Here is a 57411-nt window from a genome sequence, read left to right on the forward strand (position 1 = left end):
AACCAGATCAGCAATCTCCGATTATAAGAAGATAAAATAATTCTACACCTTCACTCGAGGATCAAGGAGCTCATCACCGGACTTTCGAATCTCGGAGAAAAGGTAAACAACTGAGATTCGCTAAGGTATGCTCTTAATGTATTCCCTAGAAATACAAAATGAGTATCATTAGTAGATACCTACTATATCTTTAAGGATTTAGAATCTGTTACCTTAGAAAAATTATTTTTAACTTTTGAAGTCCATGAATCGAGATGTGCAGATACAAAGAAGGAGCTAAAGCACGACATTGTCCTTAAGGCAAAGATGGACGAATAAAGTTCAGAGTCCGCTCTCGACAATGACGAAATGGTAATGATGGTAAGACATTTTAAAAAGTTACTTAAATCTATAAAATCTAACCATCCGTAGGGTAAAAAGAGAAGAACGATCAGAAGAAGGGCATGTTAAAGACAACTACCCTAAGTTAAAGATCAATAAGAAGGACAAAGGCAAGAACAAGTATAAGACCCTAAAGGCGATGTGGGATGAAACGTCGTCCTAATCAGAGGTCGAAGCTTTTTCTGGACTTGTGTTGATGGCAAGTCATCAAGAAGATGAACATGAAGAAATCTTGTCCGAAATGAGCATCGATGAAGGGGGAGCGTCAACAGAAGAATACATCACTTCAGGGGGGAGCTACAGACAACGAGATCGACAAGTTAGGTACGATCTCTTCCACCTGATAAGTTGTTTAAATGTATTAAATTATTAATTAAATATTGTTGCAAATTTGAAAAAAAAAATAAAAAATTGAAATTAATTATAGTTAAATCTTGTCCATTAGAAGAATTTGACAAAGTAAAATTGGAAAATGATATTTTGCAAAAAGAAATAAAGAACTTGAAAAATCATGCATGCTCATATAATACAAGTAGTAGAAAATTTAATAGTCTAAATTAGTATTCTTATTACTACAAAGGATAAATTAGAAAAAATTCTCAGAAATATATACCAAACAAATTTCTAATTAACTCAGTTAGAATGAACCTATATTGGGTTTCAAAGATTTGTCTAAATTAAAGTTTAATTAAACTTTGGGCTTTTAGAAAGTACATTAAATATTTGATTTCATTATGTCACTTTGTCTAGAAGTAGTTGATGATCCCATAAGCAAGAAGATCTAGTGTCTCACCACAACCTGTAAACCAATTAACGAAATAAAATGTTTAATTGACTAACGGATAAAGTATTTAATTATAATTAAAAAATACTTTAAATAGTTACTCATTTTTTTTAACTTAGAAATTTTAACTTAATTTTTTTTTTATCAAACTTTACTTTTTCCAAAATTATTTCTACAAAATTAGTTTTTTGCAAACTTAGAAAAATATTGACATTATATCTAGATTTTTTAAGAATTTTTTTCTAAAATTATTTTAAGTGTTATTAAAATAAACTTGATAAGTTTTCCAAAATATTAAAAATCAGTTGTTTAAAAAAAACTTTCCCATTTTTTTTAAATAACCCTTATATTTTTTTATATCCCATTTTTTTTTTGTAATCAAAGGGGGAGAAGGGAAGATTAACTCTAAGGGGAGGTAATTTAACCTTTTTAAATTTTTACACTTTAATTACAAATTTATTACTTTTATTTTATGTTGGTTTACCCTAACTTAACTTGGGTTGCTCATATCAAAAATGGGGAGATTGTTGGTACTCCAAAGTTGTTTGATGTGATCAAACAAGTTAAGTTAGGCCCTGTTGTGTTTAACCCTGTGTCTAAGTGTGCAAGAACTTAGGAGCACAGGAAGTCGAGCAAAAGACACAAATAACTAGAAGGATGACACGGGAGAGAGCCGACATGCTCGATACGTCTGAGGGACGAGGTGCCGCGGAAGAGTACGTGGGCGGATGAGAAGGACGCACGCGGCGTTTCCGAGGGACGAGAAGCCGAAGCGGAAGCTTGCTCGAGGAGAAGGCCGGAAGTTGGGTTCGGGTGAGTTCTATTCTGGATGATCGAAATCACCTAAGCTAGCGGAGCTAAAGTGGAAGGCCCAGACTGGAAAAAGTCAACAAGGTTGACTTTCATGGTCCGGGCACCCGGACTGAGTCTAGGCCCCTGGAGTTGAATTCTATCCGAATCGCATTTGACCGCGATCCGTTATGAAAGAGATAAAGTTTTATCCCCCTCTAGACGCCTGGAACCTTTCCAGGCACCCCGACCAAGACTATAAATACAGGCTTGGTCCAAGAAGCTAGATACAACAAGCATTCTTGCAACAACACTTGTATGCTTCTAGTTTTCCATTTAGCTTTCTATTTTTGTGCGATCATTGCTGTAAAGAGTCTTCTCCGCCTGAAGGAGATATTAGTGCACTCCACTTTTTTTGATTATCAATCTCCTCGGTTGTAACCAAATAAAACTTTTGTGTCTCTGTCTTTTTGGTTTCATTATCATTTCTTATGCAAGTGTTTTATTTTAAGTTATAAGCCGTGAAAGATTCTTTTGTTTGATTTTGTGCAGGGGATATTCAACCCCCCCTTCTAGCCGGCCGTCAACGGTCCTAACAAGGTTGACTTGTCGACACGGTATCTCCAACACTCAAGTCAATTACCGAAAGAAGTGGGCAAAGGAAAAGAAGAAGTAAACAAAGCATAATGGAGCTTAATGAAAAAGAGTTGCCTCCACTTGTAGGAATAAGATAACCAATCTCTTGAATCTTTACCTCTCAGGGTGCTTATATAAATATCTCAAGGGAATCTCCACATCATTTTACTTTCATGACTTTCTATTTCTTCTTGCCTAAATAAAGGAGGATGAAGTTTCTGACAATCTGTTATTATTCTTCCACTCCTTGTTTGCCATGTAAGATGAGGATGACATCAAGGGAACTTCCTCTGACATCTACTAATTATCTCTCCATTCATTGATTGTCATGTACTATAAAGAAGTAATCAAGCGAATCTTCTCTGACATCCACTACTTGTTTCTCCATTCATTGATTACCATGTGTTGTGTTATAAATACAATCAAAGTCTCATATTAAAAAGATATGAAAAAATATCATGGGTTTAAAATGGATGAAAATATCTCTATTGATATGAGATCTTTTTGGTAAAGTCCAAAAATAAAATTATGAGGGCTTAGGCCCAAAGTGGACAATATCATACTATTGTGGAGATATATGAATTCATTCAGTTCGAACAAATGGTATCAGAGCCATGATCCAGATTGAATGCCATGTTGGATGACCTTGAACGAAGTTGAGGGAAGGTCCGATGCTGGTCAAAGGTGATCAAGATGCTTACGAGGAGATCCAAAGTAGATTAAGGTGATTAGATTGTTGGGAATACAATCAAAGTTCCATATTGGAAAGACATGAAAAAAATCATGAGTTTAGAAGAGATGAAAATATCTCCATTGGTATAAGGTTTTTTTGGTAAAATCCAAAAATAATCATGAGGCTTAGCGCTAAAATAGATAATATTATGCTATTGTGGAAATATCCAAATTCTTATAGACACAACAATTAGTAACTAGAAACTTCACAACAATGGATGCGTGACAAAAGATTCATCTTAACAAGTTAAGATATCCTCAATGCTCGGTAGAAGGTTTCTCTGAGGATCAATGTGTAATACTTATAATGCTTAATAGACCTTGCTTATATTACTTCCAAGAAATCCAATCATATTGTTCGGAAGACTTAACTATATTACTCGAAGGAGCTCAACTGGGTTGTTGGGAGAAATCCCACCATATTTGCTCGGAAGAACTCCGCCACATTGCTCGGAGGAGTCTAACTATATTGCTTGATGGAACTTGGTGGTATTGCTCTACAAAACTTAGTAATATTGCTCTACAGAATTTGATGATATTATTTTGTGAAATTTTGGTAATATTGCTCTGCAAAACTTTAAGTACATTAATTGTTCCGTAGAATCTTAGTAACATTGCCTTCTATGCGGAAGAACTGAGTGGTATTGCTCTTTGAAACTTGGTGGTATTATTATGCGGAAGAACTTAATAATATTGTCCTACACAATCTTAGTAATGTTGCTATGTGAAAGAATTCAGTGGTATTAGTTTGTAGAAGAATTTAGTAATATTGTCCTACGAAATCTTAATAATATTGTTTTACCGAAGATTTAGTGGTATTGGTTTATGGAAGAACTTAGTAATATTGTTCTACGAGAAACTTAGTGGTATTGATTTATAGAGGAACTTAGTAATATTGCCTTACAAAATCTTAATAATATTGCTCTACAGAGAATTTAGTAATATTATCTTACGAAATCTTAGTAATATTGTCCTACAACTTTATAGTAATATTGTTATGTGAAACTTATTATACATGTTATGTGACGCTATATCGATATTACTCGAACTAACTTAACCAGATTGTTAGAAAGACGGTAAATCAGAGAAAATTCTTAATCACAACTTTAATTTTGCATGTAGTCCCTAATAATTTTTTTTTTTATTTCCACTCTTTACATATAAAGTTTTATTTGCTTCAATTTCCTCATTCAAATATTGTAATCTAATTGCTCCTAAGATTTTTTAGGTACAAAAGGTCCAAAGATTAATATAATTTCTTTTAAAGTCAGCATTTTATACTAGAATCGAATATATTTTCTATCAAAATTATCACTTATATTTTTTTTGATACAAAAAATCTAAAAATGAGTATAATTTCTGTTAAATTAAACATTTTACACTAGAATCAAATATATTTTCTATTAAATTAAGCATGATTTTTTCCTATTTAATATAATTTCTCCTGAATCCAGTATAATTTAAAGAAAATTTAGTATATTTTTCATCAAATTAAATATAATTTAAAGAAAATTTAATATATTTTTTATCAGAAAAAGAATCATACTTAATTTGATAAAAAATATATTAGATTTTAATTTAATGTACTGAATTTAAGAAGATTATATTTATTTTTAGATTTTTATATTTAAAAATATCAGAGATAATTAAGTAAAATATGTTTAACTAGAAAATAGAAATAAAATTTTTTATCAATAAGTCCGACATATAAAATCTTATTTAAATAATGAAGAGTGCATGCACATTTTCCTATATAAAGTCTTATTTATTAATCGGGGGTGCCTGTAAATTTTGCCTCAGAAAGAAGTAACTACATTGTGCGGAACATTCTGCCCGTATTCAGGAATAAATCCGAATGCTAAAATAAAAATGTACATTTATTTTGACGATGCTAATATAAAAATAAGGAATGACTTTTTATTTTATTTTATTTTATTTTATTTTATTTTTTCCCGCCAAATAAAATCCGAGATGCTACAACTGTTACATGGACTGTCCATCGTCGGTAACGGTTCGAGCGATATATGAGGTGACGCTTGCACTATGTTTAAGTTTAATCAATCAAGCGGCGCGCATTCCCACTAAGTTGCTTCCTGAGCACGCCACTCCTCCCAGTCTGTCACAAATAATTGAGAGCCCGCCAAACGTTTCCTTCCTTTCCTTTTCTTTCTTTTCTTTCCTTCCTTTCCTTCCCACAATCTCGCTAAACCCGGTTCGCTAAGGAGCCACGCCGTCCCCTAAACCCGCGCCAAAGTTTCAGGCTCATGCCATTGTTCGTTGGCGCCAAAATTTAATTTCGCACGGACTCTTCCCCTGCAAGATTCCCCAATCCCAAACCCTAATTCCAGATTTTATTTATACCCGTGATCGACCGACTGCTCTCGTCACATCCTCTTCGGCAGCAGCACCGCAATCCACTTCCTTTTCCGTACGCCTTCCAATCGTTCGACGGAATTCCCACAGAAGAAGAAGAAGGGATTTGAGGATGTACGTGGTGAAGCGGGACGGGCGCCACGAGGCCGTCCACTTTGACAAGATCACGGCGCGGCTGAAGAAGCTCAGCTACGGGCTCAGCCAGGAGCACTGCGACCCCGTGCTGGTCGCTCAGAAGGTCTGTGCCGGCGTCTACAAGGGAGTCACCACCAGCCAACTCGACGAGCTCGCTGCCGAGACTGCCGCTGCCATGACCGCCAACCACCCTGACTACGCCTCGGTACTCCCCATCCTATCCGATACTTTCTAATCGGCGTCTATTTATTCATTTTTGGTTGCGAGAGGCCATTGCTTTTTTTTTTTTTAAAATCTTTTTCTTTTATAGCTTGCCGCGAGGATTGCAGTTTCTAATTTGCACAAGAACACGAAGAAGTCGTTCTCTGAAACGTTAGTGCTTTGGCACTCTCAATTTGTTTGATTCAGTTTTTTTTTTTCAAAAAAAAAAAATGTTTTGTTACTGGTATTGACTTTCTACATTGTGGTTTTGGATTTAGGGTAAAGCTGATGCATTCTCACTTCAACGAAAGATCTGGTCAGGAGGCCCCTTTGATTGCTGATGATATATATGAGATAATCATGAATGTAAGCTTTGTGCTAACTGTTCCTTTACTGCTCACATCTCCATTTTGTCAGTGTTTTACCTTTTCTTTACCACTTTTTGAATTTTTCTTGAGCTCTGATATGAGTTTGATGTCAACTGTAATTTGAATTTGATCCCTTTTCTTTAAAGTAAATGTTTTGTGAAGGTGCTTGGTTGTTTAATTCTTTGGATTGAAAATTTCAGAATGCTGCTCGTTTGGACAGTGAGATAATATATGATCGAGACTTTGACTATGATTACTTTGGCTTCAAAACTCTAGAGAGGTCATATCTCTTGAAAGTCTCTGGAAAGGTAGTTGAGAGGCCACAACACATGTTAATGAGAGTTGCCGTTGGAATCCACAAAGATAACATTGAGTCTGCCATCAGAACATACCATTTGATGTCTCAGCGGTGGTTCACTCATGCTTCCCCCACTCTGTTTAATGCAGGCACACCTAGGCCTCAGGTATCAACTACAAGTTTTGGTAATTATTGGCTGAATTACATATGCTTGTTCTTGGTTTGCTCATTCAATCAATCTGTTTTTCCAGTTAAGTAGCTGCTTTCTGATATGCATGAAGGAAGATAGCATTGAAGGCATTTATGATACTCTTAAGGAGTGTGCAATAATAAGTAAATCAGCTGGAGGAATTGGTGTTTCTGTTCACAACATTCGTGCAACTGGTAGTTATATCCATGGAACAAATGGAGCATCAAATGGCATTGTTCCAATGCTGAGGGTGTTCAATGATACTGCTCGTTATGTTGATCAGGGGGGAGGCAAGAGAAAGGGTATTTTGGTTACTCTTCATTAACTATGATTTCATATGTCTAAATTCAAATCTTAATTTGTGTTTCTTGATTTTAAATATGGTAGGTGCATTTGCTATATATTTGGAACCTTGGCATGCAGACATATATGAGTTCCTTGAGCTTAGAAAGAACCACGGGAAGGTATGCTTTCCTAAGACATTTACCATTTTTTCTAGAAAACTATTCAAATTGGTTGTTGTTGGTTTGATTTTCTCTGTATCTTTCACTGCATATTGTTTCATATGCACACATGATCTAGAAAATCCTCCCATCTTAGATGTGGAACCTTTCATATACTTATTTATGTTTGTTACTAAATTATTTTAATTTTTTTCTTTAACAAATCAACTTTATACTGTTGCTGCATTTTTTTTTATGTAATTAATGGCGAGCCTGAGTAAATATGTTGATCCATGAAAACTTAGTGCATGTTTTACAATTGGGAATCTAAGGTTCAATTTATGAGTTATTATTTTTAAGATGTCAGCTTTTCATCCTTTAAAGTATCAGTCTCATAATGCCCTGATGAACCAGACACGCATACCTATTGTGCTGCAAATAGTTAAATAAAATTGTCATCCCTTGGTTTCTGAATCAATGTTTTTTGCTATATTCCTCAATTCCGCAGGAAGAGCATCGAGCTAGGGATCTATTTTTTGCCTTGTGGATTCCTGATCTCTTCATGGAAAGAGTTCAGAGTAATGGCCAATGGTCTTTGTTTTGTCCTAATGAATCCCCAGGACTTGCTGATTGTTGGGGTGCAGAATTTGAGAAACTCTACCTAAAATATGAGAGTGAGGTAAGTTTGTCTAGTAAGTTTCAAATTCTTGTATATTTGAATTAATGTGATTGTTTCTTGCTATGAGTTTAGGGGAAGGCCAAGAAGGTTGTTGCAGCTCAGAACCTTTGGTTTGAGGTCCTTAAATCTCAGATTGAAACTGGAACACCTTATATGCTTTTCAAGGTACAGACTTCAACTACAATTTACTAAGCTTTTGTAAAAGAAATTTCTAAAATATTGTCTTTACCATATAGGATTCTTGCAATAGAAAAAGCAATCAACAAAATCTTGGCACTATCAAATCTTCCAATCTATGCACTGAGATCATTGAGTTCACCAGTCCTACTGAAACAGCTGTGTGCAACTTGGCATCTATTGCTTTACCACGATTTGTCAGGGAGAAGGTGTGTTATCATTGGTCTTTGTTTATATTTTGTGTGAATAGATACCAAATTAGCTCTCTGATTTTGCAACTGACTTGCTGTTTTCTTTTTATGATTTCTGTTCAGGGAGTTCCATTAGAGTCACATCCATCCAGGTTGGTCGGCAGCAGTGGCTCCTCAAATAGATACTTTGATTTTGAGAAGCTTGGAGAGGTAATACTTGACAAGCCTAATTGAAATATTAGATCAACTTAAGATATTTGCTAAAACACAAATTTTTTCTTGATTTTATAGGTTACAGCAATAATAACAGCAAACCTCAACAAAATAATTGATGTGAACTACTATCCAGTTGAAACTGCAAGAAGATCAAACTTGCTACATAGACCAATAGGAATTGGTGTTCAGGGTTTGGCAGACACTTTCATCTTACTCGGCATGCCTTTTGATTCTCCTGAGGTAACTGCCTAAATGGGATCATTTCAACTATTATCTTATTGCTATAATAAATTTTGTTTTTATAATCCACTTTTGTCCATAGGCGCAACAACTTAACAAGGATATATTTGAAACCATATACTATCACTCTCTGAAAGCTTCTTCTGAAATTGCTATTACTGATGGCCCTTATGAAACATACCAAGGAAGTCCTATTAGCAAGGTTCGGATCTGTTTATTTTTGTTATTAGTTTTTGGTATTAACTTTATCTCTAGGCTTCGGTGCTTATCAGTCAACCCTGCTCCCCCAATATTTTTCAAGTTATCACTGTCAATATTTCCTTTCATGTTTTATAGGGAATTATCCAACCTGACATGTGGAATGTTACACCTTCTGACCGATGGGATTGGTCTGCACTACGTGAGATGATAGTTAAGCATGGTGTCAGGAACTCACTTCTTGTTGCTCCTATGCCTACTGCATCAACTAGCCAGATTCTTGGAAACAATGAGTGTTTTGAACCATATACATCCAACATTTATACTCGCAGAGTTCTTAGGTATGCTTTATAATCATGTTCTTCCATAAGCATTGTTTAGCTTTCTATGACCAATTTATATATTCCAGTGGGGAATTTGTGGTGGTGAACAAACATCTCCTACATGACTTGACTGAGATGGGTTTGTGGTCACCTATTCTTAAGAACAAGATAATTCATGAGAATGGTTCTGTCGCTAAGATTCCTGAAATTCCAGAAAATTCGAGAGCAATTTACAAGTAAGATCACTCAATCAAATTAGATTTTCTCATTCTCTAATTTTTTTCCCTTAATTGCTAATGAGACATTCATGATACTAGAACTGTCTGGGAAATCAAGCAAAGGACTCTAGTTGACATGGCCGTTGATCGTGGGTGCTATATTGATCAGAGCCAGAGCCTTAACATCCACATAGACCAACCAAATTTCGGAAAGCTAACATCATTGCACTTTTATGCTTGGTCTAAGGTCTGGCAGCTTTTGATTCTTAGCTAGTAATCTTCAATTGGTTATCTAGAAACGATGCTTCTATCTTCTACCTCAAGTTGCATTGACGTCGTGTTATTCATCCTTCCGAATGTAGGGCTTGAAAACTGGAATGTATTACCTGCGAACTCGTGCTGCTGCTGATGCAATCAAATTCACTGTGGACACTTCCTCACTTCAGGTTAATTTGAATGTCAGAATTGGTATTTTACGATCCACAACACTATATATATGTTTGGTATTGATTTCAATATGCTGGACGCAGAAAACTATGGCAGTGGAGAAAGTGGAGAACGGTGATGTAGAAGCCAAAATGGCACAAGTTGTCTGTTCCTTGGAGAACAGGGAAGAGTGCATGGCCTGTGGAAGTTAATCCTGTGTAATGTTTCCGTGGCAGACCTCAAAGACAAAGAAAAGGATGTACCATCTGCTATCCTAAACGAATACGAAAGCATCGTTGCGTGGTAGTGTATTTGTGATTAGATTAAGCCAATGGCGCTAATTTGCAGATATGGTTCTGAGTCAGTCAGTGTGCAAAATGATCGTTGTTAGTTTTTTACAATCTGCAGCAAATTAAAAAAAATCCTTGACTTTGTCAGTTGTCACAGTTGTCACAATGAGTATTGTTCGTCGTTGGAATTTTATCAATTATGCTTCTTATCATTGATGATTTGGAAAAGGCCGTATGGCCTGTATCTAATATTCAAGATCAATTTCACATGAATACATTAAATTATATAGAACTAAACATGTAACATTCGCACAGAGCACGCACGATCAATGCAAACAAACAAGGACGAGATCGAAAAAGCCGCAACACAGTTCAAAGTTCAAACTATACTCAGTGAGATCGTCGTGGTACTTGGACCATAGCATAATTCCTTCGTACTTCTTCGACCCTTTAATCTTTGGCAACACCTGCGACGTCAGATTCACGGCCGGGATGAACCCACTGCCGGCGGCCTCAGGGGAGGCCGGAAGGCCCAGGAAAACCTTGGTCGCCGGGATCGAAATCCACTGCTTCCATGCGCCGGCGAGATTGCTGGCGTCGACGGAGCTGTACTGGCAAGGCGGGTTGTTGTAGAATTGAACCCAAACGAAGTCGAAGAGGCCGGTTTTGAGGGCGCCCCCAAGCGAGGAGTCGGGGAAGGGACACTGAGGGGCGGCCGCGGCGCTCAGGTAGACTCGCTTCCCCTGTTTGCTATAGTTCTTGAGATATCTACGAAGATTTCGTAAGAAAACACGAATAAAGATTGCAATTTGATAATTAAAATCGATCATGGACACGAATGCAGATTGAGATTTTAAGGAAAAAATAAAATTGAATTTTTATGAGAGATTTGCTTTGATAGCTGGCTGCCGCCGCTCTCGATGTGGAAGTCGACGCCGTCCAGCGCCGCCTCCCCCAGCGGCCGGGAGGAGGAGGAGCCGCCCAGGAAGTTGTCCCAGATGTAGGCGGCGACTTCCCTGGCGTCGTCTGCGGAGGAGAGACCGTAGCTCCCGGCGCCGCCACCGATGGAGAGAAGCACCTTGACGCCGACGCGCTGGCACTTGATGACGTCGGCGCTGAGGCCGATGCAGCCGTGGGAAAAGGGATCCCAGTGGCCGGCGAGATTGAGAATGGGCGTCCGGCCGTTGCCGAAGGAGGATAGGAAGGCGAGGTTAACAAAGCGGTAGTTGCCGAAGGCGCAGGTGGCGGCGAGGGTGCCTTTCCTTCATTGCCGTTCTGGCCCCAGTAGATGGCGATGCAGCCGGCGTCCGACCTGGAGTCTTCATTTAAATTAAAAAATACAAAAAGTATATCAGCTGAGAGATATATTCGTCAGCTCAAAAATCATATAAGCCTCCTAAACGACTCCGTGACGAAATAAAGGAGAACAAATGCACAACATTTTATTTTCATCTTCAAAAATCATAAAAGGCTAATGCCAAGAACAACAAAGCAAATATTTCAAGCACACGAGTTACTCTTTAGGCAACATTTTTATTTTTTTGGGGTATCAACGGGACGACCCGGTATTAGGTCTTTTAGAAAGCAAACAAGTTTAGTAGAAAAAGGCTTGTGGACTAAAGTAGGCCAATCCCTTGGATCAATTTAGACCAAGAACTGGAGGTCAAAACATTTAATTCTATTAGTAAAAGGGTACTACCCGCTAGAACCGAATTTTGGGCTGGTTCAGCAGGAAAAATTGGGAACCGGTTCAGGTTCAAAAATCACTAGTAGAAGTCCTGAGTACAAAAGAGTTATTCCATGGAATTTGGAAGTCCAAAACTGTGTTGAAGACACCACCTGTTGATCAGTTGCAAATTTGTATGAAGACACCATGGAATTTGAAGTACAAAACTTTGTTGAACACACCACCTGCTGTCTGTTGATTGCTTAATCTATCGCAATGATGAAGAAGCCAACTGAAATATACATTAGGAAAACAGGATACAGAGCTAAAGCTTTTCTTCTCGGATTAACAGCTGCGCTCATGAAGGGATATGCTGCCCATGAACTCCATGACAAAGTTATTAAGACCACAATTATTTTGATCATGATGTTATGTTTCAGCAGACAGATTAGAGCTCCGACATCCAAAGGAAAGAGACAGTAGCCAAGAAGACTCAAACTCTGAAAGAAGATGATTTGTCCACCCTGTTAGTAAACATGAAACAAATTAGTAAATGGTCGTGAAGCTTATGCCACAAATGAGGTGGATACGATACTGGTGTTATTTACCAGAAGCAAAACATTCAGTGTCAGAATTACAGCGCCAGCAGCAAGGACAGCAAATGCAACAGCAAAGACTTGGGACTACGATGAGAAAAAGAAAAAGAAAAAAAGGGTAAGCCCATGGGAAAATGGAATGTCGTTTAAGAGAAATCATCCACTAAGAGCCAAGTGCTTGATCTCTCAAATTTGAAAATTTAAAATAAAGTTATTTGGTAAACAAGGGTGGTATCTTTATGATAATATATGAACATTTCTGGGTTAACATGATTAAAAACAAATACTTAGGAAAAAACATCAGATATTGTATTTTTTGATCAATGCAAGCAAAAAAACCAGGAGTGACTCCTTCAATTGCTAACGCCACATAAATTAGTAGCAAGATAAGAGTACTTAGTGCAATCTTGATAGAATCTGACCAATCAATATTTGCCAGTTTCTACCAATTACGGACCTAAAGTCTTACTGGTGCCTAGTTCTAAAAGGTCATGTTAGTAAAGCTAAATGAGAGTTAGATAATACAGCGGTTTTTAGCTTTAACATATGCTTTCATATTGATCCTGCATTGCAACTGCACTTGCTGAATAAATGTTACAGAATGCTGGTGTTTCAAAGAGATTCTTTGAATAATTTTGAAATAGAAAACAACTTATCTTAGTGCAACTAATTTATTACTAGACCGCTGGAAGTTGAAAGCCACCAACGACTAAACTAAGCTTATGAATAAAGAAAGTATCCAAAATGACAAAAATCCTTGTTACATATTGCACAGTAAGGCTTGTCAAGCAACATGGTATATGACAAACCTGACTTTTTACATGAATACTGCTACTATTCATAAAAAAAACTGAAATCATTATAATCTTTCTTATATTTTGTGAAACTATGTTACTGCTTTTTGGCATTGTTGATAGTGATGGGTAGCAAATCCTAGCATTGTTCGATTGAACTAATCAAATGAAACAAGCTGTTTATCAAAGTCATATGAATATACTTTACATCTCAGAATATACTAGTTCCCCAACCTCCTGGTTCAAATAGTACTTATCTAGTGCGTTCAGAACTTAACAATAGAAAAGAACCAATTTTTTATAGAAGGGTGACGATTTCTTAGCTCATGTCAGTGCACAAAAAGTTCGAGCAATCTTTTTTTTATTTCCTGCACTGAATAATTTTCTATTAAATATGCGGTCCGCAATGAATAATGCACTCTACATCACATGAAAACATTTAGGTCATTTAGTTACCAGTTTGTTTCCGAGGTAATTAAATTTTGCCAGTGAACTCCATTGCGTAAATACTTAAACTCTAAGATCTATCAACACCATTGGACATCGATTATTCATATTGTTCTAATCAAAAGAAAGTAAACATTCAACATCTTCCAAATGACAATGTTCAATTGAAGAAGGACCTCATCGATTAGTCTCAAAAGGGATACGAAGATCCATCGTATTTTACCTTCTTCACGGACGCCGACCAAGAGAGCACGAGCCCGAGAAAGATGATGAAGAAGAATGGCCCCCAAAGATCCCAATCCCTCAGCGCTTTTCCCGGATCCTCTCTGAAAGGGTTGGGGAACACCACCAACTTCAGATTGCTCACGATCCGCGTCAGATCCCGCTTCACCGTGTCCCACACGGGCTCCGTGAGGGTGTCAGGCGGCGACCCGAAACCCTCGGAGGAGAAACCCCCACCCGATCGGGAAACAGGGGAGGAGGAGGGGAGCGGCGGAGGCTGAGGAGGTGAGGAGAACATGGCGGGGGGCAGCTTCTGGTAGGCGGAAGGTGGATGGGGGCCAGAGGGGATGAAGGAATGGGAGACGGGGATGGAGGCACGGGGAGGGCTAGGGGGTCGCGCAGGGAGGACGGTGGCGGAGAAGGAGCCGGAGTTGATGAGGTCCTCGATCTCATCGATGTCGGACTGGGCGGAAGAATGGTGGAAGGGTATCGTATCACCGTGCGTCATCGTCGCTGGGAGAAGCCGGCGATCGGCGATTCGAGGAAGACGCGGAGGAGGGAGAGAATAAGAGACTTTGACGGGGAATTGGTAACTTATATACAACGGAGTCACGAGACGAGGAGGTTGTTGGCCATGACTCATCTCAACCTCTATTTAATATGCTCGAAAAAGTCCATTTAGTAGATTTCCCAATTTTGATTTACCATCCCCATTCTTCATATTTGATTAATTACTGTCCCCTTGGACGGTACGATCCTTAAAATATAAGATGTTGTTACGTGAGATTTAATATTAAAATTTAGTACTATAATTATTTGATTTAAATTTAATTTTTTGATTTGAGTTTGATTTGTTTGATTTTATTTTACAGTTTATATTTGGATTTGAATTAATAGGTTTAGATGGATTTAGTTTTAGGTAATGAATTTTATTTTTAGATACATAAAATTGATTGAGTCCTACTTGCTTAGTTAGATAAACTTTTGGAACTCAAGTTTTGGTTTATTTTGAATTTTGACTTATTAATGAGATAAAAGTTTTATTTATAGAGCTGACTTAAATTCGAGGCTGGACTTATTGTATACAACTTTTTGTGATTTAAGGGTTAAGTCTAAATTCTTTGATCTTGTGGTGAAGGTTTCTAACCCTCCATTAAGTTTATCGATTTCACCTTTTAAAATTATATTTTCCTACTTAAGTTTTACCGGTTGATTTGAATTTTCATTTCAATTTGAGTATTAATTTTTTCTTGAGGTGTTGATTTTTCTTAATAAGTGTTTCAATTTATTTTTCAAATCTAATTAATTTTTTATTAAGACATACAATTATTTTAAAGAATTTAGCAGTTAAGATAGATGAAGGAAATAAAGTACCCCTCGATCCAGAAAAATGAAGGAATCGTCGAAGGCTCTAAACCAAGTAAAAAATTACTTGTGTTGGTGTGTGCTTGTCTTTTTCTTTCTAACTTTTTTTTCTCTTTCTCTTTTTATCCACTACGTACTCTCGACTTTCAAAAAAACGAAAAATTCTATTCACCCCCTCTAGCGTCTTTGTGATCCAACAAGTGGTATCAAAGCTAAGTCGGCTCTAAATTGGTGCAACCACCAATCAAGCAAGGGGGTGACTTTCAAACTTTCTTTGCGTGTTTGAGTTTTTTTGATATAGTCCAAATTGGTACAATTACCTTTTTGGATAAGTCTTCTCATCTCTTTCTGGAATATCTTGAATTAGTGCAACACCAATCAAGTTTCTCTTTCAGATTACAATGTGGGATTATATTTACAACCTTACAATCCCAACAATCTCCCCTCAAACAAAGGACCACAGGATCCCCCTCAAGAATCGGATTACTCTTGACCTGCTCGGGGCCTCCCCACGAGCATCGGGTTACTCTTGACCTTCTCAAGGCCTCCAGGACCGGCCCTGAATTTTGAGGACCCCTGGGCGAAAAGAGAAAAGGGATCTCTATAGGAAAAAAATACTAATGTACAATTTGAATATAGTTTAATAGAAAAAGTTGAAAATTAATATATTTTCTCTAAAATATGATAAACTCTATACAAAATATATTTCTCGATATTTTTCAAAAAGTGCAACACCATACAAAATATATTTCTTAAGTTTCTCCAAAAAGTGTAATATCTACAAATACAGAAAAAGATATAAATAATCATTAAAAAAATCTATATCTTCTAGTATTTTGAAAAACAAAATCATCAATAAGGTCTTCAAAATTAAGTTTTTCTAACACCTCATTTTCGATAAGTCATTTACATTCAAATCATTATCATCATTTTCTCTCAATTCTTCTTGCTTATTTGTTTCATGATTATAATCATCATTTTTTCTCAATTCTTTCAGCTCATTGATTGCATGATCATTTAATTTTTCTTGATTACTTGATTGCTGCTCATTTGTTGCATGATCATTTAGTTCTTCTTAACTTTCTTCTTGTAATTCATTAACTGAATCTTTAATTGAAGATCTAGCTTTAAAAAACTTACGAAGAACACCTTTGTCAGTTTTAATAATATGTTCCACTCTTTTTCTTTTATTTTTTTTCTGATTTCAAGATTGATATTTTTTTAGAAATATGTTTGTACTATAAATTTTAAGTGTAAAAATAAAACACACAAAACGAGCAACAAAATTAACAATGAAACAAAAAATCAATATTGAATACACTTTTCTAATTTAATTAGAAGAGATTCAAAGAAGAAGAATAGAAGAAATTTGTACAAGAAATAAAATCTTGGAAAGAGAGAAAAAAAAAGAGATGATTTACCTCCCTTGTTTTTTTTCCTTTTCTTTTTTAGAATTATAGATCTATATATATATATATATATATATATATATAATAGATCTATATATATATATATATATATATATATAAACCAATAAAATATATTTTTTTAATTTTTATTAAAATAACTAATTATATATAATATATAATATATATTATATATACATGTCAAATTTGGGGCCCCTAAAAATTGGGGGCCCTTGGCCATCGCCCTTGGTGACATGCCTCAGGGCCGACCTTGAGGGACTCCTCTCAAGCATCAGGTCACTGACCTGCTCAGGGCCTCCCCTATTTCATTCAAGGTTTTCACCCACATGGTTCAATCTTGGATCATGGCTCTGACTCGTGCTTTTTCCGACGGTTAGTCCTGTGAAGAGCGATCTCGCTCTGATACCAATTGTAGGATCAAAAAGAATTTAGATATCTCCATAATAGAATGATATTGTCCACTTTGGGCCTAAGCCCTGATGGTTTTGCTCTTGGGCTATATCCAAAAGGCCTTATGCCAATGGAGATATCTTTTTCTTATAAATCTATGATCTATGTTTGTAACTTTGCAACTCCAACATTATAGTCTCGTCCGGGTGCTTGGATCTCCTCCTCGGCGCCTGAACTGTTCTGACACGGCGAGCTTGTTGGGACCTTGATGCCGACTAGAGGTGGCGAATAGCGTCTCACCCAAATCATCACTTCCTAACTTATTAGTACGCAGCGGAAAACAAAATACAAACTAACAAGAAGAAAGCTAAACCCTATAAATAATAAGGAAAGATAATAAACCAAAACAAATTGTTTACGTGGTTCGGAGATTAGGGCTCCTACTCCACGGCTGTTCGTAAGGTGGACGATCCTGATCCTTCGATGGATGAGTCCCTGGAAATCTCCGACTAGCTCAATCTCCTTGTGGGTGGAGAAACCTCACCACAATCTTGATCACGTACACACGGATCACATATAGGAGCTTGGAAGACTACTAATAGGGGTTCACCACCTCTATTTCGTCAACCATGGCGAAGTACCTCGAGCTCTCTTAAATAGAACTCGGGAGGAAACACTTAGTTGTGTTTCCCGCCACCAGTCGACTGGCATAACCACCAGTTGACTGGTCCTAAGTAAAATTTGATCGTTACAAGCCAACGGTCAACTATCAGTCGATCGATAAAAATACCAGTCAACTGCTATAGTAATGCTATAGTAACACTACAGTGACTAATACCGTAAAACTCTAATCCTAGGATTTGACTCCCGAGTATATTCACTCAGTACTCATCCTCACCCGACTAACCTATACTTAGCCTTCTAGCCTCCTCCATCAGCCTTGCATCTCTCGGATGTCTCCCCATCATTCACGCCTTGCCTTTTGGAGCTTCCATCGGCTTTGTCATTATTGTCGGGTCTTCCTTTGCCAAGACGCCGCGCCTCCGGGACTTTATTCATTACCAAGTTACACTTGGACTTACGTTGTCAAAACTACATGCTTGGACTTATATCGCCAAGACTCACTCTTAGATTTTCCTCCTCTGCTAAGATCACACTTGAACTTTCCTTATTGTACTTGTATCTTGCACACTCACAATGCATATCAAATACAACAATATGTATGATCGTAGACATGCTAGAAGGGGGAGGGGGAGGGAGAGGGGGGGGGGGGGGGGGGGAATAGCACGCGTTGTTTTTTCGTTCGTTTTGGAAAACTTAAAGTAAATGCAGCGGAATAAAGAATGCAAAAGACAAGCAGCGCTAACAAGCTTTCTTTTACATGAGCATGTGGTGACTTCAATTCTAAGGCTCACGATCGTTGATAACTTTTGGTGGACAATCACTAATAGCTCGAATAACGATTATAAGTTTGAAGTACAACAACAGTATTATAAAGTTACCGATAATACAAATATGAAGAAATAGGATCGTCTATTGTCGGGGCAGCTGAGCGTTATTGAGTCGTTTCGGAGTAGCGCGCAGCTTAGAAGATCGTTCTGAATTCTGTTATCAGTGTTGTTGAAGCAACTAGTCGAGTCCTCTTTTTATAGTCAACCCAGACTTGATCTAGATCCATTGATGTCGAAATCATATTTTACTTGTCACGATCCGTACTCCCATTTGCATTGCCACAGAAGAGGTGCCGAAGTATACTGCAGAGATAATAAATCAGCGGAAATTTATTTTTTTACTTGGGAGTAAATAGAAGCTACACAAAAGACATGCTACAAAAAGATGTCACTAAAAATAAGAATCACTATTTCTTGTATAGATTTTTCAAAATCAGAAAATTAAAGGAGCAGTTTAATTTGTTTTTTGAGCTTTCCTTTTTGTTATAAAAAGCTGGCCTGCCTTTGTTTTCTTTAACTTAATAGAGTTAAATAGTAATTTGGAAGCGTTTTAAGTTTATCAAACTCTATTATACAAGTGAAAACTAAAAGAAACTAATGATACTTTCGCTCTCTATTTTTAAACATAAAAAAGGTTTTAATTGTGTTTTGAAAAAAAAAATTAAAAAGGGGAAAAGAAAATTGAGAGGGTAGACAAAATTTGATTGATCCTTAATTGAAAATTGGACAATAAACGGAAGCACTAAAATGGGTAAGATCTTTTTTTTTTTAAATAATAAATTAGATGAAAAATTATCATGTCAACTGCATGATCATCTTGATCTCCAGAACGCTTTATAAATGAAAATTTTATAAAATATACCTCTTTATTTTTTAAATTTAATTATAATAAAAATAATATAATTACATCTGATTAATTTATTTTGCTTGGTCCATTTATCCAATACCGGATCTACTAGACCAAATTATCATGATCACCTATTTACATGGTATAATCAACTCAACCAATTCATTTGACTCTAAAATTTATAAACTCACTCAACCCACTGGAGTCAACAAATTTACCTCTAATCAACTCAACGTCCCTTAAAGGATGGATGATATAACATCGAACCTAAGATAATTAATCTATCCTCATGAAAATTTTCTACCGACAACCCAAGTAAATTAAGAAATATTTATAATGGATAGCCCTTAATTACACATTTTATTTAGAATTTTTTTTTTCTATAAATACATTGTAAATAGGGATTAAACAATAAACTAAATAACAACTTGACACTTTTCCCGTTATAGTATAGTCCGTGACCAACTCAACATCTCTAATTGTATGGGTTAATCAATACTTAAATCATTTCATTTAATGATTTACATATGATGTCGTAATAAGTAATATTATATTTAATAAAAGTATAATTAAATTTAGTTTTTTTACAATTCAGATATTAGTCGTCCTGAAAATGATCGATCATCTATGAAAATTTTTTATCTACCAAAATTTTTTATCTACCATTCAAATAATCAAGAAGCATTGAAGAATCCGGGCGGACTTGATGAACCGTCCAGTGTCACAAAATTTTTAAACTCCTTAAGTGTAATATGTCATATGTGCAATTTAAACTCTTATTACCTAAGAAATCTGTCCATCTTTTACAATCGCCAAGCATCCACATCTTCGGTCTATCTAATTCTAAGATGACTAATCCAGTCTTATAAAAAATTTTAGACACTAGAATAAATTGGGAAAATGCATATGGAGACTCATCCTTACAGCCATCATCCTCAATCCGCTATCCACTAAGAGAAAAATCCTCCACAGTACACCACAACTGAGTCTTGAACCGGCCTTATGAAATTTTTTTCCCAAATACCAGGATAAATTAAGAAAATATATGTAGAGATCTATCTGATAGCTAACATTCTCTCTGTTATCCACTTAGAGAAAATCCCTGAGTAGGTTACAACTGAATCTCGAACCTGATAGGATGTTACAGGGCCTAACCACGACACCAGGGGTGTCGGCCCCAGGTATCCAATTTAGCCCCTCTTAAATCATGGAATGGATGGAATTGATTCAGGCATCCATTATAATAGAGGTAACCAATTTCTATTCCATTCCCTCCGCCAAACGCAGCACGAACTGCACTTATTTTTTGGTATCTTAGGCACGTCCATCACCAAGAGCTCCATGAAAAAGAACTGCACTTAACTTTCGTTCAAAAGGTTCCAATACTTACTCGGATGAAGGCAAGTGCGCAAGAGCTCCATTCTGCTGTATGCTCTCCACCCAACCTGCCATGTTTCTGCTTTTGCTTTACATCACCGCAGCTGCCAACTTGTTCAAGCAAATCTCTTCCCATCTCGCTTTATTTCAGATTCTGTACTACACAAAATCCCCTGGCATATTACAACTCATAATAACTATAATAAACCATAACAAAAATAAATTCAAAACTAAAAGCTCACTAGTACCAATCTGGCAAACAATATCCTGATCCCTGCAGACACATGATATGTTCACAACTGTTTCCGGTAGTTGCCAAAGCAACTCTTGCCTGAACATAAATGCAGTAGGATCAAAACTAAAGCATTAGTTCTCTTCTCCAATTCAACTTCGCTGTGACAGCATTTTCCAGCCATGAAGAATGTAAAGAAGGATAAAGGCAAACTTCTAAAGCAAGCACTAATTATCTTGCCATCATAGTAAAAGCAATTGAACTATAACGAAATAAGTGATTGGGATGAGTAAAGCAATCAATTCAGGAATCACTAAGGATGTACACTCAACTGAACTCATATAAAATGAACAAGGAGGCTTGCAATAGATCATAATAACTTGCCAACGGTGCAATTGCATTGTTGCACGAGTAACTAGAGTACTATGATATGTATCTTAGATAACAAGAAGACAATCTTCGCATGATATGAACACCTCTCCTTTGCAATTGGGACGTACAGCAAAATATTTGATAACAGGAAGACAAGATGGAGATTTAATCTGTATTTTTTTTTTAATGAAAATAGTACAAAGTTGCATATTGAAACATGTGTGACAGAGGAAGAATTTTTACTGCAGTGTAGTAAACTGGGCACAGTAAGAGAGAAATATCCAAATGAGATCACCACGCGAGGTAGATTCCAACTTAATTACCGAGCAGCCAACATGTTTAGTCAATATAAATCCTTGTCCATAGATCAAAAACTCAAATGAGAGGAGATATGTCGCTGTAGTAGCAGGTAGTAAAAAGGAAAATGAGATCAAGGAACATATCTAACCGCATACCAACTGAAATGAGAGGATATACTAATTCAACAGCTTGAATATAAAAGAAATTGATCGTCCAAACTGAAACTGAATTAAGGTTTAGACATATTCCCTGATACAAAAAAGAGAACACATTAAGAATAGGCAACAATAACTCTTGTTCGTGCGCATCGATCATTTAGTTAATCACCACTAAAATCTTCACTTAGAGAAAATCCCTGAGAGTACATCACAACTGAATCTCGAACCTACTAGGATGTTACAGGGCCTAACCACGACACCAGGACACAAAATCCCTGAGAGTACATCACAACTGAATCTCGAACCTACTAGGATGTTACAGGGCCTAACCACGACACCAGGTGTGTCGGCCCCAGGTATCCAATTTAGCCCCTCTTAAATCATGGAATGGATGGAATTGATTCGGTCATCCATTATAATAGAGGTAACCAATTTCTATTCCATTCCCTCCGCCAAATGCAGCACGAACTGCCCTTATTCTTTGGTATCTTAGGCACGTCCATCACTAAGAGCTCCATGAAAAAGAACTGCACTTAACTTTCGTATAAAAGGTTCCAATACTTACTCAGGATCAAGGCAATTGTGCAAGAGCAAATGATGAACAATTCAACATCACCATTCTGCTGTATGCTCTCCACCCAACCTGCCATGTTTCTGCTTTTGCTTTACATCACCACAGTTGCCAACTTGTTCAAGCAAATCTCTTCCCATCTCGCTTTATTTCAGATTCCGTACTACACAAAATCCCCTGGCATATTACAACTCATAATAACTATAATAAACCCTAACAAAAATAAATTCAAAACTAAAAGCTCACTAGAACCAATCTGGCAAACAATATCCTGATCCCTGCAGACATGATATGTTCACAACTGTTTCCAGTAGTTGCAAAAGCAACTCTTGCCCGAACATAAATGCAGTAGGATCAAAATTAAAGCATTAGTTCTCTTCTCCAATTCAACTTCGCCGTGACGGCATTTTCCAGGCATGAAGAATGTAAAGAAGGATAAAGGCAAACTTCTAAAGCAAACACTAATTGTCTTGCCATCATAGTAAAAGCAATTGAACTATAACGAAATAAGTGATTGGGATGAGTAAAGCAATCAATTCAGGAATCACTAAGGATGTACAGTCAACTGAACTCATATAAAATGAACAAGGAGGCTTGCAATAGATCATAATAACTTGCCAACGGTGCAATTGCATTGTTGCACAAGTAACTAGAGTACTATGATATGTATCTTAGATAACAAGAAGACAATCTTCGCATGATATGAACACCTCTCCTTTGCAATTGGGGCGTACAGCAAAATATTTGATAACAGCCTAACAGGAAGACAAGATGGATATTTAATCTGTATTTTTTTTTAATGAAAATAGTACAAAGTTGCATATTGAAACATGTGTGACAGAGGAAGAATTTTTACTGCAGCGTAGTAAACTGGGCACAGTAAGAGAGAAATATCCAAATGAGATCACCACGCGAGGTAGATTCCAACTTAATTACCGAGCAGCCAGCATGTTTAGTCAATATAAATCCTTGTCCATAGATCAAAAACTCAAATGAGAGGATATATGTCGCTGTACTGGCAGGTAGTAAAAAGGAAAATGAGATCAAGGAACATATCTAACCGCATACCAACTGAAATGAGAAGATATACTAACTCAACAGCTTGAATATAAAAGAAATTGATCGTCCAAACTGAAACTGAATCAAGGTTTAGACATATTCGCTGATACAAAAAAGAGAACACATTAAGAATAGGCAACAATAACTCTTGTTCGTGCACATCATTTAGTTAATCACCACTAAAATCTTCAATTGATTGTAACATAGTTGATTCAATGAGTTTAACATTACTTTAATTGACTATATAAATGGGAATGCACTGTGATTCAGACTTTTGTTATTGCCTTAAATAATAAAAATATCCCAATCCCTCCTCTCCTGGGTTCTTGGCTAGATGCTAGAATTCCATAGTAACTATGAAGTTACCTGGATGAGATGCTATGAACCTTTAAAAGGTTCACAAGCAGATTAGCTATCAAAACGGCTACAAAGGGTGGAATAGCTAGTGCAACTGTGTACATTGAGCTTCCATTGACATTTTGTAATCAAAGAACAACATAATGAGCTTCAGCCACCTCAATGTATGATTTTCATGAGTAAATCTGTTTTTTTACGACTTCCATGAGCAACAGCATGCGAAATTACGAAGTGGGCTAATGAAACCAGTATTATAATCATAACATAATCACCAAATAAATCTAGGCAAAGAAAAAATAAGAAACTGGACATTTTGAATTTTTGTTCGAGAACAATAATCAAGAAATAAAAGTACAATATACAGCAAGACAAAGGGAGGGAGGGTTCTTACGTTTTTCAACATTATAAAAATTCTGCACATGAGAAGATCAAAACATAGTAGCACAGTGCAGACATAAAAATTCTTACGTTTTTCAACACTAACTCCCTTTGTCCTACACGATTGGTAATCAAAAGTGGATACAAGAAAACTACCTGCTTCATATTACTAACCAAAGAGGGCATTTGTATCACATTTTCTTGTCTATCTCCCCACCTTCCCACAAGTAACCTCCCATTACCAAATTGCAAACAAAATTATGTATCGTCGAAAGCTGCAATTTTGGCATTCCGAGCATACAGTACATAGAATTAAACCAGATTCACTCAGAATGGTGATACTTGCTCAAGCAATCGAGACCTTCCGTTCGGCTACTGACAATCCTAAGGAAAATGTCACGCACCTGGCGCTCGAGTGGGTCTAGACCCTCCTTCAAGGCATTGCAGACTTCCAACAGCCCTTCCACGCCCTGCTGCAGCTGCGTCTCCTTCTCCTCCGTCAACGGAAACTCCACTGGATCTAACAGTTCCACCAACTGGCGGCTGCACTTCTCCATCTGTAGGATCTCCTTTAGCAACCCGCAGGAGTTCTTCCGGTCCTTCTTCTTGGATTCCTCAAATATCTTCTCGTGGAGTGCCGTGATTGATGCGGCCCATGGGAGGTTCTTGGGGAGAGAGAAATGAGTCTGGAGGCCACGGTCCTGGCAAGGGATCGCTGCCACGAGAGTCCACATCACAAAGAAGAGGACCGAGCTCATGGCGAACACCGGGACGGCCAGGCCGTTGGTGGCAGCAACTTCATTGCCCCGCGGCACGTTAAGGTTGTTTCCGATCGTCTGGAGTTGTCTGGCGGCGGACCACGAGCGGGAGACGCTCCAGGAGAGGGAACGATGGTGCCCTGAGGAAGAGGCGGATCCTGCGCTGCCGACACGGCGATGTTGTCGCGTCTCCTTGCCGCCGCGGCCAAAGGAACGGTTGCGGAGGTTCAAGATGCACGGGGACTCCTTCTCATCGAGCAAAAGGATGGTGAGATCGTTCAGCGCCTTACAGGCGCGGCGGATCTGGCCCTCGCCGAGCGGCCGGCCGCCTCCGGAGCCTCGGAGAGCGGAGATGGCGATCTCCAGGTGCTGCCTCCACTGGCGCATCTTGTCGACGCCCTCGCGGATAGCATTGCAGACGTCGAGCGCCTTGACCGAGCGTTCGAAGAAGTCAGAGAGGAAGCGGTCGAGGGGCGGACGGGAGAGGTGCGCCTGCCGACCGTCCCTGCAGCCGAAGAGGATCCCCCGGAACTCCTCCTGGCAGACGAGGAACCCATCGAGCAACTTGCGGAGCCAGGGAAGGGAAAGCAGCTCATCCCCGAAGGAGGAGGCAAGGTCGAGGAAGACGCCGGCGACGCGCTTCTGAAACGCTTCGATTTCGACGTCGTACGATCCAACAAGTGAATCGCGGTGGCCGCCGCCGTCGACGGAGTGGACCTGCTCACGGCGAAGGCTGAGGATGGAGCGACCAAACGAGGCGAAGGGAGCGGAGTCCTGGCAGTCCATCGCCGGCATGATCACATCACTGGAAAACTCGGAATTGGAAGGGAGAAAATTGAAGAATCTTTGGTCCGGAAACGGCGGAACTGGGAGAGGGCGAGGGGATGGATGATGGGAAGGTTAAAATAAGACCGAAGAGGAGGCCGAATGGCTCATGGACCGTGAGTCACAAAGTCGAGCCGATTCACGGACCAAAGTCTCAATTTAAAATAATGAAAATCTTCACACAAAAAGGTAAATTAACCCAAATAATCAATAACAACAACAATAATAATAATAATAATAATAATAAAACATATCCTATTGCAGCAATTTAGGTCACAATTACAGAGGCAAGGAAATGCATTCACGTGGAAGTCAGTTGCTTGAGAACAAAATATGGAGCGAATGATGAATGTGACAGCGGAAATGATGGTGCCACCAGGATTATACATCATGCCAATGCATCATTCATTCAAACTGCATTGCATCATCGCACTGAGAGTTATAATAATAATAATTATAATAACCAACTTTGTTAGTTAGTTAAGGCTGTTGGGAGATGGTATGGAATCATGAAATCCGTCACCCTAGCAAGCCGTGTATGTCGAACACACGTAGTAAACCCCGCCCCATATGGGCTGCCGGCTCACCTGCATCACTGACAAGATATACAGAAAATAAAAAAACAATCCGTAAAAATTAATTAAGACGTGAGATGCTCAAAACATGACCGATTATTCAACATATGCTTTTGGCAGTAGGCGCATGACACAGAACATCCACAAAACACAATTCCCGCATTAAAGTATGAACAAATAATTAACTTGAGGAATGACAAGAGGCCGGCCAATTTGGTACCGGAGCTGTTTAAAACAGATGGCAAGTCTGTCTGTGTGACAGCTATCGGTTGGAAATTGTTCACGGAGGCAAGTCGCCATTGCAGCTGCTTGTGCCGCAGATCGAGCGAGGAGGTTGTTTGCATGTTACGATTTACAGGAGAGACCTTTCAACAAATTAATTAATTAGTACCTTATCTTCGCAATATATGCACTGCGGGTTACCACTCGTGACCTGTAAACTACTTGTTCTACTATTTTTCTCCATTCAATGACTTTGTACTCTCATTAGTCTACGAGTGTGGTGGTATATGCATTATGTGTGTATATTAAGATGCGATTAATCGTTTTGTGATGGAATTAATAGGCCTCGACCAAATTCAATATTTATTGGCATACGTTAGATCTTAATCTTGGAGTTAAACTACTAATATCTTGTCTTAGCGGCATAGTTATACAACTACTGATATAGTTGTATAAAATGACTCGATGTGTTACTTCTCCTATACTTTGAATTTTCTACATTTGCATTCTACTGGATTTCGGCTAGTGGCTGTATCAATTTTCTTCTTTGTGTGTGTTATGTGTGTGGCTGATTCGAATGATGTTACAAGATATCTTATTGCTTGATTTACTAGTCAATTATAACTTTCTAATCACGAGATTTTAGTTTAGTGCAATGTACAAATTAAAAGCTGAGACTTTGGATGAGTTTTAGTACTTCTGCTGCAATGAATAAGTTCTCTGACAAAGGAATTGTTGAACAATCTCTTGGCGATTTTAGGAAATTAACTGAATTTAAATTATATAAATTAAATTAAATTTATCTGTTGAGATGACTTTAACTGATAATCTCATACTATTAGCAGGGGTGATTTCTACCAAATACTGAGTACAAACTATACGGTGGTCGAGGCAGCAGATTGGCGGAGCGGGAAGAGTGTCAGAGCGGGCAGATCAGCAAGGTGAGCCGAGCGGGCAGAGTACCTGACCGGATAGAGCATTAGTGCAGAGTAGCTGATCAAGACGAGAGGCTGACTGGGCAGAGTTGCCGACTAGGCAGTTCGGTCGAGCGAGTAGATCGAGCCGTGAGGAAGAGTAGCCCAGTGGCAGAGCGACTGAGTGGACAGATCGACCGAGCGGTAGATTGATCGAGTCGCAAAGTGGTTGACTGGACTGAGTAGCCCACCAGGCTTAGTAGTAGATCAATAGAAGGTAGGGCGGCCTAAAGTCACAACAGCCTAAAAGCAGAGCAGCACAAGCGACAAACCAACCTGAGCAGCACGAGCGACAAACCAACCAGAGCAGCTAGAGAAGTCGAGCGGGTAGAACGGGGAGCTAGCGAAGCGGACTGAGGCTGCAATAGACGTAGTTTCCATGAAATAAATTTGCTCCACCTCCGACTGTGCTTCGAGGTTTCTTGGGTCATCTGTTTCCCAAAATACAATAGTCAATCATGATTCCCACCAACCACTAGTGGTTATGGTGAACTGAGAGGTACGTAACTGCTATCACAGGTACTCCGCTGAGCAAAAGATGCACGACAGAGAATGAGGGGGAACGTAGGTGGAGAGCTTCAGCGTTTCCATGTGTGTATCTACTCAAGACCATAATCTCTATTTATATAGGAGCACTATCTCTCACCTACATTAAATGTCAAGTAATGACCATTCCATGTCCAAGAATTAATGATAGCAGGTAGTCATCAATGGTCGACCATTACTTTCTGAGAAGTTACGAAATCACCATTAACAATGGTTAATGCTTTCGTTACCTTCTTGAGCAGCAAATAAAAAGAATCTATGTGGCAAAATGTTAGTTATTTCACTTTGGCAAATTTTACCTCGATCAGTGGCATTCGGTGCGTGCAGATCATGCTCGTACAGGAGTTAACTTGGTTCAGTGCAATCCGAGCCCTGGATTTGCAACTCCTCCCCCACCTCACGCGTACCTGGCCAATGGAAAGGACCTCCTTTTATATACTGTATTTTGTAACCTCCGCAATCATAAGGCATCAGAGAATGTCGCACATCAGGGGGTGTCGGGTGAAAGAAAATGTACGAAGGACTTCTATTAGGTAGAGAAAAGTTTCGCGATTTGTTTGTGGCAGAGTATTGGAATATTCCATGACGAATATCTATTACTTTTTGATAAATTGTTACGATTATATAACAGTGTTATTCCCCTGGGGTTCGACCGGCTAAGAGGCCGACCGGGAGTAAGGCTGAAACAGTGTCCAGGAGAAATGAGGGGACTGAGCCCTGGAGAAATGAAGAAGTCTCTGACAAAGGAATTGTTGAACAATCTCTTGGAGATTTTAGGAAATTAACTGAATTAAATTATATAAATTAAATTTAGTTTATCTATTGAGATGATCTTAGCAGATAATCTCAGGCTGTCAGTGGGGGTTGGTTTCTGTCAAATATTGAGTGCAAACTACACGGTGGTCAAGTGAGCAGATCGGTCGAGCAGGAAGAGCGTCCGAGCGAGCAGATCAACAGGGTGGTAGATCAAGCCGAGCGGGCAGAGTACCCGATTGGATAGAGCATCGGTGTAGAGTAGCTGATCAAGACGAGAGGCCGACTGGGCAGAGTTGTAGACTAGGTAGTTCGGTCGAGCGAGTAGATCGAGCCGTGAGGAAGAGTATCCCAGTGGCAGAGCGGTCGAGTGGACATATCGACCGAGCGGCAAATCGACCGAGTCGCAAAGTGACTGACCGGACTAAGTAGCCGACCAAGCTTAGTAGCAGATCAGTAGAAGGTAGGGCGGCCTAAAGTTACAGCAGCCTAAAAGCAGAGTAGCACGAGCGACAGACCGCCCGAGTAGCTAGAGTGGTCGAGCGGGCGGAATGGGGAGCTAGCGAAGTGGACCGAGGCCTGCAATAGATGTAGTTTCCTTGAAATAAATTTGCTCCACCTCCCGCTGTGCTTCGAGGTTTCTTGGGTCGTCTGTTTCCCAAAATACAATAGTCAATCGTGATTCCCACCAATCACTAGTGGTTATGGCGAACTGAGAGGTACCTAACTGCTATCACAGGTACTCCGTCGAGCAAGAGATACACGACAGAGGAGGAGGGGGAACGCAGGTGGAGAGCTTTAGCATTTCCATGTTTGTATCTACTCAAGACCATGATCTCTCTTTATATAGGAGCACTATCCCTCACCTACATTGAAAGTCAAGTAATGGTCATTCCATGTCCAAGGATTAATGATAGAAGGCGGTCATCAATGGTCGACCATTACTTTTCGGAAAGTTACGAAATCACCATTAACAATGGTCAATACTTTCGTTACCTTCTTGAGCAGCAAATAAAAAGAATTTATGTGGCAAAATGTTGGTTACTTGGATAAATTTTACCTCGACCGATGGCATTCGACGCATGTAGATCATGCTCGCACAGGAGTCAACTTGGTTTAGTGCAATCTGAGCCCTAGATTTGTAACCCCTCCCCCACCTCACGCGTACCTAGCCAATGGAAATGACCTCCTTTTTTATACTACCTTTTGTAACCTCCGCAATCATAAGGCATTGTAGAATGTCGCATGTCAGGGGGTGTTGGGTGAAAGAAAATGTACGACGGACTTCTATTGGGTAGAGAAAAAGTTCCATGGTTTGTATGTGGTAGACTATTGGAATATTCCCGGACAAATATCTATTACTTTCTGATAAGTTGTTATGACCGGCTAAGAGGCCGGACTGAGACGGTGTCCAGGAGAAGTGAGGGGACTGAGCCCGGAGGTCCGACCAGTCTAAAGTCGGCTGGGATTGGATTGGGAGCCTTGCCCATGAGAAGTGAGAGTACTAAGCCTTGGAGTTCCGCCCGGCAAAAAGCCGACCAGAATTAGATTGGGAGCCTGGCCCATGAGAAGTGAGAGACTGAGTTTTGGAGGTTCGACCTATATAAAGTAGGTCAGGATTAGATTGGGAATCTAGCCTATGAGAAGTGAGGGGACTAAGTTTTGGAAGTCCATCCGGCATAAAGTCGGTCGGGATTAGATTGGGAGCTTGGCCCATGAGAAGTGAAGGGATTGAGCCTTGAAGGTCTGACCAGCATAAAGCCGGACGGAATTAGATTGAGAGCTTAACTCATGAAAAGTAAGGGAACTGAGCCCTGGAGATCCGAATGACATAAAGTCAGATGGGATTAGAGGAATGGGCTACTTGGACGCATAGTCCTTAAGGTTGACCGTCACCTTTTCTTGACTTTTGACTGTCATATCATCTTAATTATCATTTATGTCCTTTCACTGGATCATCTAGTATTTCCTGTATCACTAATGATATTTTTACTGTTTATCTTGAGATTTTAATTCTATGACAAAGTTCTTTTAATAACTAAAGCACGATAGCAATTGAAATGGTTCCCGAGAAGAAGCATACCAGTATATTTATAATTTTAGTAGTTTGTCACTTGGGATTTACGTTGCAAAGATGTCATTGTGCCCCAAACTGATTAAATCAAATAGATTAAATACATTAAAGACGAGCGAGGAATTATTACATTGTTCAGTTTATATATTTTTAAAAGATTTTATCGTGAAGAACTTATAAATAGTCAAGGCTCAAATCATAACTTCCAAAACTCAGTAATTAATTTTGATTATCTTAGTTAGACCTTTAGGGTGTGTTTGGTTATTTGATAGGTTATCAATTAAAACCTTATTTGATTTAAATAATGAGTGATTCTCAGTATTGAGCGATTCCCACCACGTCATCAATTTGGGAATACAATCCGGAATCAAAAAACCTTGAAGTGTAGGGTTTTTATTTGGGGGTTAGCAATTTTTTTTCATAATTACCCTCCGATTTTTTCCCCGCTTCTCTTCGCCCTCCCTCGTCGAGTTGTAACTTCCTCCATCTTCCTCCCTCCCTCAGTTGGCGATCAACAAAGATGTCGTGAGAACCGGTCAAAACCCCCTCCATTGGATAGGCAAAGACGCCATCGCATCGTTGGAGATCACGCACGTTCTTGGCCGCCATCAAGCGCCTCGAAGTCGCTCGCCTCTAGTCTGATATGGACGTTGTCGATCTTGCCCTTCCTTCCCTTCCCCCAACCAAACCACACTTGAACACCCTCCTTTAGTTCTTTGTCGAGGGTCGTATGGTCTCCGAGGCCGTCCATGTCTACACGGTCATGGACACTGTCGCGGATCCCTCCTCTCACCCCATGAGTGCCACCTACAACCTCCTCTTCACCGCCACAAATAAGCATCTCCCAGAAGAAGCAGCTCGTCTGCATCTGCCGAAGAAGAGGATCTATCGCCGGAGATGATGCCGGCGTCGGAGCAGAACTGCTTGATCAACAACTCGCCCTTTCGCTGAGGACCCTCCCTTCTCGACGACCAGCAACTCTCCTTCGTAAAATTCTCCATCATTGTCACCTCCATCTCGGGGTCGTCGTTGAGGATCCTCTCCTTCTCGATGACTCCGTCATTGCGCTCGCCATCCACCTTGATGATGACATCGACACCGCTCACGACGTCGGCAAGCTCAAGGGGGGATGCGAACCATGTTGGAGAAGAGAACACAGTGAAAAATAATTCGAAGTGGATTTAATTTTTTAATTTAAACTTTAGTTAATTATTAATCAATTCCTAACTTAATAAAATAGTTTAAATAGATTTTTTTATCCTAATATTATTAAGGGTAATATAGTAAATATTAAATTAAGTTATATCATTATTTAAATTGAACCAAACAATACTAGAATTATGTTTTATTCTTTATAATTTTAATTAAGTGATTACTTGATAATCACATAATCAAAATTATACATGATAATTTAAACTAAATACATGGTTAGAAGTTCCGAGTATATATACATGTCTTCATTTTCTACATCAATATCTATTGATCTAGATATCAAACCACACATCACTCTGACTACAAGAAATAAAACGAACTACATTAAAACGAGACTTGAATCTGCCTACACCCGGAAAATTAGGAGGACACTAGCAATTCAATTGGTTTTTTATTTTCGGTTATTAATATTTCGTTTCTAAATTTTATTTGAAAAGAAAATTATAACTCTAATCTTGTCCAAGTCTTTTGATTTCTTTAGTAACACATTGTCTAGTTCCCATTCAACCTTCAATCATCAAGGTAGCACACAATGGTATGAAAGGTGGGCATACTTGGCAAACATTCGAGCCGAGCATGAGTGCAAGGCATGCTAAGCAGCGACGAGGATTCTGGCAGCACGTGGGATGTTGTCCAAAGACCAAATCATGTAGGAGGCAGATTTGGCAAACATCCAAGCCGGGCATGCGTGCAAGGCATGCTAAGAAGCAGCAAAGGATTCTGGCAGTGTGCGAGGTGATGCCTATACCCAGGTCATGCAGAAGGTAGACTTGGCAAACATCCAGCCTATTAGGTAGGTGCACAGGACATGCCACATGCTAAGCGACGGATGCAACAACGCGTGGGGTGTTGTCCAAAGTCCAAGTCATGCAGGGACAAAACTTGGCAATTATCTGGATATGACATGTGCGCAAGACATGTCAAGCAGTAGATTCAGGTAGTGCGCAAGGTGCTACCCAAATCCAAGTCATGCAGGAGGTAGATTTGACAATCATCCGAACTGGGAATCTGCGCAGGGCATGCCAACTAGAGGGAAGGATTACAACAGTGCACGGGTCACTGTCCAAGCACATGTCATGTAGGGGCAGACTTGACAACCATCCAGGGGTGGCATGTGTGCAAGCTTCAAGCAGCTAATACGGCAGTGCGTGGAGCGTTGTCCAAGCCCAAGTCATGTAGGAGACAGACTTAGCAATCTTCCGAGCATGACATGCACGTAAGGCATGCCAAATAGTGGAGAATTATGACAGTGCATGGGGTGTTGTCCAAAGCCTAAGTCATGCAACTTGGTGATCATGTGAGCAAGGTATGCATGCAGGGCATGCCAAGCAGCAACAAAGTTGTGATAGCGTACAAGACTATATATCTAACCATAAGCCATGCAAGGGCATGACTTGGATTGTGGTGAATAGGTTCAAGGATTGGAGGTGCTAGGTCCGAGCATTTAGCCATGCAGGCTTGCTGGAAATGTGAGTGAGGACATGCGGTGGGCGCATGTAATACAACATGATGGATGGAGCAACAAGGGTTGTTTCACCTAAGTTCGTGATGTAGGACTTGGGTCGTGAACAAGGCGTGCATACAAGACTTTGGTGTGGTGCCAAAGAAGCAAAGTCACGGGTCAAACACTTTGCGTGCAGAGAGACTTTAGCGCGATACCAAAGTAGTAGAACCGTGGTCAAGCACAATTGCACAAGACATGCAGATTAACACTTGGCATGGGCCAATGTAGCAGAACTATAGGGCAAAGCACAAGCGGTGCAGATTGACACTTGACATGGGCTAATGTAGCAAAACCATGGGGCAAAGCACAATAGTGCAGGCTACCACTTGGCATGGTGTCAATGCAACTAAGACATGTGGATAAACAATTTTGTAAGAAGTTGAGGCGGTTTGGAACATATGTAAAAGGTAGTTGGTATAAGTACCATGTAACCACTATCTATGCTTGATAAATAGACAAGGTTGTCATTGGCAAGAGGGGAGGCAAATGAAAAAATTGTGGGCAAGTCAAGAGGGATTTGTGAGCGAAATCTATTGTTATACTTGTATTCCTTTGTAATTGCGGAAATAAGAAAGGTTGAGAAATTTCCTATACATGGTGTGTCGCTTGCTTGTGACTTTTGCTGTGCCTTTACATTGGACATTCTTTGTACCTCGACGATGCATTTGTTGGTAGATTGAGTCAAGTGTGGGGCTTGATTGCAGTGTAGGGAAATTTTTGAAGGTAGAAACTTACCCTTGTAACACTAGGCGTGGAAGGAGTTTTTTAAGAATAGAACTGTAGAATAATGAGAGGTTGTGATTATGTGAAATATTACATGATGGGAAGTAAATAATAATAAGATTTGGTAGCTACAAGTATTCTCATGTTGCCGCCGGAGCTTTAGTATGATGGTAAGAGGTGAGACGGATTTTTTAGATAATAAATGTTCAAATTTCACCCACGATATATTATAATTTGGGAGTTTCGCAAAGACTCATTTGTACTTTTCGATTTATCTTATAGTCAATGGAAAATTTCTTTAGGATTATGCCAGTCACCTTTAGAATTAGTTAGATCGTAAGAGCTATATATTTGGATTAAAAAAATAGTGTGATGATACCTAGGTTTTGATGATGATAGAAAATAGGACATACTTCCTAAGTAACTAAAATTTAAATCTCACCCAAAGGTCATTATGTGGTAAAAAAAGGTGATTCGCTCGTCCCAACACCCCTGCCAATCCATCTCTACGCTAATACGGAGAATGTAAATGATGGGTGGTGATTTTGTTCGAAAACGGAAAGGTAGAAAGCAGGGGATGTGGCGACTTCGCTGATCGGCTGTAGACCTCGCTCCGCTATGCAAAACAAGTAATGTCAGTGCCGAGCCAGGGAAAGGGTCTCCGGCGTTGGCCCTCCAACGCTCAAGTCAGTTATCAGAATAGTGGAAGAAAGCAAAGCAACAGTAACTCTTAGCGCAAATAATGAATCTTGCGTACCTCCGTTGGCGATGGACCTCCCTTATATAGAGCCTTGGTGGACGACATGCACACTCCTCGAGGCGTGGGCACATTCTCCAATATGTCCTATGAAATGACCTGTTAAGAAAGTACCTCTGACACCATATCTTAACAGGGCATGTGTATCCCTGACAAGACAGTAGAATCTTTCACCGTACGATCCGTCTGTCGGGCATGCCTCGTGTCAGCGACACTATCTCCCAGAAGGATATCGAGGGATATGACAATGGTCCCGCTGTTTGGCCGAGAGGGGTAGTCACTCGGCTAGGACTCCTTCGCTCCATCGATGGCCAGGTCCCGCTGCTAGGGTGAGCGGGGTAACCGCTCGACCGGGACTTCTCCACTCTGTCGGTCTCAGTTGCTCTTCCTTGTGGTGACTGTGTAGTAGCGGTACTCCCCGTTCGGATAAATTCTCCGGTCTCCTTGGCGTCCTGTTGCTCTGCATTGAGCGTTCGATTATTTTATCATATTATCCTAAGTTGGACGGGTGGACCGTTCGGACATGTCTTCCGCCGATCGAGCACTAACTATCCCGATCGGTTGTTATAATCGTACTCCGTTCGACTTTTTGATAATTTGTCATTGATCATCTTGACTTTAATTTTTACTTTGATAATTGACGTCGTACCAAATGACTACTAACTATTAATGGAATTAGTAAGATATGGAAGACAACCTGCTCGAACGACATCGAGTTGGACCTTATATACCTGAGATTGGATGGTAATCTCCCCGATTAATCGGATAGTAAGGTTGATTATCTGGATTAATGATAAATAATAGAAAAAATAATTTCATAAGACCCAAAAAAAAATCAAAAAAAAAAAAAAAACACAGTAAACATAGGCCCCCTTTCCCTCCTCCCCTCGCGGCCTCGCCTCACATCTCGTTTCCTGTCCCGTGCAATCTACGCCTGAAATCGAATGGAGTCGCCGTCGACTTCTTCGCCGCTTCCGGAGTCTGCGCCACCCCGCGATGTCATCCACGTCTTCTGGCACGAGGGGATGCTCGACCACGACACTGGCTCTGGCGTCTTCGACACAGGATTCGATCCAGGGTTCCTCGAGGTCCTTGATAAGCACCCGGAGAACGCCGACCGGGTGAGGAACATGGTCTCGATCCTCCGCAAGGGCCCCCTCGCCCCCTTTATCTCATGGCACTCCGGTCGCCTTGCCCATCACTCGGAACTTCACTCCTTTCACACGCCTGGTACTGCTTCTTCTTGACCTAGCTTATTCAGTCACTCGCCCCTGTGAATTATTTCGTATTTTGCATGTTTAGTTTGTCTTCTATTTCTCCTGAAAAACTTAAAAAGGCAGTTCTTTTAGTTAAAAAACGATAACTTGGAGTTTTTTGTTCTGAATATTGGTAGTGCTACAAGAAGAGAGGATGTTTTTTGTCCTTCATGCCTTTGGATGTATCTGATGACGTTAGCTCCAAACTTTCTTAATGTTTAAATCAAATATCATATTTTATGTTTTTAAGTGCATAATCTGAAACTGATAAATCTATGTCGATAATTACTTTTCACATAAAGATTATATTTGATACAAGTATAAAAAGTTGAGTACTCATATCTGCCGAGCAATGTAGTCAACTTCTCGCTTGGCTGTCATCCAAATTGCCTGGCCCTTTCTTGTTGTACACGATAGTAGCTGCTTAGTTGATGCATGTTGCATGTTCAACTATCTCCGTATGTTTACTACTTTCTAGCGGAAGTTCATTTATCTGATGCTAATGCTCATCTTGTTTATGAAACTATGTACATCACAATTTATTTGAGATGAGATGAAACGTAGTTGCACTCTGAAGGAAAATGAAAAGAACTAAGAAAAAAGATGTAACAGAAGTTGAAGGGGAAAAAATGCTCATGGATAAGAAGCCAAGATGCAGAGAATCAGATGTGTGGGTCTAGGAATGATAGCAACCTTTTCTATTCTAATGGTAGTGTTGATCATAGTGCTTAGTGATTGTTTAGCACGAGAAATGCATCCTCTCTACTGTCATGGAGTTTATGAGGTACAGAGAAGTGGAGAACAGCATTTGCTCATCATCCATAGAATTTTCAGGATTGGAAGTGTTCTATGCTGATTTTATTCTTCTTAGTGACTTATGCTTGATATTCATGAATCTTAGACTAGAAGGGTGATCTGTTTTCTTGTTCATGTTTAACATAAATTAAACTATTTAACTGTTATATTTTTGTTTAAGACGACTTTATCTGTTACAGTGCTACAGATTGGCTAAAGTTATTCCATATAAAAATGACTAGCAAAGTAATTCTTATCAGTCTAGTTTATACACTTGAAATAATTTTTTTCTTCAATTTCTGTATCCTTTAGAGTACATTGAAGAACTGGTGCAAGCTAATGTAGCTGGACATAAAGAACTCTGTGTGGGCACATTCATGAATCCTGGTTCGTGGGGTGCTGCTCTGTTGGCTGCTGGAACCACATTATCGGCGATGAAGCATATATTAGATGGAAACGCAAACCTCACTTATGCCCTAGTGCGCCCCCCAGGTCACCATGCACAGCCTAGTAGAGCAGATGGTTATTGCTTCTTAAACAATGCTGGGCTTGCTGTACAACTTGCTCTAGATTCCGGCTGCAGAAAAATTGCTGTAATTGATATTGACGTGCATTATGGGAATGGTACGGCAGAAGGTTTCTATCACTCAGGCAATGTCCTTACAATCTCCCTTCACATGAATCATGCTTCTTGGGGACCATCACATCCACAGGATGGTTCTATCCATGAGCTAGGTGAAGGAAGTGGGTTTGGCTATAATCTGAACATACCATTGCCCAATGGGACAGGTGATGAGGGCTATGGTTATGCAATGACTGAACTGGTTGTTCCAGCTATTCAAAAATTTGAACCCAATCTTATTGTTCTGGTTGTGGGGCAAGATTCTAGTGCGGTGAGTTGTTGAATGGTGATACTGATGTTAAGAAACTTCATCATCTCCTTTTACAACTATAACACTATCTACTGACCTTCTTGATCTTCATGTTACCAATTTGATAATTTACTTATCTGTTATGTCGATTGTATATGAACTATGAACAATAGTGAACTGAAAAAGAAAATTTTCTTCTCGATGTTCATTAGATTAATCCGGGGAAAACTAATTATAGTCTGTTGGGCATATGTGATTTATCATTTTTCACTGATAGCTTCTGTTTTGTTTCAGTTTGATCCAAATGGAAGGCAATGCCTGACAATGGCTGGTTATAGGAAGATTGGTGAAGTAGTACGCATGTTGTCCGAAAGGCATTCAAGGGGACGCATATTAATTGTCCAAGAAGGAGGTTACCATGTCACATACTCAGCATACTGTCTCCATGCGACTTTAGAAGGTGTACTCGGCGTTCAAACCCCTCTACTTTCTGATCCAATTGCATATTACCCTGAAGACAAGGCTTTCTCTTTTAAGGTTGTGGATGCGATCAAGCAATACTGGAAAGAATGTATACCTTTCCTGAAATAATTCTAGCATCGCTTTCATGAACCGATTCTAGCAAGGTAATTAATTTGGCATTGAGCCTACCAAACTTGTGTGTTTCCTGTGAAGGATTGCTAACAGTTATGCTCTTAGTTAACTTGTCAACCTTAAGCATTTTGTATGTGCTCTTAGTTCTCAGCTATCGATTTCCATATTTGATGAATTTTCTACTTCCTCGTGGTTGCTTGAGGCCTTTGATAATTATGTTTAACTTTGTTCATGATTGCTATTCCATTTACTCAAATTAACAGATCTGTGATATTAATTCTAATCAGCAGGTTGGATTTCACTTACATTTATGACAATGTGATCATTATAGTTACACACTCATGTTGAACAAGTAACACTGAATTAGGGTGATCTGTCCGGTTCCACGGTTGTAGTTATGTGTACTCATGATAAATAGAGCAGAAGTATTTAACAAAATTTTGTAATAAATTAATATTATCTATTAAAATATAGTTTTTGAATATAAATTGTTTTTATTTTTGACAAAATTAAAGATTTTGGCACTTAAGTTCAGTTTTCTAGTGGTGGTTCACTACATTAGAAGGAGAAACAAAAGATAGCGGTAACAATATATAATGGGTTCTTTCTTCTGATTGGCGGGATCAATAGGTGGAGAAACAAATATATCATTTGGAGTTGTAGAATTACTAAAGTACCTATAAATTTTTTTAATCATCTATTATTTTACTCTATAATTCTTAACAACGTTAATTTAACTAACAAAAAATGTCATGCTACTTTTTTGTATTAACTAAAATAATGACATTAGTCGATTATGAGATATAGCCGGAAGTGGTGAAGGAGTTAACTCCGACAACACTGTTCCAGTTCAAGTTGAAATTCAAGTTCTGGATCAGAACAGCCAAATCTTGGAGCCACGAGCTCAGACCAACTAGGAACATTATAGCAAAGATGTCTAGGGCGGTAAACGAGCCGAGCCGAGCCGAGCCGAGCTTTGGGGTATTCAAACTTGTTTAATAAGATAACCGAGCCGAGCTTAAAATGAACCAAGATTTTGAAATGAGTGTTCAAGCTTGGCTTGGTTTATTTTTTATGAGTTTGAGCTTGTTTGAAGCTTGGCTTGAGCTTGGTTCGTTTAGATGTTATCAAGCTCTCAATTCAAGCTTGGCTTGAGCTCGGTTCGAGCTTGGCTTGAGCTTGGTTTGAGCTTGGTTCGTTTAGATATTATCAAGCTCTCAATTCAAGCTTGTTTGATTGTTTGAAACTTTTAATTGTTTGATTGGTTATTAAGATTGATACTTTAAATTTATTTATTTTATTTTATTTTATTATTTATTTATCATATTGAAAAGAGTTTTATTAATAAATATGGTTCGTGAACATTGTTCACGAACGTTGTTTACGAATATTAACGAGCTGAACATATACGAATGAAATCGAATGGAGTCGCCGACGACTTCTTTGCCGCTTCCGGAGTCTGCGCCGCCCCGCGATGTCATCCACGTCTTCTGGCACGAGGGGATGCTCGACCACGAGAGCCACGTCTTCGACACATGATTCGATCCAGGGTTCCTCGAGGTCCTTGATAAGCACCCGGAGAACGCCGACCGGGTGAGGAAAATGGTCTCGATACTCCGCAAGGGCCCCCTCACCCCCTTTATCTCATGGCACACCGGCCGCCCCGCCCATCACTCGGAACTTCACTTCTTCCACATTCCTGGTACTGCTTCTTCTTGACCTAACTTATTCAGTCACGCGCGCCTGTGAATTATTTTGTATTTTGCATGTTTAATTTGACTTCTTTTTCTCCTAAAAAACTTAAAAAGGTAGTTCTTTTAGTTAAAAAAAACCATAACTTGGAGTTTTTTGTTCTGAATATTGGTAGTGCTACAAGATGAGAAGATTTTTTTTGACCTTCATGCCTTTGGATGTATCTGATGACGTTAGCTCGAAACTTTCTTAATGTTTAAATCAAATATCATATTTTATGATTTTTTAAGTGCACAATCTGAAACTGAGAAATCTATGTCGATAATTACCTTTCACATAAAGATTATATTTGATACAAGTATAAAAAGTTGAGTACTCATATCTGCTGAGCAATGTAGTCAACTTCTGGCTTGGCTGTCATCCCAATTGCGTAGCTGCTTAGTTGATGAATGTTGCATGTTCAACTATCTCCATATGTTTAATATTTTCTCACGGAAGTTCATTTATCTGATGATGATGCTGGACGAATATATAATACCGAGCGAGCTAACCCATCCAAATATTAATAAGTATTTTACCGTTGCGCCAAGGCTCCCCTTCAAAAAAGGGTAGCCCGGTGCATGAAGCTCCCGCCATGCGGGGTCCAGGGAAGGATCCATTGTACGCAGCCTTACCCTACTTTTTGTAAGAGGCTGTTTCCAGGATCAAATATTTATAAGTAATTCATAATAAATTTTCGGATTGAATAATAAACTAGGTGAGAAAATAATGCCGAGCGAAATAGGTAGATCAGATATTTATAAGCAGTTTAAAATGAATTCCCGGACTGGATAATGAGTCAGACGGACATACAATGACAAACGAAATAAGCAGATCGGATATTCTTAAATAGTTTAAAATGAATTCCCGGATGGGATAATAAATCGGACGGATATATGATGTCGAGCGAAATAACAGGCCGGATATTTATAATTCCTCAATATTAGAATCTGTTCAGAATGAATAGAGTTTAAAGTCGCAGTTCAATTGTATATGGTTTAACGTCGCAGTTCGATGGTAGATGGTTTAAAGTCGAGTTCGACTGTGTGTGGTTTAACGTCGAGTTCGATTGTATATGGTTTAACGTCAAGTTCGACGGTATATGGTTTAAAGTCGAGTTCGATTGTATATGGTTTAACATCGAGTTCGACGGTATATGATTTAAAGTTGAGTTCGACTGTATATAGAGTTCGGGGCTAGATAGATCTTTTAGATGTATTTGCCTGCACTTTCATTAAATGTATAAAGTATAGAACAAAATACATGAGTAAGTTACAGACGTACTTGTCAAGTTCTATAAGGTTGGAGATGGTTGACACTCCAAGGTCGCTTTAGGTTTCTTCCTTCTGCATCTCGGAGGTAATAAGAGTCTGAGACGAGCTTTTGCACTACCTTGAATGTCCTCCCCATGGTGGCTTCAATTTATTAACATCATCGACTGACTTAATACGTTTCCAAACTAAATCGCCGATCTGAAAAATATCTAGAAATAGCCCTTCTTTTATAATTTTGCTTCATTCTTTAGCGATATGATATAAGCTGAGCTGTCGCCTTGTCCCACACTTCTTCTATAAGTCGAGTTCCATAAGATGTTGTTGAACATTATCTTCATATCATAATTGCCTTTGGTTGGACTCCACACCAATTTTGATCGGGACCACTGCCTCACCGCTATAGACCGGGTGAAACGGAGTTATACCTGTTGATTCTCGGAGAGTCGTACGATATGCCCACAACACACTGGGTAATTCGTTTACCCAACTGCCCCCAACGTGATCCAATTTAGTTTTAAGTCCTCGGATGATCTCTCTGTTTGTTACTTCTGCTTTCCCGTTGATGCTCTATTGTCGACACTGTCTGATTTGGTGGCGACAATGTGCCCCCAGTATTTGCTTGTTGCTATAAGGCTTTCTGTACTTAGGCCTCAACAATCATCTCTAATTCTTCCGGCGTTAAAGAGATGGTGGTGAGTTTTCCAGTTTCTTCCATCTCGAAGCTTCAGATTCAGGTGAAGATTTCCACAGACGGTGCCAAATTTGATCATATTTGAAGGCTAGGGAGATGTCACACTGGCTTCGGTGGATGATTTGTTGATTGGTTGAAGACTCTCTGATCTGAGACGAAACCCTGCTACGATCCTGCACATACTCTGACGATCCAACAAAATGTTAGTGACCTAGGATCGGGGTGGGGATCCTTGGCTAGACCCTCCGATGCTCAAGTCAATACAATTTCCAGAAGGTGGAAGAAGAACAATAGAGAAAGTGCTCGCGCGAAAGTAGGGTTCAGTTGCAGATGATTGCGTACCTTGCCAACGGAAAAGATCTCCCCTTTTATACCACCTCACATAACCTTCGTAATCGTAAGGTGGTCCCCGATCTCTCAGGGTCGTTTGTTAGAAGATGGAAGAAGTATAGCCTGGGTGTTGTGCAATAATCATCCGAGGAACCTTTTTCCAACCCACAGACGTGCCTCTTTTGTCGCTTATGGATTTAAGCTTTCTATGAAGTAATTGAAGGAGTATGCTATTGTAACCGATCAATCAATGAGGAAGTTTCAAAGGAATATTCCCCGAATGCTTGACAGGCTGCCGGCTGGAGCCTTGGAGTTAGAGGCTTGGGGTTAGGGTTTCCCTTTTGGCCTTTTACGTTTCCGCCTTTTCTGTTCTTGTGAAGAAAAAAATTAGGAAAACGGGATAAAGAGATTTATTTTCATTTGTTTGACTTAGGCCATCCCACTTGCCACTTGGTCCACTTTGGTTGGTCTTTGATTTTTTTTTTTTAATTTTGTTTAAGTAAAACGGAGAATGAGTTGTGGCTTGTGCGATGGCTAGGCGCGCGTCGCTATGCCGCTGCTACATGCTGGTGCCTGGCGTCTAAGCCGAAGTGGCAACCAGGTTGGGTGACGCTAAAGCCTCGCCAGTTCCTCTTGCATCTGCCCCGGAATTTTACTGGCGTCTGTGAGCGATAGCCAATTAAGTTGGGGAGGCTAAAGCCTCCCTTAGCCTCTCCTGTGCGTCCATCACTGGGTGTAATGGCTAAGGGTTAATTATCAGAAACTGACGACCTAAGCTTTACCTAACCATCCGCTTAATGTCTGTTTACCTATATTTACCTCCCTTCATATCCATGAGGCCAGCACTAGAGGGGCCGTTAAAGTAGCGAATATATGTATATTTATTATTATTATTTTTTTTAATTTATGAAATTCTTCTCTAGTGTTTAAATCTTGTCAAGGAAAAGAGCTTTTCTATTTTCATTTTAAAAAATAGTTTGTGTCAACTTCAATTACTTCTTAACGATCAAAGTTACGAAAGTTTGGTAGGTTGATGATTTTTTAAAAGGAAAAACAAAGTGCCTTTAATTGGGCGTTTCGAAAAATTGAAACTCTTATGTGACTTTTTTTCTATGAAAGATCATTTTAGGGATTTTGCCCTTTAATAATTAAATAAATAAATCAAAAAATATTTACATTTGTGGGAACGAAAACAATAAAGATTCCCCAAATCAAATACCAATCTCTGCGTGTCGATAAAGAGATTATCTCAGTCAGCGGAGAGGAAGGCCGTTGGCTCGCCAGTGAAGTAGGGAAAAGATAGCAAGTCTTCTTTTTTTTCCTTTGATCATTCCGCGGATCGCCTTGATCATGAGCTTGAACGATCTGAACAAGGTATGGGAGATCAAAACTCTCAAGAAGCCCGGTGAGGATAAGACCCGCGGGCTCCTTGACCGCATCACCAAGTAGGTCCAGCCCATTATCCGTCGCCGCAAGTGGAAGGTCAAGGTCCTCTCTGAGTTCTAGTATGTTATGCTTCTTTTACTCTTCTTGTTCCTCTTCCATTTCTTCGACATTTGTTGATCGATTCTTTTGGGGGGTTGTTGTAGCCCGACCAATCTAGCTCTTTTAGGGCTAAATGTTGGTGGTGGCGTCGAGGTGAAGCTTCGGCTGAGGCGGCCTGGCGGGGAATGGGATTTCTTCCCGTTCGAGCAAGTTCTTGATACAATGGTCCATGAGCTGTGCCACATCGTGCATGGGCCGCACAATGCCTCGTTCTATACGCTCTGGGATGAGTTGCGCAAGGTGATTCCTCTTGATCAAATTTTCTTCTCGATATCTTTCTTAAAAAATATCAAACTTTCCCTTATTTTGGTGTTAATATGATCGTCAATATTGAATCAAGATGAATCCATGCTTGGACTTCTATGCTTAATTTTTGCAGTTTTCTTGACATCAATTAGTGGAGGAAGACATTTGACCGGCATGACTCTAATGTTCTACTAGAAGCTATTGAATTATCGATTGTATTTTCATTTTAATTGTTGAACATTTACTTTTCTTTTTGGTGTATCTATAAGAGATGTTAATCTTTTCTCGTCATAGAAATTTTTGTATACTAAAATTGTTTATTTTTTGTAGGGTATTTATGTTTCATTTTTTCTTTATGAAACTCTTCAATAGCCGGTTCAGCCCCGGTCCAATTTACTTAGTACTGCCTCAGTTCTTCTCTATAAATATCTTGGTTTAAAGGTTTCCTTGAACCCACAATACATGCAATTTTTTGCAAATAGCAAAAGCATACATAGTAATCAGTAGTTAACATGGGGAGGAGGGTGCTGTTGGTGGTCATTCTTCTTGCACTGGCATTCACTGTATCTTGATGCATTCCCTTCACTGAGGAGGATTTTTCCAGGGTGGACAGATAGAATGTAGCGCAGATGGTAGACGCATGAAATTTCTAGAGGCGAAACCAGAAAAACATTTCGAGGGGGGGGGGGGGGGGGGGGAATTGCACAGACACAACAAATGCAACACAAAATATTTATCAGAGTGCCGCCGCCGCCGCCTGGCTGTCCACCGCCTCGGCCGTCGCTTGGAGTCTCGAGGTTGAAGGCTGCCGCTGGAGCCTTGGAGTTAGAGGTTTGGGGTTAGGGTTTTCCTTTGGGCCTTTTCCATTCCGCCTTTTCTTTTTTGTGAAGAAAAAAAATTAGGAAAAAGGGATAAGGGGATTTATTTTAATTTGTTTGACTTAGGCCATCCCACTTGCCACTTGGTCCACTTGTGTTGGTGTTTGATTTTTTTTTTTTTATGCAGCGGCAAGGCACGCGCTGCTAGCCCGCTGCTGCATGTTGGCGCCTGGCGTCTAAGCCGTGGGCGGCAGTCAAGTTGGGGGAGGCTAAAGCCTCCTCAGTTCCGCTTGCATCCGCCCCGGAATTTTACTGGCGTCTGGAGATGTCTGTGAGCTATAGTCAGGTTGGGGAGGCTAAGCCTCGCTCAGCCTCATTCGCCACATTGAGCGTATCAGGAACTGACAATCTAATGTTTACCCCACCATCCGCCTAACATCTGTATACCTATATTTACCGCTCTTCATATTCATGAGGCTAATACTAAAGGGGTCGTTAAAGTAACGAATATTTTTATTTTTATTTTTATCTTTTGATTTATGAAACTCTTCTCCAGTGTTTAAATCTTGTCAAGGAAAAGAGCTTTTTTATTTTCATTTTAAAAAATAGTTTGTGTCAACTTCAATTACTTCTCGATGATCAAAGTTACGAAAGTTTGGTAGGTTGATGATTTTTTAAAAGGAAAAAAAAGTGCCTTTAATTGGGCGTTTCGAAAAATTGAAACTCTTATGTGACTTTTTTTCTATGAAAGATCTTTTTAGGGATTTTACCCTTTAATAATTAAATAAATAAATCCAAAAATATTTACATTTGTGGAAGCGAAAACAATAAAGATTTCCCAAATCATATACCAATCTCTGCGGGGCGATAAAGAGATCATCTCAGTCAGCGGAGAGGAAGGCCGTTGGCCCGCCAGTGAAGTAGGGAAAAGATAGCAAGTCTTATTTTTTCCTTTGATCATTCCGCGGATCGCCTTGATCATGAGCTTGGACGATCTGAACAAGGTATGGGAGATCAAAACTCTCAAGAAGCCTGGTGAGGATAAGGCCCGCAGGCTCCTTGACCGCATCGCCAAGCAGGTCCAGCCCATTATCCGTCGCCGCAAGTGGAAGGTCAAACTCCTCTCGGAGTTCTAGTATGTTACGCTTCTTTTGCTCTTCTTGTTCCTCTTCCATTTCTTCGACATTTGTTGATCGATTCTTTTGGGGGGTTGTTGTAGCCCGGCCAATCCGGCTCTTTTAGGGCTAAATGTTGGTGGTGGCATCGAGGTGAAGCTTCGGTTGAGGTGGCCTGGCGGGAAATGGGATTTCTTCCCGTTCAAGCAAGTTCTTGATACAATGGTCCATGAGCTGTGCCACATCGTGCATGGGCCGCACAATGCCTTGTTCTATACAATCTGGGATGAGTTCCGCAAGGTGATTCCTCTTGGTCAAATTTTCTTCTCGTTATCTTTCTTAAAAAAATATCAAACTTTCCCTTATTTTTGTGTTAATATGATCGTCAATATTAAATCAAGATGAATTCATCCTTGGACTTCTATGCTTAATTTTTGCAGTTTTCTTAACATGAATTAGTGGAGGAAGACGTTTGACTGGCATGACTCTAATATTCTACATTTCTACTAGAAGCTATTGAATTGTCGATTGTATTTTCATTTTAATTGTTGAACATTTACTTTTCTTTTTGGTGTATCTATAAGAGATGTTAATCTTTTCTCGTCATAGAAATTTTTGTATACTAAAATTGTTTATTTTTTGTATTGATTTAATTAAAAATGAAAGTTTTTATAATCTTGTCATAGGGAAAAAGTTATTCCAACTCTCCATCTATTGCTGTTTTGTTAGCTCATACTTTTAACCCTAGTTTTCTCTTCATGTAGTGCTTTTGTGCAATCAGCAATCAAATATTTGATGATGACATGTCCAATAAAAGCACAATATCATTATATTGCAATGCCAAGAGTTTTTTTCTTTTTAAGTTCTCGACTTTCTAAATTTTAACATAATTTTATATTCCATGTATTTATACAGGAATGTGATGAACTGGTTGCAAAGGGGATAACTGGAACTGGACAAGGATTTGACACCCTTGGAAGACGCTTAGGTGGCTTCTCTGTCCAGCCTGCAAGATCGTCGCTCCGGCAGGCTGCAGTTGATGCTGCAGCAAAACGAGCTCGCACTGGGGCTTTGCTACCATCTGGACCAAACAGATTAGGTGGAAACAATGAAATCATGGGTGCGCTGCGTCCGAAACAAGCTGCTGCCATGGCTGCAGAGCGAAGATTGTATGATGATATATGGTGTGGATCTGTGACAGAAGAAATCAATGTAATAGAAAGTATCATTGAAATTTCTAAGCATCCTGCTCCTGAAATAGGTCAGTCATCAAATTGTAATGGGGAAAAGAAAGGGGATTTGGGTGGTACTGGTAAAATTGAGAAAGGATGGACCAAATTGCACATTAAAGGCAAGGGTGAAGAGTATACATCTAGTATCACCTTTGATAGGGCAACAACGCCAGGTGGGTCAATGTCACCTTACCCCAAACACGATACAGACGATAAGGTTATTTGGGAGTGCAGCAAATGCACTCTATTCAATCAAGTATGTGCTCTTCTCCCTATTCAGTTATTTGTTGGCAGTGAACTATTGCATTTTGTTTATTCTTTTTGTTTTTTTGGCAAAGCTGAACTTATTATGCCCGTGTCCATTTTGAGAGAACTATAATGTTATTTTTTTTGTATGGTTACTTTTTGCACAAATTGATTCACCAAAATTTGCTAATTTTGCCACTTGTATTGTTATATGCACACGAGTTACTTTTCCATTTCCATCAATGTGACACCTTTTAGTTTATAACAAAGTAAACTTTTAAGTATATGTCCAACATCAATTTGTCATGATATTCTCTAATATTTAAGTGGGTTGTATAGAATTTATCCATCCATTGAACCTATGCAACTTTAGTCATAGTAATATTCAATTCTCTTAATTCATTTGAATTACATCATTTAGAGTTATGTTTCCTCCTACTATTCTTCACACTTTCATCTCTATTAACTTGTCTAGCTATACAATATATAGCTTTGCGTAGAGCTAATGAAGGGACAAGATATGACCCTAAATAGTTAGGAAAAAAATGACTTTTATATATGACTTTAAAAAGTTTGGTTTGCATGAAAAACTACATATTACTGCATTAACTTAAGCTAAAACGTAGTTGTTTTAAAGGTATATATTGCAGGCTCTTTTTTTTTTTTGTTAGTGAGCAAAAAGTTTAATAATCAATGCTCTTTTTTTGTTTATTTTTACAATTTTTAATACTATATGAGAGGTTTCTCACCAAATAGATACACCTTGTGCCCATGCTATTTGTTTTGTTTTGACATCTTATTTTGTTTTCTTCTTGAAAACATTTCAGCTTAATGATCATAATTTTTCTTATTTTAGTTGGACATGAGTATTTATTCTTTAAAAAATTATTGTGCAGTATTAGATGCTTCTGAAGAACTAACTTTTGTTGTTTGCTTCCTCTTTCTGATTTGCACACTCGGGTCTCAATAGCCTCTGGGACTAACATGTGAAGCTTGTGGTGCCCCAAAACCAAAAGCAGCTGAGTCTACATTTAAGACCTGGTCGTGCAAATTTTGTACTCTAGAGAACAGCACTAAGCAAGACAAATGTTCAGCTTGTTGCCAATGGAGATATTCATATGGCCCACCTTTAGATACTTAGATTGCCATAGAGTCAGTTATGGAGCTTGAGTGATCTGCTTCATATATACTAAGTGCCAGATGAGCTGTGTATGATATTTTTCTAAGATGTTACTTGTGTTTCCGCCATGACAACCTCATTTTGAAATACTTCATAGCACTTTTTAGGCTTTTATCCATCCTGGTTCTTAGAATGAGTATTTGTTTTTATTCTTTGCGTACCACACAGTTCTTTAAAATGTAATTATACGGGATCAATCTTTATAGTTCCTCCATCGTTTGTATAATAATTGTCACATGCTTGTTTCATAGAGGTTTCATCAAACAGCTCTCTGATAGCAATTTTAGGGGATGTATGTTAATATGGAGACAGATTATCAAAAAATTGCAGACTATTTTTGTAACTCATATTGTGGTATTTTCTGTGGATTTGTTGAACAACACTTACAATTAACAAAAATGTAGACGTTATCGTTAACCTAGGCACATGCTCGTTAGATTGGTTAGGTTCTGCCTGCGTTTAAAATATTTTAAACCTAACTAATTACATACATGTAGATCTCCTACACTCCTTTTCAAACTTTCATTATTATTATTATTATTATTTTTTTTTATGATAATACAAATATCTAGCTCTTTGAATCAAATTGAGGTGATCAATTTAGTTTTACAGAAATTTTTTTTATTGATTATCAGATTTAATCAAAAGGTGTTTACATATGTCGGTCCGTTTTTTTTACTTGAGAGAAAAATTCTCAAGCCGCCGTTTGGAAAAAAAAAAAACAAAAGGTGTTTATTATTAACCTAGCAATACGTTTGCTTGTTAGCTTGTTTTTGGTCGAGCGTTAATGATTCATTAACAGGTATCCGAATCTATTTATACCTCTAATAATCTTAAATGTCAAATAATCAAATAAGTGATTGAATCCCATTGACTGTATGGAAATCGAGCTAGAGTTTTTTTTTTTTTTTTTGAAATGGTACACCAATATTAATCCAAACTGAAATATGAACATTTTATTAGTACTAAATAAGACTATGATAAATGTTAGTAACTTATACTTATTATGGGGCATTTATATAGTATTAGTAACTAATGTCTACTATTGGGCATTCAAATGGGATATATCTTAGGATTCCACTAACATAAATGAATAACATCTCATAACTCCACTAACATAAGTAAATATTAGTAACCCCCCTAATGGAATGACTATACATATTCTTATCTTCTTTTATAAATTCATACTTCTTGTGTGAAGTATGGGTAAGAGTAAAAACAAGAGAAGGGTATTGAAGAAAGAAGAGATTTGTAATCTCTATCTTGTTGAGAAGAACAAAAAGAAGGCTATCATCATGCATCAGCAAGTTAAGAGTTGAAACGTTGTGACATAACGTTGATAGTTCGAGATACGTGATTATCATCTCGACTTCGAGCAGTCAGTGGCTAGAGTTCATAATAATTCCAAAGGTTTATAGTACCGGAAATTAGTGTATCACCAACCAAGGTATAAATTTATTTTCTATAAAGTAGAAGTAAATTATATATTTTACTTTTATCAATATCTAACAATAAATCTAGTTATTGACCATTCACTATGGGGCAAAAATCAAAAGAGTCTCTTGTTTTTTTTTTTTTCAAATCATCAACCGACATTTCATTTTAATTTTTTATTAAAAGGGCACTCCACCCTTGTAAAATAACACAATTGTTCTCTATGTTAGAGCACTTACGAGCTAGAGGGGGTGAATAACTCTTATCACTTCTCGTCGTTGCTATGTGCTTGCCATTGAATATGCTGTGGAAATTTGAATCAACTTCGACTCTATATGCACAACTCCAATATTTTACTTAGTATTCGCCGCCTTGAGCCGATTAATCCAAGGTCTCACTCTAGCGATCACTTCCACTATGAACGCTCTCTTTCTCAAAAAGTTTTTGGAGACGGAGAAGTCCCGTACAAAGTTGTTCTTACAAGAACACAATAAGAAAAGCAAATATTCTTGAATTTCAGGTTTAGGGTTTATCAATCGATTGATAACCCTAAATTCAATCTTTTCAAGATTGAATTCACATCTTGCCTAGTATCGGATTGACTTCAACCTATCAGGACTTCCTCTGTTCAAAAACTTTCTGTTGCCCAATATCAAATTAAGCTTGACATGTTGGGACTTTCTCACCAAGTATCAAGTCCTCCTTAGTCCCACTTGAACTTTCCTCCTGCCAACTTCCATTTGGATTTCCAATCACTAAGTATCTGGTCCTCCTTAATCCACTTGAACTTTTCTCTTTCCAACTTTCCATTGGATTTTTTATCACCAAGTGTCTGGTCCTCCTTGATCCACTTGGATTTTCCTCTTACTAACTTTCTGTTGGACTTCCGATCACCAAGTGTCTAATTCTCCTTGATTCACTTAGACTTTCCTTTTGTCAACTTTCCATTGGACTTTCGATCATCAAATGTCTGGTCAACCTTTGATCCACTTGGACTTTCCTCTTTTGCTAAGTGTTCAGTACTTTGTGGCCCACTTAGACTTTTCATTTGTGTCAAGTGTTCTGTCTTCCTTGACCTATTTGGACTTTTTTTTTCCAACTTCTTGTTGGACTTCTGATATCGTCAAGTATCCGATCAACCTTGACCTACATGACTTCTCTCTCTCACATATTGATCAAGCATCAAAACTTAAGCTCATGTCAACCCAAACTTAGTCAGCCTTGACCCAAGGTTGATTGCACCAATATCTCTCCCTTTTTGATATTTAAAATTATATTTAAGTTAGGCTAACTCATTAACCTAACTTTCTTCTTCTCATGCCAAAGCATGATTGAGGATTTCCTAACTTAAAAACTACATTCTTCTCCTTTGACACATATCAAAAATATCTTCCGAAATTTCATGCATCTTAATCTTCCAACATCCCAATGGAGATTCTCTACCTCCCTTTGTTTCGAATGCTCCACCTTGAGCATTCAACCATTATCCTTCAAGAGTTCTTACCCAAATCATACCTTGAAGGTGAACCTCCTCTTCCAAGCATGCTCTTGATGGTACTACTTGGAATTCCGTTCTATTTCCCCTGTACAAAAATTTGTACAAGCACAGAACTTTTCCTAGCAACCCATGTGTTCTTTAGAAGTTAAACCATATTTTACAGAAGTTGATTAAATATTTATTTCAAGGATTGACTTCTAGGCCATGGCGAGATACTCGACCTTCTTGGGTATCAGATCATCCATCACTTTCTAGACAGAGTCTTTCAAAGAAATTGGATATTTAAACTCCTTACAGTAACCCCTAGGTTTAACTACAGAGAGCCCAATCGAATCACAAGATCGTTGGCCTCTTGTGTTGGTATTTTAGGTTCCATAAAGAAAACAAAACTAGTACGTAGCGGAAACAAAATAACTAGTTGTACCTTTTCCTTTGTACTCAAAGACCTCTTGATCTTCTGCTGTATTCCTCTCCTCTTCTTGGGCGTCGTGTGGGCGACGATCTACCAAGACGCAAAACCACTGGTGTCGGCCTTTTCACATGTCACGTGGCACATCCAAATTAATAGAGATTGGAACTCATTTAACTAAAGAAAATTCGTGTAATATGAAGTCCCAAGTCGTATTTTTCCAAGGTTAACTAGTGAATGTGTGTGTATCCTAGAATTGGTTCCAATCAAATTATTACATCAACAAGTTCTATTAAGCTCTTCCATTCTCAACTTCATTCAACAATGTGAAATAGAGGTAAACAATGAAAAGTTAATGCGATTCATTCAACAATCAAGCACTTTATCAACCACAATAAAATCCAATGAATCAAACAAGAGTTTTCTTAATTCATGAATCGAAATTAATTCTAACTTATAGAAACCGAAACAAGAAATTCCATGTAGAAAGAAATTGCAAACTAATTAGTTAACTACAAGATTCATATTACAGCAACTTAAACTGAAATAAGGAACTCGAAATAAGAAATAGATTGCAACATTAGTTAATAGCTGAACATGGGGTTGGATTGCAGTAATTCAAACTAATCAGATTTGCAAATAAGAGTTCAGAAATTGGATGGCAAAAAGGATTCAAACCAGAACAAAATGGCAACGAAAGTAAATCAAATCATTAGATCTGAGCAAGAAGATGAACAATTCAAAGACAAAACAAAGAAAACAAAAACCTAAACATTCCACAAACCCAAACCCTTGCGCAGCTTCTTCAACCTGTTGTCACTACAGAACCACCATAGAGAACGCCCTTCTGGTAGTTGGCTTTGAATCTTAAGCTATCAACTAATCCAGCTGGATGATCATAGCCTCAGAGAACGCCCATATAACTCACATCCAACTGGAGTTCACAACGCACAAGGCAACAGCGCTGAGTTCTGGAAATTGCGACACCAATCGATTGATCAGATTGATTCCGGAGTTGCTGATGGAATGAAGAAACGGAAGTGTCGTCGGAGCCTCAGAGAACGCCCATACAACTCCGGTGATGATGGAAATCGCGGATCGGAGAACGCCCCTGCATCCGGATTGTGGAATGGACAGAGCTCAATTGCACGGACTGGAGAACGCCCCTGCCGCTTCTGTGACCTCGGTCGATGATCGCCGGAGCTCAGGAATCGCCGCCGGTGAAGAACACTGCTCTCAGATATGGAATTGTCGAATGGGAAGCTCGGCGTCGCGGCAGAGAAGAAGCAGCTACAGTGGAAATGTCGCGAGCCGAGTCCAACAAAGACACTGTAGTTTCTTAGGTTTTAAACATCTCCCTCTCTAATCGGACGGTCCACATGCTTCTGGGCTCAATCAACGGCTGGATGAACTCAGATCTGGATCAAAGTCACTGGATCTTCATCAATGGCTCAGATCTACTCCTCATTAAGTCGGATGGATCAGATCCTTGACGGATGGCCCAGATCTCTCAGATCTTCAACGAACGGTCCATAATGTTCCAAGGTTTGATCGCCTCGTTTAACTCTTGATTTGAGCTCAAATGTGGTCTAATTTGATCGGATCCATGACCCTTTTGATGCCTACAAAATAATAATCAAAGATTAGCATCAAATACCATCATAATTGGTTAAATTGCAATTAAGTCCAAGATCATATGTAATTATGAAATATAATGTATATGTGAGATTAAGCTATGAATAAACCATCAAAAGCATGCATTATGAATCAAGATAATATAGCCAAAATCATGGTTATCAAATCCCCCACACTTAATCTTGGACGTCCCGTACAAGTCAAGAAAACTAAAAATCATCTCCAAACACATTCTCCTAGCAATACCTAAAAGATGTAAGAAGTAATTAACTAAGGTCATCTTAAAGATCACAAACAATCATGAATACAATCCAAACAATAATCAGTAGGTATGGTAGTTTCAATCCAACTGAAAAATTAAGCAAGATGCAATCTCACAAAGAATTTACCTATTCTAACTCTCACACTCAAAATTGTATATATGTGGAGCTCACTCAATGTCACTCACAACATTTCACTACCATAAGCTTGCTTATTTTCTAATTCTCTACCACTATAAATATAGCATACATGAATTAAAAGGATTTTATCAACAAGAATTGAAATGGAATCAAGAAGAACAATGAAAGTGAGTAAAATAGGCAAAAGAAAAGAATTCAATGAAATATATGAGAAGATAAGATTATTGGAGGAATATATTTGATGAGTTGACCAATTTGATGTAAAAAGAGATGAATACCATTTGTCATTACCACTTCAAAGTATCAAGCTAACCTCCTCTTCAATTTGATGGCAAATAAAGAATCTTGATACTCTATCTTCCACTTGATACTCTCTTGATGTGCCATTTTTCAAAAAAAATTTCTTCTTTCACTGTTTTTTTTTTCACTTCAATTTCATAATCTTTAAGCTAAAACAAACTCAAATCATGAAGAAGATGTCCCTCCCCCACACTTAAAATGTTGACCGTCTTAGGCAATTAAAACACAACATGTATTTAATGTCTTGATAACCTTTTAGCTACTATTTTTCTTTTCTTTTTTGCAAGTTTTACTTCTCTTCCTCTGTTTCTTTCTTTCTTTCTTACTGTTTCAGCTCTGAGTTCTGTAATGTCACCAATTCAGATGCACAATAAAGCATCAGATTCAGCTAAACATCATGAAGGATAAGTCTCAAGAATCCATATTAACAACTTTTGATTTCTGCACTGCAGTTTCCAGCATATTTTTATCAATTCCAGGGGGCTTGCTCAGCATTTCTAGCATTCAAATTCGATCAGAATTACAGAACGAGTTTGGTACATAATTGATGTTCATTTTCTGAAAAATTCAGAAATTGTGAACTCTATTTCCAACTTAAGTAATTTCCAGCTTCAGCACTTTCATTTCTTGTATCCCCAAAGTTTTACACCAAAAGACTTGCTCCTGACCAGCAATTAGGTTAAAAATATCCACTTCTTTAACTAATAGTTCTAATCAGCAACAGGATTAGCAATTGACACATGAAGTACATCCACTCCAGCAGTTTGATTTAGATTCAGGATTCCTGTTAAATCAAGTTTTGATACTATAAATGATACATATTTTCCAGGCTTCTTGTTGCTGAAAAGGATTAAGTTCTCATTTCTACTCAAAAGGATCTTCAACAACAGTAACATCTACAATTTCTGTGATCATCACAGAAACAGAATTCCAGCACTTGAATTTCTATGGCTCTGGATTCTTCACATGAATTATTGTACTGGATTGTTAATATGGCTCCGTTCTTTTGGGTGATTTCGGCCAACCGGAATAGGGTTCACCCGAAGCCAATTCCCGGCCTTCTCCTCGAGCAGCCTTCCGTTCCAGCTTAACGTCCCTCGAGTGCCGCGCATGCTCTTCACGCCCATCGGAGTACTCTTCCGCAGCTCTCTCGTCTTTCGGACGCACCGAGCCTGTCGACTCCCTTCCCGTGCCGTCCTTCTCGCTAGCTGCGTCTTCCGCTTGACTTCCTGTGTTCCTAAGCTCCTGCACACTCAGACACAGGGATCAAACACAGCAGGACCTAACTAACTTGGTTGATCACATCAAAACTACTACGGGGTCCAACAATCTCCCCCTTTTTGATTTGCATCAACACAAGTTCAAGTTAGGGTTAAAAATAGACATAAACAGTAATTTTAAAGAAAAAATTACTAAACTAACAAGTTAAGTATAATTTTTGCAATTAGTAAAATTGCAACACTTTTTTTAAAAAAAAAATTGCAACACTTTTTATAAAAAAAATTAAGTTTTCTCTAACTCCCCTAAACTTGTACTTTTCTCTCCCCCTTTGATCATAGCAAAAATGGGGTCTTAAGAATTTTCAAGTAAGATTGAAGTTTTTGAAAATTTTCTAAGTTAAAAATGAATTTTTGAAAAAATTGCTAAGTTAAAATCAATTTTCCAAAAAAAATCTAAGAAAAAAAATCCTTAGTAAATGTTCAAATGTTCCAAAAAAAATTTCTAAGTCAAGTGAATGATTTTTTTTAGAATTTTCCTGAAGAAAATTTCTAACCTAAAAAAAAAAAAAATTAAGTTAGAATTTTAAAAAAAAATTCTAAGGAATTTTTGTTTATTTTAACAAAGATTTGATAAACTTTCAAAACATTATTTAATTCTTGTTTAATGCTTTTTCAGAAAGTTAATTAAATATTTTCTTTCAATATTTTTGCTTCCAGGTCGTGGCGAGGCACTAGACCTTTTTGGTTATTGGAGCAACAACCACTTCCTTAGACAAAGCTTCCATAAAGAATTTCAATGTTTAATTTTCTCACTGTAAGCTTTTAATTTTTGAAAAATTAATTAAGCACAGATTTTGGAACCCAATAGAGGTTCCTACCTATAGGGTTATTCAGATACTTAGGGGGTACATAATTTTTGGGTATTCTTCTAAGTTGACCCTGATGGTTTCCAATGTACCAGTTCAATTTTCCATAAACTTTAATTTTTGAATTTGGAAATCTATTTAAACATGTATTATTTCTTAATTTCTCAATTTCTAATTTTAGATTTTTATTTTCAGATTTTAAATTTTCATTTTCTTTTTCTAACTGATCTAATTCTTTAGACAAAGCTTTAATAAACTCAAAAGACTGTTTAGAGTTTAGGGCACGTACCTTACTTACCTCATCTTGCGATGCTCCCCCTTCATCATTGCTTTCTCCTTCTGATGTTCCTCCCCCTTCATCTATGCTCATTTCTGAACTAGACGTTTCTTCTAGCTGATGGTTGACCATCAGTGCTAGTCCCGAGAATTCTTCGAATTCGGAGTCGGAGGACGACGAATCATCCCACGTGGCCTTTAGATTGTGTTTGGGTCGAGTGGGCTTC

The 57411-nt window shown here is 38.7% G+C and overlaps 5 protein-coding genes and 1 pseudogene across 10 annotated transcripts; 3 read left to right on the plus strand and 3 right to left on the minus strand.

Moving 5' to 3' along the window:
* Positions 1-5417: 5417 nt before the first annotated feature.
* On the plus strand, positions 5418-10500 carry LOC121991862 (ribonucleoside-diphosphate reductase large subunit-like). The gene is made up of 17 exons (XM_042545930.1): positions 5418-6035; positions 6141-6202; positions 6310-6397; positions 6600-6863; positions 6949-7189; positions 7275-7351; positions 7839-8009; positions 8082-8174; positions 8246-8395; positions 8501-8587; positions 8669-8833; positions 8916-9035; positions 9170-9372; positions 9441-9590; positions 9672-9819; positions 9935-10018; positions 10103-10500. The coding sequence occupies exons 1-17, from the start codon at positions 5808-5810 to the stop codon at positions 10208-10210; spliced, it is 2439 nt and encodes an 812-aa protein (XP_042401864.1). The 5' UTR covers positions 5418-5807; the 3' UTR covers positions 10211-10500.
* A 50-nt stretch (positions 10501-10550) lies between these two features.
* LOC122045143 lies at positions 10551-11740 on the minus strand (annotated as a pseudogene).
* LOC121991871 (protein YIP4b-like) lies at positions 11470-14594 on the minus strand. Of its 5 annotated transcripts, none has more exons than XR_006114761.1 (4): positions 14015-14591; positions 12563-12637; positions 12128-12478; positions 11470-11600 (listed from the first exon to the last, which is right to left on the minus strand). XR_006114761.1 is itself a non-coding variant. In XM_042545949.1 (3 exons), exons 1-3 carry the CDS (start codon positions 14519-14521, stop codon positions 12218-12220), a joined length of 843 nt encoding a protein of 280 aa, XP_042401883.1. In that variant the 5' UTR covers positions 14522-14591; the 3' UTR covers positions 11614-12217. The 5 variants fall into 5 exon arrangements, 1 of the variants encoding a protein (XP_042401883.1); XR_006114757.1 differs by having other exon boundaries at positions 11470-11607; XR_006114758.1 differs by having other exon boundaries at positions 11476-11607; positions 11988-12478.
* Positions 14595-24370: 9776 nt separating this feature from the next.
* On the minus strand, positions 24371-25942 carry LOC121991894 (protein ROH1-like). The gene has a single exon (XM_042545969.1). The coding sequence runs from the start codon at positions 25848-25850 to the stop codon at positions 24621-24623; it is 1230 nt and encodes a 409-aa protein (XP_042401903.1). The 5' UTR covers positions 25851-25942; the 3' UTR covers positions 24371-24620.
* A 10149-nt stretch (positions 25943-36091) lies between these two features.
* LOC121991900 (histone deacetylase 8-like) lies at positions 36092-38919 on the plus strand. 2 transcript variants are annotated; one of them, XM_042545987.1, is made up of 4 exons: positions 36092-36450; positions 37584-38164; positions 38438-38603; positions 38681-38919. In XM_042545987.1, exons 1-4 carry the CDS (start codon positions 36165-36167, stop codon positions 38752-38754), a joined length of 1107 nt encoding a protein of 368 aa, XP_042401921.1. In that variant the 5' UTR covers positions 36092-36164; the 3' UTR covers positions 38755-38919. The 2 variants fall into 2 exon arrangements, with proteins under 2 accessions (XP_042401921.1, XP_042401915.1); XM_042545981.1 differs by having other exon boundaries at positions 36093-36450; positions 38438-38919.
* Positions 38920-45261: 6342 nt separating this feature from the next.
* Positions 45262-49371, plus strand: LOC121991915 (DNA-dependent metalloprotease WSS1-like). The gene is made up of 4 exons (XM_042546000.1): positions 45262-46507; positions 46592-46787; positions 47403-47975; positions 48936-49371. Exons 1-4 carry the CDS (start codon positions 46353-46355, stop codon positions 49104-49106), a joined length of 1095 nt encoding a protein of 364 aa, XP_042401934.1. The 5' UTR covers positions 45262-46352; the 3' UTR covers positions 49107-49371.
* Positions 49372-57411: the final 8040 nt, after the last annotated feature.

The sequence above is a fragment of the Zingiber officinale genome, chromosome 1B (assembly GCF_018446385.1).
Source record: "Zingiber officinale cultivar Zhangliang chromosome 1B, Zo_v1.1, whole genome shotgun sequence".
Classification (NCBI taxonomy): domain Eukaryota; kingdom Viridiplantae; phylum Streptophyta; class Magnoliopsida; order Zingiberales; family Zingiberaceae; genus Zingiber; species Zingiber officinale.

What these genes read in the sequence shown, in the direction of transcription:
- LOC121991862 (XM_042545930.1), top strand. Translation starts at nt 5,808, where the DNA reads ATGTACGTGGTGAAGCGGGACGGGCGCCACGAGGCCGTCCACTTTGAC. An exon ending in TATACTCGCAGAGTTCTTAG is followed by an intron (nt 9,373 to 9,440) that starts GTATGCTTTATA and finishes TATATATTCCAG; the next exon opens with TGGGGAATTTGTGGTGGTGA. An exon ending in TGGACACTTCCTCACTTCAG is followed by an intron (nt 10,019 to 10,102) that starts GTTAATTTGAAT and finishes TGCTGGACGCAG; the next exon opens with AAAACTATGGCAGTGGAGAA.
- LOC121991871 (XM_042545949.1), bottom strand. Translation starts at nt 14,521, where the DNA reads ATGACGCACGGTGATACGATACCCTTCCACCATTCTTCCGCCCAGTCC. An exon ending in GGTCGGCGTCCGTGAAGAAG is followed by an intron (nt 12,638 to 14,014) that starts GTAAAATACGAT and finishes TTCTCATCGTAG; the next exon opens with TCCCAAGTCTTTGCTGTTGC. An exon ending in CACTGAATGTTTTGCTTCTG is followed by an intron (nt 12,479 to 12,562) that starts GTAAATAACACC and finishes GTTTACTAACAG; the next exon opens with GGTGGACAAATCATCTTCTT.
- LOC121991894 (XM_042545969.1), bottom strand. Translation starts at nt 25,850, where the DNA reads ATGCCGGCGATGGACTGCCAGGACTCCGCTCCCTTCGCCTCGTTTGGT.
- LOC121991900 (XM_042545981.1), top strand. Translation starts at nt 36,165, where the DNA reads ATGGAGTCGCCGTCGACTTCTTCGCCGCTTCCGGAGTCTGCGCCACCC. An exon ending in TCACTCCTTTCACACGCCTG is followed by an intron (nt 36,451 to 37,583) that starts GTACTGCTTCTT and finishes TGTATCCTTTAG; the next exon opens with AGTACATTGAAGAACTGGTG. An exon ending in TGGGGCAAGATTCTAGTGCG is followed by an intron (nt 38,165 to 38,437) that starts GTGAGTTGTTGA and finishes GTTTTGTTTCAG; the next exon opens with TTTGATCCAAATGGAAGGCA.
- LOC121991915 (XM_042546000.1), top strand. Translation starts at nt 46,353, where the DNA reads ATGAGCTTGGACGATCTGAACAAGGTATGGGAGATCAAAACTCTCAAG. An exon ending in TCTGGGATGAGTTCCGCAAG is followed by an intron (nt 46,788 to 47,402) that starts GTGATTCCTCTT and finishes GTATTTATACAG; the next exon opens with GAATGTGATGAACTGGTTGC. An exon ending in AATGCACTCTATTCAATCAA is followed by an intron (nt 47,976 to 48,935) that starts GTATGTGCTCTT and finishes GGGTCTCAATAG; the next exon opens with CCTCTGGGACTAACATGTGA.